This window comes from Scardinius erythrophthalmus (genome assembly GCF_964197995.2).
Source record: "Scardinius erythrophthalmus genome assembly, chromosome: 1".
Classification (NCBI taxonomy): domain Eukaryota; kingdom Metazoa; phylum Chordata; class Actinopteri; order Cypriniformes; family Leuciscidae; genus Scardinius; species Scardinius erythrophthalmus.
In genome coordinates this window covers 47,710,568-47,782,656 of record NC_138221.1, presented here as the reverse complement: position 1 = coordinate 47,782,656, position 72,089 = coordinate 47,710,568, and the positions used below count along the sequence as shown (strand labels likewise).

At 40.4% G+C, this 72,089-nt stretch overlaps 1 protein-coding gene across 1 annotated transcript; it reads right to left on the bottom strand.

The window, feature by feature from the left end:
• Positions 1-23,050: 23,050 nt before the first annotated feature.
• Positions 23,051-51,682, bottom strand: gsg1l (gsg1-like). The gene is made up of 5 exons (XM_081386626.1): positions 51,135-51,682; positions 41,550-41,597; positions 36,932-37,084; positions 34,172-34,283; positions 23,051-24,125 (listed from the first exon to the last, which is right to left on the bottom strand). Exons 1-5 carry the CDS (start codon positions 51,421-51,423, stop codon positions 23,813-23,815), a joined length of 915 nt encoding a protein of 304 aa, XP_081242752.1. The 5' UTR covers positions 51,424-51,682; the 3' UTR covers positions 23,051-23,812.
• Positions 51,683-72,089: the final 20,407 nt, after the last annotated feature.

Below are 72,089 nucleotides of genomic sequence, written 5' to 3'. Positions count from 1 at the left end.
GTGTTACCCGCCCTGCCCGCGAGCAGCGCAGAGTCACGGTCTGTAGCTATAAAGGCACCTCGTGGGCAACGCAAGCTGTCCTTTCCCAGCCCACAAATAGCGGCGATGACCGCAGCGGCGATGACCGCAGGTTTAGATCGACCCACGTTGAGTCATTTGCAGACAGCGTGGGAAGCTATTCCAGGCATTTCACAGTGGGTGTTAAATGTGATTCGTCACGGGTACACACTTCAGTTCAAACGCAGACCACCCCGCTTCCGTGGCGTAATCCAGTCATTAACTTTGCCCCAAAACGCTCATGTGCTGAGGCAGGAAGTGTGCAACTTACTCGAGAAGAAGGCGATAGAACCGGTTTCCCCGAGCGAGCGGGAGAGCGGGTTCTACAGCCGCTACTTTGTAGTGCCGAAGAAGGGAGGAGGTCTCCGCCCCATACTGGATCTGAGACCTGTCAACAGAGCGCTTCACAAGCGCACCTTCAGGATGACTACTCTGAAGCAAATCCTGGCGCAAATTCGCCCCGGGGATTGGTTCGCTTCAGTGGATTTAAAGGACGCATACTTTCATATTCAGATAGTAAAGCGTCACAGGCGATTGCTGAGGTTCGCGTTCGAGAATTCGGTGTACCAATACACGGTACTTCCGTTTGGACTAGCCCTCGCTCCCCGAACCTTTTAAAAAATTGTGGACGCAGCACTTTCACCCCTCAGGTCGAGCGGGATGCGCTGGACGACTGGCTGGTTCTCGCACAGTCGAAAGAGATGCTGGTCAGCCAGGTGGAAGCCCTACTTCGTCACCTAGAAATGCTAGGTTTGAGGGTAAACGTCCAGAAAAGTGTGCTCACACCGAGCCAGACCACCACATTCCTGGGAGTACACCTGGATTCGGTGAGAATGAGAGCACGCCTCTCTCCCGAGCGAGCGGGAGCTCTGAGTTCTTCTCTCGGTCTCTTCAGACCTGGCAGGCTCGTCCCGCTGAAGGAGTTTCAGAGGCTATTGGGATGGATGGCAGCGGCTTCTTCAGTGTGTCATCTGGGGCTGCTGCATATGAGACCGCTTCAGCACTGGCTGAAAGCGCGCGTCCCCCCGAGTGCGTGGTTTTCCGGCCACAAGCGCATTATGATCTCCCGCGGCTGCGTCCGAGCTCTGACCCCGTGGAAGAACCCGGAGCTTTTCAGCACGGGTGTCCCGTTGGGAATAGTGACGCGGCGCGTGGAGGTCCTGACGGACGCTTCGTCCACCGGATGGGGAGCTGTCTGCTCGGGCAAGACCGCCTCGGGTCGGTCGTCAGAGAAGCAGATAGAGTGGCACATAAATTGTTTGGAATTAAAAGCAGTTTATCTAGCCCTCGAAGCCTTCTGGTCTCAGCTGGAGCAGCGGCATGTGTTGATTCGGACAGACAACACATCCGTGGTCTCGTACATAAATCGCCAAGGCTGTGTGCATTCAAGAGCCCTATTCAAGCAGGCGGAATCCCTTCTGCTGAGGGCGGACCGGTTTTTCCTCTCGGTGAGAGCGGCTCACATCCCCGGTGTTCTGAACCCCCGGGGCGGACATGCTCTCGAGGAGCGGGATTCCCCAAGGGGAATGGAGGCTTCATCCCGGGACAGTTCAGCTGATATGGAAGCGTTTCGGCAGAGTGGAGGTCGACCTCTTTGCAACGAGCGAGAACACGCATTGTCGGATGTTCTTCTCAGTGTCCCGTTCCTCCCGAGAGGAGGACGCGCTGACCGTGCAATGGCCGAAAGTTTGCCTCTATGCTTTTCCTCCGGTAAAAATTTTGCCCATGGTGTTGTGCAAAATCAGGGAGGAGAAGCCGACGGTGACTCTGGTAGCCCCGAACTGACCGAACCAGCCATGGTTTGCGGACCTAGTGGAGTTACTGGCAGGGCGCCCATGGAAAATTCCGCTCAGGAAGGACTTACTGTCTCAGGCGAGCGGATCGGTCTGGCATCCCAGCCCCGGGCTGTGGAACCTTCATGCGTGGCCGTTGCAGGGTCGACCAGGGTCGACCATACAATCGACCAGACGTTTGTATGCCTTGAAGTAGGGAGTTTTCTCGAAATGGTGTCAGGATGCCGGCATCGACCCAGAGAGTTGTTCTGTGTCGGATATTCTGCGCTTCCTTCAGTACAGGATGGATGAAGGGAGCCTACCATCCACTCTGAAGGTATATGTGGCCGCTATCGCCGCGTTTCACCCCTCTGTTTATGGGCAGTCTGTCGGTAGACATGCGTTGGTGACCCGGTTCCTTAAGGGAGCAAGGAGATTATGCCCTGCACGACCGCCTTCGGTGCCGCCGTGGGATTTAGCTTTGGTCTTGGAGGCTTTGTCACGACCGCCCTTCAAGTCCCTGGCTTCGATCGCCATTAAAGAGCTATCGATAAAAACGGCTCTGCTTCTCGCTCTCGCTTCGGCAAAGCGGGTTGGGGATCTACAGGCTTTCTCTGTAAGTGAAGATTGTATTCGCTTTGGACCGGGAAACTGTAATGTGACTCTCAGACCGAGACCGGGTTATGTCCCAAAGTCGCTCAATACCCCGTTCAGAGCGCAGATTGTTTCTCTGCCTGCCCTGTCCGCTGAGCCATCTACCTCTCAGGGTTCGGATGCTCAGAGTGCTGTTTGCCCAGTCAGAGCGTTCCGGGAATATATAATTCGCTCTGCTACTTTTCAACAATCGGACCAGCTCTTTGTGTGCTTCGGTTGGTGTAACAAGGGACGGGGGGTCTCTAAACGGAGGTTTGCTCACTGGATTGTGGACGCTATTGTTTTGGCTTATGATCGCCTAGGGCAGGAATGCCCCCTTAACGTTAAGGCCCATTCGACCAGAGCGATCGCCTCCTCGTGGGCCTGGACTAAGGGTACGTCTATTCAAGATTTATGTCTTGCGGCTGGCTGGTCTTCTCAGAACACGTTTGCCAGGTTTTACAAGTTGGATATACCCTCTGTAGCGTCTCGGGTGCTTTCGGTGAGTGATTACATTGCATAGCATTAGGGAGCTGCTCTGCGCTGTGCTTATGAGTTGTTCTATATGCTATTTGTGTATGTTTTTAAACTGTGTCACCGCTATGCGTTTGCCTTCTCTTACTGTTGTTGCCCTGTGCTCTAAAACAGTGCTAACTTCCCCCGGTTATACTGCTCGGGATATGCAAATTCGTGCAGTGTTTTGTGAGCTTGTGATTGGTCCTTTTCGACCTACCAGAGGTTAGAGATTCACTATTGGCCAATCTCGACCTATCAGATGCTCGCATACTGGGGGTGCGGTGTTGGTATTGGGTTCTGTTGTCAGTGGTTTGTTGAGCTGCCACGGCGGGATTCTATACAGTTCCCATATACGACATCCGTAATGTCGAAGTTCCGTAGCCTTGATAGGGAACGTCTCCGGTTACTTTCGTAACCTCGGTTCCCTGAAAGGCAAGGAACGAGACATTACGCTCGCCGCCGTGTTCGCTTTGATTCAAGCGTTCGTTCGATTCTGAAGGGAATTGACGCTGCACTTGCATTATTACTGCAACGGTGTTTCAGTATTTGCATAATTTGCGTCAATTGGCCAGCTCTGCTGGCGTTAGCCTATAAGATTTCAGCGGAAGTGAAGGAGGAGAGGAGTTCCCATATACGACATCCGTAATGTCTTGTTCCTTGCCTTTCAGGGAACCTAGGTTACGAAAGTAACCGGAGACGTTTCTGTTGAGATGGTCCTTCTGGTCCTTCTGAGCGCGAGCTCGTGAGGCTCCGCCCCCTGGGCCGGCAGCAGCAGTTAATTTGCATTTAAAGGGATGAACACTAAAACAGCGAAAAATGACAATTTAAACATGCTGTAAAAAATGATCTGTTGGGTATTTTGAGCTAAAACTTCACATATACATATTCTGGGGACATCAGAGACTTATTTTACATCTTGTGAAAAGAGTCAAAATAGGTGCCCTTTAAAAAACAAGTCAGACCTTGCAGGTTTTTTTTTCCCCATTCCATTAAATGCTAAAATGTGTTAATCAGGGGTGTCTCCTCCAAGGAGGCAAGGGAGGTAGCGCCTCCTCATATTTGTATGAGAAAATAAAATAATCAAAATTACAAAAATAAAACAACGCAAATATTACAAAATTTGACGTTAAAAAGTGTATAGGAAAGAAGTAACACTATCCAACAGCGACACCAGTGGGAGTCTACATCTCTCTTGCCTCCCTTTAGCCCATAGACTTTATGCTGAACATCACATGAATAAACAGGAAAACTAGTCTCGTCATCGCATCCACTTGTCAGAGAAAGTGTTAACAACAGAATTAACTGACGGCAATATTTACTTTTTAGGCTATCATCTAACCTATCTAGTTCTTTTTATTGTTGGTGTTTTATTCTATTAAATATCTAAATGTTAGTGAGAAGAAGAAAGAAAAAAAGCGTGCGGTGGGTTGAGTGGATGGATAATAGAGAATGAATAGTGGAAATTCACGTGAGAGGAGGCCGTGTCCAGGAGGCAAAAAAAGTCTCAAATATAATTCACGCAAAAAACATGATTCATACATGCATAGACAATTTCACATGCATGAAACCTAATTCACGTACACAAAAAAAAAAAAAATAATTAAGTGGTGAAAAAAATAGATATTCACAAAAAGCAATTCACATGCGCAAAATAAAATTATATATTCGTAAAATACATTTCACAAATGCAAAACACAATTTGTAGATATACAGCTGTGCACAAAAACCTTTGAATGTTTAAAATGTACGAGTTTATCCTTGAATGTGAATGTACAAATCGTCATTCACGTGTGAATCGCCTTGGGTGTGTGTGTGTTTTTGAGACTTTCCTGTCAGAGACTTTCCTCTCCTCCTACACAGAGCAGTCACTCTTTAGCCAATCAGATTTAAGCTTATCAATCGACCAATCACGTGAGGGCGAGCCTAACTGCGTGTTACGTCATCAGCTTTCAATCAGTTCATGGCTAAGCAAAGTCAGAGCCCGTCTACGGAGAGCCTGCCCACACCCTATTAAGTCCTATTGTACCGAATTTTGGTTGTAGTCCCACCAGAGTTCCACTGGGGGCGATCGCCCATGAGTGCAAAATGAATGGGAGTCTATGGGGCTAGACGGCTAAATTTGTCTCTTTCACCCGATTGCCGTTAATAAATATCAGATTTGATTGTAGGTTTTGCAAGTTCAACATGGGTTATAGGTCGAAAGTTGAATGAACGAGTACTTATGTCCTTTCGATTTCTTACAGATTGAGTTGTTGTTGCCCATAACACGCTAGCATTCTGCTAATGAACGCTGATAGGTCAGTGAAGGACTGATTACGACCAGAGATACCGCTTGATGGCATCGAGGCATCCGAAGCAGGACCAGAAACAAACAAAACAAAAACTCTTCTAGCACGTGTGTTTACCTGTGTCAGCTGTGTTGTCGATGCCTCGAGAGAAAAGAAAGTGCAGAGCGCGAAAGCACCAAGGTGACTGAAAGATTGCCGTAAAGCAGTATCTCTGGTCGTACGATGTGTATGACGTCATTGACATTTTAAAAGACTTTTTAAAGCAAATAAGTGACTCTAAAAAATCTAACACCCAGCAATGTGTAATTTCTTTGCATCTCCTTTCGAATACAATATTCAAATTACTAGACAAAAAATTTTATCATGAGAAAAGTGGATTTTGATGGCTGTAGTGCCATAGACCTCCATTCATTCTGCACTCATCCTGTGAGCGCCCTCATATGGAATCAGAGTGGAACTGCAACCAGTTCAGAAGCCGGAAGTTTACTGAGAGTGAAACTTCTCACCTTATTAGACATTCTCTGGCAAAGTTATGTGTAGTTGATCGTTCATTTCTGTGTTAAAGGCAGGGTAGGTAGGATTTTTCAAAAAAAAAAAAACATTCCAAATTTGTTTAAACTGTCTTTATATACCAATACATAATTAAAATGTAAGTACTCTGAAAAAGAGAGTATAAAAATCGAGTGTCTGTAGACCTCTCACGACTGTTGTAAACACAGCTAATTATTTCCATTCACTCCCACCCCCTCCCTTCTTGGCTCCTTCCAAAGCCACGCCCCCAAAACACATGAACGCGCGACGCCAAACGCTCAGGCTCAGCTGGAAGACGCATTTATTTACCTGAGACGAGTGGAGAGGAAGGAGCGCAGTGCATGCAGTGACATCATGTCAGAATCACATGTAATAAAATACTTAACTTTATCACTATAAATATAAACAAATAAGATTTCTTTTAGTACTCACTATCAAGCTAGCATATCGATACTGGTAAAGTTTAAAATATACTTTGTTTGATTCGGTAACAAGCTATATTTATAGGTAACGAGCTATATTTATAAGGCAAAGCTAAAAACAGGTTGCATTGATACACGTTTTTCCATTACCATCAGTTACACTGTGATGAAGGTGAATTTCGTGTAAGATTCATAACATATACGGTGTTTTGCGAGTTTCCATGATGAAAACATTGTTGACTCTAATGAGGACTACACTCATGTTTAGTGCTGTTTAGTCCACATGTGAACATAAACATTTATTTTTAGTATTGATGAATTTTCATGTCCTGTCCACCACACATTCAACTAATGATAATGTATGTAATGATGTGCATATATAATATAGGAGACATCTGTTTTGTTTTAAGCTGCATATATTATGTAGTTTTATTGTTTCAGGTTTCCAAGACAGAGGGGGCCTATCTTGCACACAGCGCAATTGACTTTGTACACCGACGCATGTTTCATTCCTATTTTGCACCCGCGCAAAGCGCGTCCCTTTTCCCTCCACAGAAGCACGTCGCTAAACTAGGGAATGAACTTGCGCTCCCTGGGCGGTTCAGCGCAAAAAAGGAGGCGTGTTCCGGCGCAAACAATCCCTGGTGCTATTTTACTGTTCCATAAAACAATTGTGTACCATAATGTATAGCATGCACAACGCGCATACACTTTGATTCTCTAATCTACACAGAAGCAGCAGTTTTCATTTTTGCAAATCATATTATTACAAACGATAGATAGATAGATAGATAGATAGATAGATAGATAGATAGATAGATAGATAGATAGATAGATAGATAGATAGATAGACAATTTATTATAAAAGATAGACAATTTGCTAAAATGATGCTCTGATTGGTTTATTTCACGTTACGCCCAAACCACACCTATGAATAATGAAGCTACTTCAGACCAACCCATTTTAGATTTGCGCCGGGCGCAAGAGTCATTTATCCCGCCGGGAAAATAGCAACAGCGCCCAAAACCCGCCCACAAAGTTACTTGACACTTGCGTTTCAGATCGTTAAAATAGGGCCCATGATGTATGAAGTTGCAGACAACCAGTACTGTGATCTTACCATTCCTACCGTAATTCTTTCAAAACCGTCATGTTGCAAGCCATCCATTTTGACAGTTGTTTCAACAAGAGGTTGAAAGGGATGCATTGTTATTGTATTAATTTGTCTCCTGCTGACTTTATGTACACGCTTTAGGAATAAAGCCCTGCTATTCATGCATTATTAAATGTTCTTGTCAGAATTAAATGATTCAAAGACATAGTTACATTTGATGTACACATTTTATTAATTTGAAAGTTTCGAATCCTTTGGGAATAAAATATATTATAAAATGACTTGATCATGATTAATGTTCCTGTTACATATGAAGATCATGAACTGACAATCTTAAGTATGAAGCACAAAATTCAGTACAGAGAAATATACGCCTCTTCCAGAGTTGTGAGATCCAGTCAGTCTTCTTTGCTTTTAACGTAAATAAATATAAGTGCAATACATCAAGTGAAAAGTTAACAAATGAATTGTTCAATCATCAGTAGACCTCTCTGTTAGGACATATCAGATATTTAAAATAGTAAAAACCTATAGTACAAGAGGTGCAGACAGATTAAGTGGGAGATTAAGTGAATAAATTTAACTGAGTAGTTGCATAATCTTAATTGCTTCTCTATGATAAGTAGTACCTTTGTCTGATCAGCATAAAATCAGATTTGCCTATTTTCCTAGGCAAAGTAAAATTAATGCTTCACAACATTGTCCTGTGACACTAAAAACCTTGAGATGACAATACAGAAAAAAACAAGGAAATGAATGTTGAATATACTGGTAACACTTTACAATAAGGTTCATTAGTTAACATTAGTTAATGTATTAACTAACCATGAGCAATACATTTGTTGCTGTGTTTGTTAATATTTGTTAACGTTAGTTAAAAATACAGCTGTTCATTGTTAGTTCACAGTGCATTAACTAATGTTAATAAGATTTTAATGAAGTATTAGTAAATGTTGAAATTAACATTAACAAAAAATAATAAATGCTGTATACGTGCAGTTAATTATTAGTTCATGTTAACTAATGTTAACCAATGAAACATTATTGTAAAAGTGTTACCAAGACATTAATACACAAAAAATAAAGTATAAAAGAGAACAAAGAAATGTTTGTGACTGCTATCCAGATGTCATGCCAAAGGTGAGTAATCCTGAAAAACGCAGGGAAACAACAAGTGTTTAATAATTTACCAACATACACAAATTTTACAAATGGCAAATAAACACTGGGTGCTCATTAAAATAGGTCTATATACTATTTAAAGGTGCTCTAAGCGATGTCACATGTTTTTTAGGCCAAAACATTTTTTGTCACATACAGCAAACATCTCCTCACTATCCGTTAGCTGCCTGTCCCCTGAACACACTGAGTAAAAACGCGATCTCTGTAGACACCACAGGCTTAACAAATGGCAAGAAAAACAAACTGACCCAGCCTGGACCACGGAACATAACAAACAGTGTTCCAGCCAATAACCGACAAGAATGATTTGGGGGTGGGGGTTGGGGGGTTAGTGCGCATGCACATGAAGGGGGCTGTGGGGAGTGGAGGAGAGAGAAGCATGAAGAGGGAAGTTAGCTAGAGGAGAGATGTCCTAGACAACGAAAACGACTAACATTAAAAATGTATATTCTTGAGAATTTTGATATGGCTGACACACGACCAAAGAGATGACGTTCCGGTGAACAAATATCAAAGAAGAAGGAACGCGCGGAGTCCCGAATTTACATCGGAAAAGCATTCAAAAGGTAGCGAGAACTCCGCCGGCAGAAGGGCTTCCAATCCGAAATTCAGGTGGCTCTGTTTTTGCTGGACAGGTATGTAAATCCAGTTTGTTTTTTCTAAATGGTTCATGGCTGTTTCAGGAAGCACGGAAGGGAGGGGGAGGGGATGGGATTAGGAGGAGGGAGGGTTGAGCTCTGTTTTGTTTGACAATACTTTGAACGTCAACAAGAAGTGACTTCACCAACATTGCTTAGAGCAGTGGTTCTCAACTCCAGTCCTCGGGACCCCTTGCTCTGCACATTTTGTATGTCTCTCTTATCTGACACACTCAAATCAGTTCATGGAGTCTCTCCTAAGGAGCTGATGATCTGATTCAGGTGAGTTAAATAAGGGAGACATACAAAATGGGCAGAGCAGTGGGTCCCGAGGACTGGAGTTGAGAACCACTGGCTTAGAGCACCTTTAAACAACAATCTCGATGAGGCCAGTGCTATGAGAGCTAGGGTGGGTATTGACCATCCAGATGATTCTCTGATCAACTGATCTCTAACAACTTTAACTTCAGTTAACACAAATGAACGATCAACTGCACATAACTCTGCTTAGCCATGAACTGATCGAAAGCTGATGACGTAACATGCAGTTAGGCCCGCCCTCACGTGATAATAGGCTTGTTTGAGATGAGCAAAATCTGCGCAGAATCGATCACCGGTGATCAGCGCGAGATGCATGCCGGTTAGAAATGTGTCCGAGTGCGGTCCGCCTTGCTCTGAGGTCATGCTGACGTATGTCAAAAATCTCTTGCGACCGCAAGGCGCACCTGTCGGATTCTGCAGTCGAGCGCAGTTGCTCTCCACTGACTGCGCTGATCAAAAGCATGATGGGAAACGACTTGCTGACGACACAGCTTAATGTTCATTGGTTTAAACAACCGTGATGTATTGTTCTCTTTTAAAATGTTTGATTTTAAAACTCTGATATCATGTTTTATGTGTATACATTATGTGTGAATAATCCCAAACTATCTGCCAGTGCGATCTCTATGTAATTTTTATAAAAATAAAATAAAAAACACACATATGTCTGTATTAAAGAAAAAAAAAGATTGATAAACATGTATTTGGAATGGAATTAAATAAGTAGGCTGCTTTGGGTGTCTTGTTCATTATATTTATTTTCATATAAAAGCAACAGAACTTAAATTCCATCCAGTTTATTAGCAACATTGTGCACGAGCGTGAATCCCGTGAATCCCGCGATATCCATCTTTGATCTCGCAGGTGTCAGATCCACTACGAGAAGAGAGAACTGTCCGGCTTGCCTGCGCTTTTTTCACTCCTCCTCTCACTGCAGCCGCCTACTCTTGCATACATTTCAGGCGAGGCAAGGCGCATCTCAAACAAGCCTACTGATTGGTTGGTTGATAAGCTGATTGGCTAAAGAGTACGACTCATATGTGTAGGAGGAGAGCGCTGCCAAGAAAGTCTCAACACACACACACACACACACACACACACACACATCCAAGGCGATTCACACGTGAATGACGATTTGCACATTTAATTCACATTCAAGGATAAACTCGTACATTTTAAATATTCAAATGTTTTTTGTGCACAGTTGTATATCTACGAATTGTGTTTTGTATTTGTGAAATTTAAAATGTGATTTTTTTTTTCACGCACTTACTTTTTTTTTTGTGTAGGCTACGTGAATTAGGTTTCACGCATGTGAAATTGTCTACGCATGTATGAATCATGTTTTTTTGCGTGAATTATATTAGGCTTGTTCGACCTCATGCAGCTCTGCGCAGACCGATCGGCGGCTGACTTGAAGCAGTGCATGCCGGTTAGAAATTTTGTCCGACTTGATACAGCGCCGACGCCACGTGACTGTGACATATGCCATCAAAGTACCGCGAGAGCGATTCGAGAGTAGCCGGAGAACTCAGCCAGCGCAGCTTCTCAAGAGTGGCTACACTGGGCTGCAGGAGGGCTGGGCTGCGTTCAGCCCCGACAAAACTTTGCACAACGTTTTTTAAACAGAAACGGTGATGCGTTGAACACACTGTTCTGATGACGCAAGAGTTGCAACTATGGCAGCTGAGAAGGCCATTATTTGTGTTCTTTGTGAAGAATTTTCGGAGCCTGATGAAGTCGGTATAAATATGTGTTTAATACTACAAAATATGCCCGATGTTACAGTTACTGCACCTGCCGCCCAGAACAAAAGAGAACATCCCAATCGAGTGAAGGGATTGCTGAAACTGAAATGGAAGCACACACCTAATTCAGACTAAAACATCTATTTAGCCTCACATACTGACTTTATTTGTAGTTCATACTGTTTTAATACCCTGTATTTTCTTTCTCATTTTTAGGAAAAACACTTAAATACCATTGTTTATTTCTATACTTGCAATGAAGCTAAAAATATAAACAACTACATCATTATGTTGATATCCTATATTTTTTACAATAAAACTTTCAACAAACATGTCTTCTAATATCCTCAGTTGTTGTGTATACCGAGCTGCACATAGACAGTGGAGCTGCATCAAACAAATTTGTAAATTACTTTCCTTGAACCCATTGTGCGAGTTCACTTTAATACCACGTGCTTTATATACATGTTGCTGCTGATTGGACTGCAGTTCTGACACACCCACCAAACAAGAGAAAACGTATCTCAAACCCTGTTGCACAGCGGTGCACGCCGTTTCCAGGAAACAAAAAATAAATAAAGTTCAACATAAGCTACTATCAATGAAGTGGAGTCTACGTTTTTTAATCAGTTTTAAATTGATAAACATGACACAATATAACATCGCAACGATATGAAATGAGTGTTTACTGTTATAAAAAACTGATTTGAGAGCTTTAGAGGAACTAAAGGTGTTCGAATAAACACGAAACACACGTGATCGTTGTCATGCAGTGAATCCGGCCAATCGTGGAACAGCTGTGTCGTCATCAGGGGGGTCCGCTAGCCAATGGCGGCGCCCGAGGGTACCTTCAAAATAATAGAAAACCCTGCCCCCCTGGTGCATCCCAGTGCAGCCGCTCTTGAGAAGCTGCGCTGGCTGAGTTCTCCGGCTACTCTCGAATCGCTCTCGCGGTACTTTGATGGCATACGTCACAGTCACGTGGTGTCGGCGCTTTATCAAGTCGGACAAAATTTCTAACCGGCATGCACTGCTTTAAGTCAGCCGCCGATCGGTCTGCGCAGAGCTGCATGAAGTCGAACAAGCCTGTTGCGCACCGTTTGAACTTGAACATGCCCCTGATGACGACACAACTGTTTCACAATTGGCCGGATTCACCGCATATGACAACAATCACGTGTGTTTCGTGTTTATTCAAACACCTTTAGTTCTTCTAAAGCTCACAAATCAGATTTTTTATAACAGTAAACACTCTTTTCATGTCGTTGCGATGTTATATTATGTCATGTTTATCAAATTAAAACTGATTAAAAAACGTAGACTCCACTTCATTGATAGTAGCTTATGGTGAACTTTATTCTTGTTCAAACAGACGGTGTATGAAGCAGTACATAAAGTATTGAATGAAAATGTCTCTGAAACATCTGTGTTGACTAAATTTTGGCAAATATTGCATTTATTTCACTTCAGCTGTGGCAAACACGTGAGCGGTCACTACGGGAACCAGAAAGTGTCCGACTTCACGTCTCCGTTTGCAGCTCCTCCCCGCCTGCACGCGGCTACTCTCGCCGATCGGTTGCATCCAGCCGCAGCCGATGTCGAACACACCTATTTACTTTTTTCCCTCCAAACTCCATCGCGCTTTGATTGGATTCGTGCAATAAATCCCGCCTCTTGTTAATTCGTGCTTTCCGCGTTTCGTGAATCAGACTGAATGAACAAAATGATGGCGTTCATGGTAAAACTAATTAAAAAGTAAGTAAACAACTCAATCATTTAGATATTACCGCTTTGTCACGTCAGATTTTTAGTTCGTTATAGAGACGGAGGCTTTTTATATGCTGGAGAACAACATTTTTATTAGCCATCATGGGGAGCTCGAGTCACCTGTATCATTATAACTTGTCTTTTCTCCAGGGGGCACTCCAACACAGGAAAAGGCCATGAACATAGCTTAAACACATCTCATGTCTTAGCCTAACTTACTGGATGGCACATCATCAGTTATCTACAAGAGTCAAACTTGAAATGGCCTGAGAACATGATGAAAAGGAGGTTTAGTGAGCAATCAGCTTGGTGAAATTAAAGGTAGGCTGCATCTTTGTGTCTGTGACCTGTGTTTACCTGCTTGATGACTGATGATCTGAAAATAAGTTGAGTTGCATCCTAAGTTGAATAAGAACAGCTGAACATCAGTTCACAAATAAAATATATTGTTTAAATTGTTACTGCCTTTAGTTAGGTCTATTATTTTGGAATAAATGTAAAAATGCTTAAGTTAAAAGCACTAACTTGATTATATTTCTTTTTTTCTTTTTTTGATGTATGCTAATGTTTTCAACCAGGAAAATGTGGCAACATATGATATGAATTTACATTTGATTTATTTAATAAAAAAAAACTTTGAGGACTTTGCTTTCTCATTCCAGAACACCACTGCAATGCCACTGCCTTAAAGGAACACTTCGACTTTTTGGGACTTTAGCTTATTCACCGTATCCCCCAGAGTTAGATAAGTCCATACATACCTTTTTCATCTCTGTGCGTGCTGTAAGTCTGTTTGACGCACCCACCACTAGCCTAGCTTAGCACAAAGACTGGATGTAAATGGCTACAGCTAGCATACTAATCCCAATAAGTGACAAAATAACGCCAAAATTTTCAGATTTACATGTTGTGATTTGTATTGTAACAGTGTGTACAAATACCAAGGTCATATGAGACACAGCCATTTTTTAAACGTTTAAATACTGAGAACTATTTTCTCAGAAGGCGAAGCACTGCTACTTGGGCGGGGTGATTAGCGCAGCACCCGAGAAGCGCCGTGGTGAGGAGCAGAGAGTTCGCTCAGAGTTGGAGTAATAGAGTCAGCAATTACTAGATAGTAAATCAAAGTTTACAATCATGAGTATTCGCTGTATTGTAAAGAGCTGCGACAATAAACAAGGGAGACCAGGTAATACCATGATGTTTCATAGAATTCCAACCAAAAACGCTGACCTGATGAATCAATGGCTCTGGATATAGATCCAAACACACCTGTAGACATCATCAAGGAAGGACTATCGCGTTTGCTCAGAACATTTCACTGAGGACGACTATTTTGAAAAAATGGAATTTGCCATGAAACGTGTGCTGAAGGATACGGCCATCCCATCGATACAAGACAGGACAAAGTGGATCACCTGCGGCCGCGGTAAGTGTTCCGTTATGTTTTTAGATGACTAGCCTACTGTTACAGTGCCATTAGCTAGATGTAATGTAACCTTAGTGACACTATTACATGAATAGGGTGCTCACTACTATTACTGTACGTTCACATCGCCGCCGACTTGAGCTGCAAAGAAGCTCTGTCCGCCCTGTCAAGGACGCTTGTCAAAAAGTATGGGGAAGCTTGTTGACGCTTTGGCCGCTCTGAAGTCTGTGTCACACCATGAAATGTAAACAGAAAAAAACACGCAATATATTGACACTAGAAACCTTTTATAATGACAGCATTTTTATAACCGTTTTGGTCACATTTGGTCAGGAAATTTTTTTTTTTGATTATATGCGCGAGGGAGAGAGAGCAAGACGTGTTGTTTGAAAACGGTGAAGGTAAGTGTGCGCGCGCGCGGCCGGGGCTCTCTCCCTTTTGTAACTGGTCCCTATATGAAAATAACTTCATATCATAAATGATAGGAAACCCGGCAACAGCGATTATCAGTTTCTCCTCCATTACAGTTGTTCCCGGGCTCCATGTATCCCTTGTAATGTTAGTATTGTGTTGTCACAAACGAGCTCTATCACCCCAGTAACAAATAAGCGGCGGGGGTGGTGGGCAGTTTTCATTTTTGAGAAATAGGGACCTTGTTTGTGAAATAGTAGGCTACTCCCGTTCTGATTCTCCCCTCGACCTCAGTCTGTTCGGCATCTTGTCTATCAGCTTCCAAAGTTTGTAACTCCTCGTCTGTGTATTCTGGCTCAAAACGATATGGTTCTGGATCTTGGTTTGATACCAAATAAAAATCCTCTGACAATTCCTCAAAGTCAGCCATGATCACGAATCACGTTCGCTACTAGCTAGTAGTCACGTTGGTTTTGTTGACGGAACGGCGCTTCTCGGGTGCTGCGCTAATCACTCCGCCCAAGTAGCAGTGCTTCGCCTTTTGAGAAAATAGTTCCCAGTATTTAAACATTTAAAAAATGGCTGTGTCTCATATGACCTTGTTATTTGTACACACTGTGGCTATACAAATCACAAATGAAAATGTTGGCATTATTTTGTCACTTATTGGGATTAGTATGCTAGCTGTAGCCATTTACATCCAGTCTTTGTGCTAAGCTAGGCTAGCGGTGGGTGCGTCAAACAGACTTACAGCGCGCACGGAGATGAAAAAGGTATGTATGGACTTATCTAACTCTGGGGGATACGGTGAATAAGCTAAAGTCCCAAAAAGTCGAAGTGTTCCTTTAAACACGAATGTTCAGCACGAAGATTCAGCGTGATTTTCACATTTTCTGTTCAGACCAATGTATTAAATAGGGGAAATAGCAGAAGGGCTGAATAAAAAAGCGAATCCACTCTCTGACAGTAAGTGGCGTTTACAAAAAAGCAGAAATACCCCATTACCCCTGTTGCTCGGAGACGTGTATTTAATTCTGCTGTGGCTTCATTTGGAACTATTTTCTCTAATTGTCTCGCATTATATTGTGACTAAAATCAATGTAAGTTACTCTGTATTAACTTTTTGTTTATAGAATGGTTATATAAAGAAATATCACACCCAGCAAGATGGAAAAACAGTGTCGATGAAAGATAGGAAACACCATCAAGCCTTGTCCAGTCTAGTTAGGCTGATTTTAGATACAAGCTCCTGTACCATCTGTAGCTCTTCAGGATTAATCAATCCATTGATCTAATTGACAGAGAATTCCAGTGAGTGTGGTGTCACATAGACCACCTTTAACAAATGACAAATGGGCTGGGGTGTCATCAGTTAAAATTTAGAAGACAGAGCCAAAATTAATCTCACAACGTGAGATTTTTTTTTTTTTATGAGGGGGGTTTAATTCATGTGAATAAAGCTATCGATTGCAAGCTTCTAAAGATATAAATTAGCGTGCACTATTGCAAATGCTCCTGCACTCTCATTTTTAGAAAGGACCAATTTTCTCCACTAAATGGAGGTTTTTTATAGCATTACTTTTTTACCCTTGACATGAATCTGCACAGATTTTTGATGAACAATGAAATGCTTTTGGTACAATACCACAAGATGTCTCCTCTTCCAATTATTGTAAAATAATTAGATTTCTTTACATTTGCTGTGCCCTTGAACAGAATGCGGGATGTGAAGTTTTTCAGATAAATCAGTATTTGAGTCTTAAAGAGAACATATAACCCAGTTGCTTTTAACATCTTTTGTCATGTCATGAATGCATTTCTGTAGAATGCAGAAATATCTCTTCTTTAAAAAAAAAAAAAAAATCAGTCATGCTAAAATGCAATTTTTTAGAAACGGGTACAGCTACTAAACCTGTTGAATATTAATTAATTGTCACCACATGACATGTTTTAGAATGAAACCTGTTGTATTACACAACCATTTGTTTATTTAAGAAAGGATTATTAATTTATTGTAGAACAAAAATACAATTAATTACATAATTTATACAGCTATATTGTGAATATTCATGTTCTCATAACGTAAAGTAATCTCACGGAGCTAAGATATACATATCGCAAATCATTTTGAATGGAACATAAACAAAAGATGTCTGTTGGTTCAGTGAGGGAATCAGTTGTGAACTCAGTTCTGAATTATCCACTGACTGAGTCTGATTCAAACCAGTTTGTGACAGATGCATTTTTAAAAAAGAACCAGTTTATAATGTTTGTTCACGAATTGAAGGTTGTGGGCAGGATAATATCTGACGAAACCAACGCAATCTCATGGCAATTCCTAACTATTTAATGTTTTGCCAAATTGGTGGTTCATTTGAATATATTTGTACAATCTCCTTTGTACTTTTTTTGTATGATTTTCTTACACCCAAGTGATGGTTATGTTTAGGAGTGGAGTTAGTTTTTTTTTTTTTCTTTTTTTAGTGTGCATTGTAATCATAATTCACATGAAATCACCACCTCATAAAATTTTTTCTTGTGAGATTGAGTTAGATGAAACTGCATACAATCATGTGGAAAAAGAAAGGACACCCTTTAGAATTTTATGGTTTTACTTATCAGAACATAATCAAAATAATCTGGTCGTTGCGTTAGCAGGTCTTAAAATTAGGTTTGGTAAATACAACCTCAAAGTTAGGTAAATACAACCTCAGATGATCAAAAGAAAATTACATATCATATTACACTGTGTCATTATTTATGTAATAAAAATAAAGCTAAAATGGGAAAGCCATGGGTGACAAACTAAGTGCACCCAATGAGTCAATTGCTTGTAGAGCCACTTTTAGTAGCAATAAGTTGAAGGAATCATTTTCTGTATGACAGTTTTAGTCTCTCACATCGTTCTGGAGGAATTTAGCCTGCTCTTCTTTACAACGTTTGCTTTAGTTCATTGAGGTTTGTAGGCATCTGTTTTTGACTGGGCCGGTGAAACACCTTGATTATTTTCTTTTTCAGACGTTTTGTTGTAGATTTGCTGGTGTGCTTGGGATCATTGTCCTCCTGTTGCATGACCCAATATCGGCCAAGCTTTAGCTATTGGACAGACGGCCTCACATTTGACGTTAGAATACTTTGGTAAAAAGGGAAGTTCACGGTCCGACTCATGAATGCAAGGTGCCCAGGTCCTGTAGGTGTAAAACAAGCCAAAAATCATCAACCCTCCATCAGCGTGATGGACAGTTGATATGAGGCGTTTGTGCAGATATGCAGTGTTTGGTTTTCGCCAAATGTGGCGCTGTGTTTTATGGCCAGACATCTCCACGACAGACGGCCAGACGTCTGTCCAAAGGACATTGTTCCAGAAGTCTTGTGGGTTGTTCAGATGCAACTTTGCAAACCTAAGTTGTGCTGCCATGTTCTTTTTAGAGAGAAGAAGCTTTCTCCTGGCAACCCTTCCAAACATGCCATACTTGTCCCGTCTTTTTCTAATTGTACTGCTTTGAACTTTAACATTTAACATGTTAACTGAGGCCTGTAGAGTCTGAGGTGTAGGTCTTGGGTGTTTTCCGATTTCTATGAGCATTGCACGGTCTGACCTTGGGGTGAATTTGCTGGGCCGTTTACTCCTGGGAAGATTGGCAACTGTCTTGAATTTTTTCCACTTATCAATAATCCTCCTTACTGTAGAATGATGGGCTTCAAATTTTTTGGAAAGGGTCGTATAACCCATTCCAGATTGATGGCAGCAACAATTGCTTCTCTAAGATCATTGCTGAAGTCTTTTCTCATTGGCATTGTGTTAACATACTCCTGAATGCTCCAGACCAGCAAACTAAAAAAAAACTTCTGCTTTTATAAGGGGCTTTCGCTCCGGGTAATTCTAGGAACTAACCACCAGGGTGGTTCCCCGAGAACTAATGGTTCCCCTATAGGAACGTTTTCCTGGTTGCATTCGCAATTAGAGGAACTCTGAAGTTACGTAAGCCACTCTTGCTGTGACTTTTATTTTGAGTCCACTTTATTTTTTTATTTTGTTCATTAGTTTACGATCTCTCTAACACGTTATTAGATAGAACTGTTATACATGGAAGGTAGACAGTAATGAAAAGGTGCTGGTGTTTTTGCGTGCGTTCGCCCAATCAGCGTGTACTAACGTCACGGATAGTTCCTATAGTGCTGGTTTAGACCCTGCTCTGAAGTAGGAGCTAAATGACTTCCTCCAAAAGGAGTTCCTATAACTAAAATCGTTCCTAGTTCCTGCGATGCGAACACACCAAAATCCAGGTACTTCCGCCAATAGTTCTAGGAATTATGAAAAGGTTCCTCCGGTGTGAATGCCCCTATAGAGGTGATCACACTTGCTTATGATAATCAAAGACATTTGATTAGCAGTGCCTGACTGCTGCTCACCCTCTTAATTCCTTTATGGAAGCAGTAAGGGTGTTCTTAGTTTGTCACACATGGCTTTTCCATTTTGGCCTAGTTTTTGTTAAATAAATAATGACACGGTGTAATATGGCATGTGTTGTTGTTCATCTGAGGTTGTATTTACCTAATTTTAAGACCTGCCAAGGACCCGATGATATGTCCTGATACATAAAACCACAGAATTCAATAGGGTGTCCTTTTTTTCACATGACTGTACATGCACAGGTTTCTTGACTGACTATAGAGTTGACATTATTGTCTCAAATGTTTTTTTGTTTTTTTTTGTAATTTTAGTTGCCATTTGGAACTCTGAAAGCTCTAGCATTTTTTAATTAGCTAAAATGTTTTATATGTATGCACCCACCCCTGCTATGTCTTCACCAAACCACAGTTTATTAACAATGCCTAATAAGGTATGCATGACTGAATACAGAGAAAAAACAATCCCTTGAATTGGCATATTCCCACCTAACAGAAGTAATTAAATGTGAAGAGTGGTATATGATGTGATGATGCCCTCATAAATTATTCAGCATTGTAGATGAGTTTAAGAAACTAATGAATGTTTTGGAAAATGCCGTAAGATTCAGAGGCGGCTTTGTGTTTCAGTTCAGTTAATATCCTCCAAACTATAAAACTGGCAACGATAAAATATATGCAGGTTTTCAGATGGGCCACTCTGAAGCTGAGCTATGTGAGAGGGATACAGCCCCATGCTTTGTGACTGCTTGCATAAATCTCCTGTATCCATTAAGAAGTGGTCAGTGATGCAGTGCAAAGCACACGTCCCCACATGTCCGCCCACACTGTACCTCACCAGCCCACTAAACCAAATATATCACATGTGCAAGTGACACTGTGGAACAAATCACACCCACTTAAAGGACATTAAAAACACAGACAGGTCAAGGAAAGGTGAACCACAGCCATTTTAATGTAGTTTTTCTTTTTTCTTTTTCCTCTAAGTCATTATTGTATGTATACATGTATATTGACACAAAAGGGTTGCCGTAATTTCTGTTGCAGATACATTTCTGTAAGTCGGTTATTGTTGGAAAAAGAAAATGTAGTGAGAGAGAGATAGCAAGAGAAGAGAGAGACAAGTTTCCATTCCAAGGCCAATTCCTGTCCTACAGATGGAGTTGTTTGATTTGACCATCCATCAAGCTCTGATAAGACCTTTGATTATTCTCCGTCTGGAACATATGTCAGGATCTGAGAGACCAACTGAAATCCCATGATGATGGAGAGAACAGAGAGAACATATTCTATACACAATCCTAAAATTTGGGCTTAATCTTAATCCAACATATCCTGCTTAAGTGAATAGCTACCATATGGTTTTAAAGGCTTTAGAAGAATAGAACACATGAGTTAAATGCACCACTTGTTGATGTTTTTTACTTTTAGAAATCCTGTGGTCATTATGAAAGAATGCATAAAGTTTCTTCAAAATGTCTCCTTTTGTTTTTAAACGGCCAATGGAACAAATGTTAAGAATTTTTATTAGATTTTTTTAAGAGACATATCCCTCTCTGTAGTTGCATTACCATCCTGCAATTAGAAGATGTTAAATTTTTTCAGTCCGGTAATGATTCATGCCATGTCATGGGAAATGAATGTCATTATTGCACTGCAGCTAGTCTCTGGTTTTGTGTGCAGCATGCTGATTATTTTGCACTTATTCTCAACCTACATTTTGGCCATTGAGAGGAACATCATTTATTATAATTACATGTATTAATTACTGTTATCTGACCAACATCAGGGACAGGAAGTGAGAGAGATTCCTCTCATCTGGAAATGAGAATAAAGCTGGATCTCAGGCCAGTCATAACTTCAGGCGTAGATGTATCATGTCGACTGGTCGCCTAATGAAAATTAAACAAATTTGAAAACAGCCCAGCAGGTGCACCTCATAAACTTCTTCAGCTGCATTTCATTACCTTCCATGACTAAACATTATGTAAATGGCAAATATATGCTCTGAAAAAACAATCGCTGTCTGTCGTCTTGTATGTGGATAAAAGGAAGGCAATTTTAGACCGCTTGGATTCATTCTCGTAGTACAAATGAGTTTCTTTGTTTTGCGCATAATTTGCAGAACTGAAAGTTATAATACTGTAAGCAATGCCATGAGGCGCGAGACACACTGCTGATGCACTTTAATTAGTGATGGATTCTCCTTGATTTATCACCCAACCGTGATGAATTTCTTCTCCCCCTCTGAGCTATCTCTTACCCCAAATGCCAGCTCATTGTGTTTCATCTCCAGGGCTGAAATTGAGCTTGTACTGTATGACCCTTCCTGTAAGACATAATGAAAGTGGCTTTGTATTGTGTGCTTTGTAAAACTGAATGTGAAAGGAGGCTCTTCCATCACTGATCCATCCCCTGTCAATGGCAGAGCAATGTTAATTCAAATGACTCTGTGGTCTGCCCTCAATCCCTTGTGCCATATGGAGATAGACATAATTGCTTTTCACTTAAGGTGCTGATAATCATTGTCCAATAGTTCAAGGGTCCACCACAGGTCAGCGGTCTAGTTAAGGGGCAATGTTATGTAAAATCTGTAAAAGCGGATCTGAGACATCACACTGTACTTGGGGCAGATTGCAGGTGGGCAATCCTTGAGGAAACAAAGGATGATGGATGAGGAATGAATACGAGGATGAATGGATGTTAGCTGATTTTGCCAGATGTTTGTCACTATCTATGTAGCACATCTTCAGTGGCCCAGCTTGGAAAAGCACACTAGATTCTTCCCTGTAGATTTCACCCTCTAGAGAAAGCACTTCATTGATGTACTTGTGAGCACCATTGACCAGCAGAGCGTTACTTGTGTCTTAAATATATATTGATTATAGAGAGCATGCACTAAGTGCTCTTAAGGTCTTTATTTAGTAGGGCAGCAAAAGAGGAAATCTATAAGAGATTGTAATAGAAATCACAGCAGAAGCTATGACTCCATAAGTTAGTACTGTACTGTTACTAATACAGACTCACAGTTTGACTGCACATTGGCACAATATGTTGCACCATCTGTAAAGACTTCGGAAGTAATGAACTAAATTTCACGTAGAATGCTGATGAAGCACATTCTTTATGTATACAGGAGTGTAGTAGGTTATGTGTGTAATTTCTGCACCACAAACTTCGAACATAACTGCAAAAATAATTACTGTTTTCAGAAAGTTTTCATTATATTTTATATAGTTTTCGTTATTTATATATATATATATATGAGTTCAGATGCAAAAGCCTCTAAGTGCCATCTGAAATTTTCTTTTTTTATCAAGCTCGTATATTTAAGTTCAGTAATTTCACTTAAATGACAATTAATAGGTAATTTTCATTGCCATTTAAGTGAAATTACTTAAATATAACTTAAATATACGGGCTTGATAAAAATGATCATTCTAGAAGAAAATTTTAGATGGCACTTAGAGGCTTGCATCTGAACTCTTCATATATATATATATATATATATATATATACACACTGTATATATATATGTATATATATACTGTATATGTATGTATGTATATATGTGTATGTGTATGTATATATATATATGTGTGTGTGTGAAGGAATGCATATATATATATATATGTGTATATGAAGGAATAAATGCTTTTTGCATGCTTTTTCAATAATACTCAAATAAAAATCATGAATTTTGGCCAAATTATTCAATTTAGAGGTTTCTAAAGAATAAAAAAAAACTACTGTACATGGCTTTCTATCTTCCAAAAGCAAACCCAAAAAACTCAACAAGATGACAATTTTGTACCTCTTTTATCAAATGAAAAAGACAGGATTATAGTGCATACATTGATAAATATTTAGTACATTCATTAACAGATAGAATTCCATTCATTGTATGTACATTAATAAGAATATTGCCACCAAAAAAAAAAAAAAAAAAATTGGGGGCAGGGATTACAATCTTGTCATTGACTGCTGCTAATCAACCCAGTAATGCACGACAAAAGACAAAAATCCAAGTGGCAGTAACCTTTTATCCCTAGTGGATGTTGCAACTGAAATGGGCTGTGCTTCTCCTGTGTTCAGCTGCAGTTGTATTGAAGGCAGGATTTAAACGGTACTCTACTCTGCTGTTTGTAACATGAAGGCAATTTCAAGCAGATCTCACCAAGAGAGGAGGGCATTTCACATACTGTGTAAGACCGGTAAATACTCAGGAGCTTGTCTAGCTGTCAGGGCGAGGGACCGACAGATGCTACGGTACGGTTTTAGCAGCGTGCACTGCTCAGTCTTCATGGCAATGTAAGTCGTTTTGTTTTCCCACCTGCCCGTCCATAATTCAGCTATCTGTTAGCGGGTAAAAAAATCTCCCATTTCCACATGATTTTATTTACAATCACCAGTTTATCTTCACTAAGGCTCAGCTTAATACCTGCATGCCTCGTACAATACTGTTATTTATGTCCATTTTCAACCCCAAAATCCCTCGCCTCCCAGTTAATCAGTATTCTGAGATATCCGGTCAGAGCAAGGCCACCTGTGCAGTACCGGATACATGTCCTCTCAGCACTGCTCTTCTCCCAGGGACTCTGTGTTGTCGCCCTGGTCCACCGAAGCCGGCGGGGAGCGCATTTTCCCACGACTGCTCCCGTGGCTGCTTCCGTGGCTTGGGTAAACATCTATAGAGCTGGAGATGGACTGGACGGACGTATCACGGAAGTAATGGAAGGCCTCCGGGTCCAGGAAGGTTTGCTCCTCTCGCAGGCCTTGTTCAAAGAGCTTCCGTTTGTGCCGGAACTCAATCACCGTCTTTGTGTAGGAGTTGAGGGTGGTCACGGAGGCTGCCATGCAACAGGTGAACGAGCCCCAGGCCATACTGTGAAACATACATGTATAAAAAAGATAATGAGATTTATTTGCATTTATTTTAGAGCATCGTCAAACAGGATGGATGGATGGATGACATTTGTTGAATGTGGCATTTTGTATTTATGGACTAACAAAGATGCTTGTTGACATTTAAAGTTAGAAAAAACAGTCCCAGATACATTTTGAGCTGTCCAGTCAATTATACATTATATCAGTTTGGTGGAATTGAAATGAAGCCCACAGCAAGTGGCATGCAGCACAACAGCACACTCTAAATCAGGTGCTGTGATGGGGATTTTGATTAATCTCAGTGACTCAATTCACAGATTCATTCAGTGACTCTTTCTGTAGGTTACGTCGTTACGCCAGTAGGTGGCGACAAGTAAGCACACTTATGCTATGAACTAATCATTGAATCATACACTCAAACCCTTCGATTATGACAGAAACTTTCTTTGTGTCTACAAATCTGCTAAGAGATTCCAGAAAATGCATCTATTTTGAATGTCACTGAAAAGTCATTCATCTATTTTGTACTGTACTGGTATTTTTTATCAAGCTATATACAAGTCCCAGTTCATTCATGAATGAGATTCAGACTCAAAACACCCACTCAATTGGGAACAAACAAGGACTATTACATATCAAGCATCATATTATTTTTTTTACTTTTTTTTCTGAAAAGCTTTTTTCAGTGAGCATTTTTTTATATCTTTATCTACGTTTGGAAGTTTTATCTTTATTTTTGTTCACCTGCAGTAAAAATGAAAAATAAAGTTGGATTCCCCAAATATTGTCTGCAATTTATAGACTGCAAATTACCTTTGGTTTTCAATCAGAAACCATGAGAGTGCAGTATTTGAGCTGGGGAAATTAAACCATGAAGCGTACTCGGTTACTAACGTAACCTCGGTTCTCTCTAGAAGAGGGAACGAGTACTGCGTTCGTAGAACGCTGCGGGAAAAGTCTCTTTTCACGAAATACTGAAGCAAAATTATCCTTAATTTTCATATTTGTAAAACGCATTGCAGCAGTGCACAGCCATGGCGAGACGGCTCGCTCACTCATTGGCTGTTCTGCGGCAACTGCATGAGCCTATCGAGCGAGGGCTGATGCAATATCAGACCAATGAGAGCGCTTCGCGCGCTCCTCGTCACATCCCGCCGAAACGGGTGTGGCCATCCCCTATAAAAGGAGCTCGAGTAGGCTGATTTAACTGGTTTTCATCGCCGAAGCGAACCAGAGCGAACCGCGCGCACGGCAGGGAACGCAGTACTCGTTCCCTCTTCTAGAGAGAACCGAGGTTACGTTAGTAACCGAGTACGTTCTCTTACGAGAGTTCTCTCGTACTGCGTTCGTAGAACGCTGCGGGAACCACTTGTAAGACGCCGTGCGTGCTGGGATGAGAAAACACCGACCACTGGAAGCTAGTCCAGGTATACAGTGCATAATCACCCGGTAGACTTCGGAGAGTCTGGAGGGGGGGGGGGGGGACAACCACCCTCAGATAGCTGCGTCCTAAGACGCGATATAACATCACATAGGCAGGGGGAGGCCTGGCTAATGTGGGAAATGTGGGTCTTACGCAAATTTTTGCCCAGATATATGCGCCCTTAGGCGCGAAACAGCGCCACATAGGCAGGGGAAAAACCTGGCTGATGTGGGAGATGTGGGTCTTACGTAATTTCGCCCAATGGATGCGCCCTTAAGCGCGATACAACGTCACATAGGCAGGGAGAGCCTGGCTAATGTGGGAAATGTGGGACTTACACACTTTCGCTCAAATAGGTGCGTTCTAGACGCGATATAACATCACATAGGCAGGAGGGAGCCTGGCTAATGTGGGAAAACATGGGTCTTACACAATTCTGCCCAGAGAACTTCGGCGGCGCTGTGCGTCTGCGATATCAGTGCCGTGTTTAGACAGCTGACTCGAATACGCCGAAAACACTTGGCTTGCAAGTGCGGTGAAGTATTCGGTGGCGTTGTGCGCCTGCGAAATCAGTGTCGTGGTAGACAGCTGATACGGCTAAACCGAAAACAACCTGGCCTGCAAGGCGGGAACTTCTAGGTTGTAGAACCTTATGAATGTAGACGGCGAGGCCCAGCCCGCCGCCGTACATATTTCCTGTAAGGAAATCCCGCTAGACCAGGCCCACGATGAGGCAACGCCTCTCGTGGAATGCGCTCTAATGCCCAACGGGCACTGAAGGCCCTTGGTAGTATAAGCCATTGTTATGGCGTCAACCACCCATCTGGACAGGCTCTGTTTCGAAACAGCCGTTCCCTTGGAACGTCCACTGAACGAGACAAAGAGCTGCTCCGTCTGTCTGAAGGCAGCGGAGCGGGACACATAAGCTCTTAACGCCCTAACGGGGCAAAGACAGCTCGAGTCCCCTTCCTCGTTTGACCCCGGCAGGGCAGACAGGGAAATAACCTGAGCCCTAAACGGAGTGTTGAGGGATTTCGGCACGTAGCCGTGCTTAGGTTTGAGTATGACTTTGGAGTCATTGGGCCCAAACTCCAAGCACGTTGGACTCACAGAGAGCGCGTGCAGATCGCCTATGCGCTTCACCGAAGCGAGGGCCATCAAAAACACCGTTTTGAAAGACAGATGTTTGAGGCTAACAGATTGGATAGGCTCAAAGGGGGGGCCTTTCATGGCTGCCAAGACCGTAGAAAGGTCCCACACCGGGACTGAGGGAGGTCTGGGGGGATTCAGCCTCCTAGCTCCCCTGAGGAAGCGGATGACTAAATCGTTCCTACCCAGTGACTGGCCTGGCGTTGCTGTCGAGCACGCTGCGATAGCCGCCACATAGACTTTGAGCGTGGAAGGGGATCTGCCCTTATCCAACAGCTCTTGTAGGAAGGAGAGAACCTCCGTCACCTCACAATCGAGGGGTGACAGGCCCCGAGCTGTACACCAGCTGGAGAAAACCGACCACTTCGAGGCATAAAGCCGCCTGGTGGAAGGCGCTCTAGCCTGAGTGATGGTGTTCAGCACTCCATCCGTGAGGCTAACGGGTAACCGTTGAACGTCCACGCATGAAGGGACCACAGCTCTGGGTGTGGGTGCCAAATCGAGCCCCTGGCCTGCGAGAGGAGATCTCTCCTCAATGGCACTGGCCATGGAGCGGAGTCTGCTAACTGCATCAGGACTGGAAACCAGGCTTGGTTGTCCCAGAACGGTGCTATAAGCAGTACTGGGCATTTCACTTCCCTGACTCGCTCCAGCACCTGAGGTAGGAGGGAGACTGGGGGAAACGCGTATAGCGGGCAGTGCGGCCACTTGTGGGACAGCGCGCTGTCGTTCTTTGAAAAGAACACGGGGCAATGAGCGTTTTCTGGGGACGCGAATAGGTCCACCTCCGCTCTGCCGAATCTCTGCCACAACAGCCGGACTGTTTGTGGGTGTAGAGACCATTCGCCCGTGGGAACATTGTTCCTGGACAGCCTGTCTGGACCCAGGTTGAGTGTCCCGGGCACATGCACCGCTCTCAGCGAGCTCAGGTTGCGCTGAGCCCATATTAGGAGGCGCTCGGCCAGCCTGTAAAGGGAACTGGAACCGAGGCCGCCTTGGCGATTTATGTAGGACACCACGGCCGTGTTGTCCGAGCGGACTACGACGTGTTGGTCCTTGATGTGGGGACAAAAGCGCGTCAGCGCGTTGTGAACTGCTAGCATTTCCAGGCAGTTGATATGATGGAGCTTTTCTCGTTCTGACCAGAGGCCAAAGAACGGCCTGCCCTCGAGCAGCGCTCCCCATCCCGAGGTGGATGCGTCCGTAGACACCACTTTCACTCTCGAGGAAGTCCCCAGGCTTACACCTGAACGGTACCAATCGCCCGCCGCCCATGGTCTCAGGGCTGCTGCGCAGTCTTGATCGACTTTGAGGCGTAATCGGCTGAGTGCCCACGCTCCGCGTGGCACTCGCGCTTTCAACCAGAACTGCAGAGGGCGCATGCGAAGCAGGCCCAGCTGGAGAACTGATGATGCTGAGGCCATGAGGCCCAGCATCCTCTGAAAACGTTTGAGCGGGATAATCGCACCGCAGCGGAAGGACCTCGCTGCGTGCTGTATGCGCAGCGCGCGCTGTTGCGACAGCCGCGCCGTCATAGAACGAGAGTCCAGAACGATGCCCAGAAACGAAATAGTTTGGCTGGGGTTCAAGGAGCTCTTCGTCCAATTGATCGTGATACCAAGATTCTCGAGGTGATCGAGTAACATGGTTCTGTGCTCCACGAGCTGAGATCGTGATTGAGCTATGATCAGCCAGTCGTCCAAATAGTTCAGCACTCGCATGCCCCTGAGTCTGAGGGGGGCGAGCGCTGCGTCCATGCACTTCGTAAATGTACGGGGTGCCAGGGACAAGCCGAATGGCAGGACTGTATACTGGTATGCCCGACCCTCGAAGGCGAATCTCAAGAATCGCCTGTGGCGTGACGCTATCTGTATTTGGAAATACGCGTCCTTTAGATCTATCGACATAAACCAGTCTTCTCGGCGAATGTGCGCGAGGATTTTGCTGGTTGTGAGCATTTTGAAACTGCGTTTCACTAAAGCTCTGTTTAGTCGTCTTAGATCTAGTATGGGTCTGATACCACCGTCCTTTTTGGGGACTAGGAAGTATCTGCTGTATAGCCCCCCTTCGCTTTGAGCTTGGGATACATGTTGTATCGCCCCTTTGCTCAACAGTTTTGATATTTCGGCGCGAAGCAGGTGTGCTACTTCTGAATTCACCGTAGTTTCGACGCGCGCTGTGAAGCGTGGAGGGCGCCGACAAAACTGTAGCGAGAAGCCTCTCTTTATAATGTCTAGCACCCAGTCCGAAACCCCTGGAAGCGCGGCCCATGCGTCTGCATGGCCGGCTAGGGGTTGGATGCGAAGCGCGCTCTGTTCGCTGTGCGACGGCGGCGCTTCGGGGCGCGCTAGCATAGGCGTTACGCCTGTGACATTTGAGGCGGGGAGCGCGCATAATACAGCGGGCAACACGCTCATCCTCGACCCCGCTACAGTGTTTATCTGAACGAGGGAGGTCTGAGAAGGTCTCATGGGACTCATGCAGCCTACAAGTGAACGTGGGCGGGGACCGGGCACGTTTACTGCTTTGGCCGCGCTGTCTGCTTGAACAGAGCGGGTGCTCACAGGTCCCGTTTTTACAGGGAGCCTGTGGCTTGCCAGACATAGCGTTTGTGGGCACTGGGAAGTGGGCACTTTGACTATGTTTGTGGCGCGATCGAACTGCGTCGATCTTATGAGTACGGGCCCTGTGTGCAGGGCTGTGCTTGTGTGTAGGGATGGGCACAGGGAAGTGGGCATCAACACTACATTTATAGCACCATCGGCCTTGGCCGGGACACCAGAAAATACACTCTTTTCGGGATTTATCTGGGTAGCCGTAAAAACGGCTTTTGTGTGCAGGCAAGCGGGCAGCTGTGCGGGCTTGTGCTCTGCTGAGAACGCTGAAGCAGTCGCAATTCCTGGGACTGAGACAGCGGTGCGCTTTGGTGAGGGCCCGGTCGCAACGGGGCTTACACACCTGCGCTTTCCTAGGCGTGCTAGGACTTCTTTGGGGCTTCCGGCTTCAACACAACCCTTGGTCGCGGCCCGCGGTGAGTGGGGCGGCGGCTGGTAGAGCGAGAGCGAGGGCGTGAGCTGCGCTGCTGTCGCTGAGAGGGGGCGGCCGGAGGCTGAGGCTGTGAGCTCCGAGGGGCCTGTTTCTCACGGCCCGCTGCGGAACTGGAGCGCTTCGGCAGGAAGTGCTTGAATGCCTGTGACGCTTTCTGGGCTTCGGAAAATCTCTCCACGAACTCGGAGAGAGAAGATCCAAAGAGGCCAGCGGAGGATAGCGGGGCGTCGAGGAACGCGTTGCGCTCTGCATCAGCCATCTCCGTGAGCGTCAGCCACAAATGCCTCTCGGCTACGGTAGCGGAAGCCATACAGCGTCCCATGGCTTGTGCTGCAGCCTTGGTAGCGCGGAGGGAAAGATCCGACGCGCTTCTCAGGTCCGTGATGCAGATAGCTTCAGGTCCTATCTCGTCCAGTTTGCGGAGGAGATCGCCTTGGAACACCTGAAGCGTGGCCATGGTGTGCAGGGCCGATGCCGCCTGCCCAGCGGCGGAGAAGATCCGCGCGAGCAGCGACGACGTCATGCGGCAGGCTTTCGACGGCAGCACTGGCTTAGTCCGCCGTCCAGCAGAGGGCGGGCAAAGGTGGGCTGCTATCGCCTGTTCCACCGGCGGCAGAGTGAGGTAGCCTCGATCCTGAGCATTATCCAGGGAGGAAAATGCTGGGGATACAGACGAACGTGTTCGTGCAGAAAAGGGAGCGTTCCAGGCCTTCGCCACTTCTTCATGAAGCTCAGGAAGAAACGGAGCGGGCTTAGACACAGGAGAAGAACGCTCACCAGGGAGGAAGCTACCATCAAGCCGGGTGCGCGAGGGGAGTTCCGGTGCAGACCACTCGAGGCCGAGGCTCGCCGCGGCCAACGCGAGTACTCGCATGAGCTCCCTCTCGATGCTAGCTCTAGCCGACGGCTTTCGGGCAGGAGGCGTGAGATCCGCAGAGCTCGCCCAGTCTTCACTGCCTGAAGCTAGCAGAGAGCAGGAATCCTTTTCGACCGACTCGACTTCAGAAACAACTTCCTCAGATGAAGCGGCGGCAGACTGCGGGCGCTGAGCATCAGGAAGTGCTTCGGGGGAAGCCGGTGAAGCTGGCGGGCGAGCCGGCGAGCTTTGTCGGGAAGAGGTGGGTTCCGGGGCCCGCTGCGAGCGGCGCTTCTTACGGCGCGGCAACGCGGCGGGGGGCGCAGGCTCGGAGAACTGTGCCAGGCGAGTCCGCAGAGTCGCCATCGGCAAAAGCTCGCAGTGAGGGCAGCCGCCGTCAGCGAGCGCGAGCGCTGCGTGTTCTTTGCCCAGACAGAAGACGCAAATAACATGGCGGTCTCCCTCGATGAGCGGGGCTCGGCACGAGCCACAGGATGGCATCTTGAAAAAGACGCGGCTCTTTTAGGGGTGAGTGTTCGGGAACACTGCACACACACATACACAAAACAGAGCAGATAAAGGATATGAAGCGCCGGAAAGCGCAGCAGGTACGGCAGTAGAAGGCGGCGAGGCCAGCGGCTTCGAGGGCTCGTCCCGCTGAAAAGCTTGCCTCGACGACGCTTGCTTCTCCGTGATCCAGCGATGCGTGAGCTTCGCTGAAGAGATGAAAATCAGTTGAATCAGCCTACTCGAGCTCCTTTTATAGGGGATGGCCACACCCGTTTCGGCGGGATGTGACGAGGAGCGCGCGAAGCGCTCTCATTGGTCTGATATTGCATCAGCCCTCGCTCGATAGGCTCATGCAGTTGCCGCAGAACAGCCAATGAGTGAGCGAGCCGTCTCGCCATGGCTGTGCACTGCTGCAATGCGTTTTACAAATATGAAAATTAAGGATAATTTTGCTTCAGTATTTCGTGAAAAGAGACTTTTCCCGCAGCGTTCTACGAACGCAGTACGAGAGAACTCTCGTAAGAGAACTGAAGGGTTTAAAAAAGCTCAAGTTTCAATTACTCTTTGATTTTCAGATTCTTTCCATTCTGTAAGGTAGTAAAGGTACAGAAATAGAGGAGGAAAAACAAGAAATTGGCCAGATGGCAGAGGACAAACGAAGCAATTTTAGCCTGGAATAATGGATGCCAGGCAAGCATCTGTGGTAATTCAGTCAATGTAAATACCACTTTCATGCCTGTCAGAACCCCAATGCGTGTCTCTTATTTCCAAGTGCCAAAATAACACACATTTGTTGGGAGATCCAATAGAGCCATTCCCTCTCGGGTCTAAATGGTCCCAAAAAATTTAATGACAGAAACTCACTCCAAAAATTCAGTGTAGAGCTGACACGCACAAAAAAAAGTTCACATTTAACACTTTTTACATTCTTATAAAGGCTGTAAAAGAACTTCTAACCTAACCTTATATTTAATGTGACTGGATTTTTACCAAAATGACACAACATGGTTGTGTTTTCTATTTATCAAATAATGTATCACAGTTTCCACAAAAATATTAAGCAGCACAACTGTTTTCAACATTAATAAAAATAAATGATTTGTGAACACTGGAGGTTCTGGAGGATCATGTGACACTGAAGACTGGAGTAATGATGCTGAAAATTCAGCTTTACCATCACAGGAATAAATATTTTAAAATATATTAAAATAGAAAAGTTATAAATTCTAAGAATATTTCATAATATAACTGTTTACTATATTTGTGACCAAATAAATGTAGCCTTGGTGAGCAAAAGAGACTTTTTTCAAAAACATTAAAAATAGTAAATCTTAAAATTTCTAATATGCTCTAATACAATGTTTCACTCATTTTGGTCCGTTTGTCATATATGTGTTAACGTGGCCTCAGAATATTAAGAGAAACTGAGGAAACCATTTTGAAGGTTACGTTTTTTTTTAAATTCTACGTTTCCGTTCAGTTAGAAAAAGAGCATTTACTGAATATTGGAGAAAGTGAACCTAAAATGAGAAGGGTCCGCAAGAGCCAGATTAATTTGTTGCAGAATGAGACCAGACACCAGCACATCTGTGACTTTTGAGGACACCTCGCCTCTTTGCCTTGGTGAATTATACAACACAGGATGGAAGCAAAATCACAGTGTACTGGGATGGGATGTAGAGCTATTCTGCTGTAGAGAAATCCATTTAATTATTGATCAGGAACTACTAAGGGTGAAAATACAAAGAGTTTGATTTGGTCACAAATCGAATATCGCCACTTCTCCCATGAACTTGAGCAAGGTTGAATGTAAAGTGAATTTGCAAGGAAAAACAACATCCGCATTTAAAGCTATCATGTGACTTCAAAAGGCTCAAAATATGGCACAGAAGCCATATGGGGTATGGACTACTTTTACAATACATTTATGATGCTATTTGTCATTTTTGAGCTTGAAAACACCAGTCCTCATTCAGTTGCGACTATATTCACCTAAAAAAACAACAACTTTTGCATTCCAAAGAAATAAGTCAGTCATGCAGGTTTTAAATGACGTGTGTGAGGAAGGAGGAGAATTGTCATTTGAGTAAACTGCCTCTTTAAATAATATTTTAAAATGACTTTAAAATCAATTCCATATAGTCAATAAGAACACGAAGTAATTCGCAACTTTGGGGGTGGAAAGATTCCTAAATGTTTTGAAAGAAGTCTCTCCTCACCAAGGCTGCATTTATTTGATCAAAAATACAGTAAAAAAAAAAAAAAAAAAATTAAAATAACTTCTATTTGAAAATATTTTAAAATGTAATTGATTCCTGTGATGCTGACTGAATTTTCAGCATCATTACTCCACTCTTCAGTGTCACATGACCCTTCAGAAATCATTCTAATATGCTGATTTGCTGCTCAAGAAACATTTATTATTATTATCAATGTTGAAAATAGTTGTGCTGCTTATTATTTTGGTAACACTTTACCAAATGGGTGCATTAATTCATGCTTTTCTAATGCACAGATAGTTAATGTATGATTAATGAAGAACTAAACTATTAATTTATGATCACCGCATCAGCAACTAATAAAGAGTCTGAATCTGAATAATAGTTTGTTATATATGAATTCCTATTAATCAGATGTCAACATGTATTAATTCTTTATCAACATATAGTATTAATTAATAGTGTAAATGAACGAGTTAATAACTGCAATGGGTCAAAGCCATGTATTTCAACTTCCAGTTGTCTGCTTTAGCTAACTCATGACTATCTGTGTATTAGTTAAGCATGTGTTAATCCATATTAGTGCACCTGTATTGTAAAGTGTTACCAATATTTGTGTGGAAACTGTTTGAGGATTTTTTGAATAGACATTTTTTTTATTATTCATTTTTGAAACAATTTGAAAGTCTACTCTTGATTGCCACTTTTGTCCACTTTGTCCTTCCTGGACAAACCAAATGTTTCTGACCTTTGAACTATAGTGTATGTGATCAACACATTCACTGCTTGTCATCCATCATGTTTTGGCTGATGTGACTGGAAGTATAGGAAGTGCTTACCAGAAGGACCAGCCGTAGTCCCATGTGTGAGGCCTCCAGTCTTCTGGTCCCAAACTGACTGTTATCTGGAAAACTTGTGTGTACATCATGTGAGCCACCATCCCTAGGAGACCTGTTGAGGAATCAACAAATGCAGTTGGTGATTTCTCATACTGTCATTGGATAGAAATAAATTTGTCATTAATTATTCACCCCATGTCGTTTCAAACCTGCATGACATGAACTCTTGAGTCATTAATCAGTTCCGACTCTTGGCTCAATGATCCAGTATGGAAAATAACTTCTTTTTTTTATCGCCTTTTGTGTTTCACAAAAAAAAAAAAGAATTTGGAATGAGGATGAGTAAATTAGGACCAGTTTATGGACGTATTTGTATATTTATGGAACTGTTTCCCAACCTTTTTTTCGCCACGGAACAGTTTTGATAAGTAAAAAATCCCACGGCACACCACTAAGCACTAAAATAACAATAAGGTCAAACATCTAGTTATATGATGTTGTTGGTGATGATAAAACAACAAATTTACATAACATCACTGGTGGTCGGAAACCTTTTTTTTTTTAAATAATTCAACTGTGTCATTAAAGTTGGTATTATGGCTTTATATATGGTCAGACATGTCCAAGTATCATTATAATATTAACATTTAATGAAAAGCAAGCTCAGATGGAGCTACAAGGTTTTTGACCAGCGAATGATATGTCTTGTGTCCATCACTGGAACAGCCAGATCTAAGGCAGTAAGTGCATCGCATTATGATCAACTTACAGTTTATAACTCCAAACAGCATGCAGCAATTCATTCACGAAAGAGGCGGGTGGAGTTATTAGGGTTGACCGACAGTTTGAGGATCCAATGAAGTTATAAGGTTTAAACACAAGATCTTTTTAATGCTTTTCATTGGTTAAATATTTGTAAAACCCACATACAGGCATCAAGGGTGACCAGTAGTATTGATTTTTAAAGATAAAATAATATTTAGAGAGAGAGAGATACGATGTTTCCGTCTGACAGCGACAATATATGAAGAGTTCAGATGCAAAAGCCTCTAAGTGCCATCTGAAATTTTCTTCTAGAATGATCATTTTTATAAATCTTGTATATTTAAGGTCAGTAATTTCACTTAAATGACAATTAATAGGTTATTTGCATTGCCATTTAAGTGAAATTATTGAACTTAAATATACAAGATTTATAAAAATGATCATTCTAGAAGAAAATTTCAGACGGCACTTAGAGGCTTTTGCATCTGAACTCTTCATATACTTATTTGTATCATTTTATTTAATATTTATTTATTTATTGGCATTTGATCATTTTCCACATCACGCCTGACAACCTGTAGTGGCACACTACAGTGGTTGGGAAACACTGGTCTTCACAATTTGCATTTGCATTGGATATAAACACACTTTCAGTACAGATTTAAAATTCTCTCTGACAAACAAATACTATTAACTTTTGATCCCTTGGATCACAGACAAAATCCCTGTACATGTGCAGGTAGGTAGAACATGTTCCCTATTAAATACAGGATCAGTGAAGGGTGTCCAGTGTACTATCTAGTGCCAAGCGCACAAAGCCACCGAGGGATGAATAAGGTGGAATTGTTATGAAACTGTGTAACTGCAAATCCTCACTTGCATTACATTTGTTTTTGCATTGCATTTGTTTTTGTTTGTCTTGTTACTTGTTAGTTTACTGTGATTTCCTCTAAATATGTTTTGTTCAACTGGTTTTGCCTGAAGACCCAGATAATCAGATGATGACCCCAAACAGCAACAAACTTGTCTTTTAAATCAAACTGTGAGATGAATTTGTGCCAAAAAAAAAAAAAAAACTAGTTTGATTAGACGGACAACCTGTGATGTCAACAACTGAAGATATGGGAATAGATATTTTGTTGTTCCTTTGAAAAGTTAAACGCCTATTTTTATTTTATCCAAACCCATGTTTAACCGCTGGGTTGATGGGTAATTCTCTGGGGAGATGTAATCTGGGGAGAACTCATTCCGAAATCAAGTGTGAAATTATTAGTTAACAGATTTCACTGATTCTTGATAAAACAAGCTATTAAATATAAAATATTTACAGGGTTTGGGGGTTGGTAAGTTTTTATGTTTTTGAAAGAACCAAGGCTGCATTTGATTGATTGAATTTATTTATTTGATGGTAAAGCTTAATTTTCAGCATCATTACTCCAGTCTTCAGTGTCACATGATCCTTCAAAATCATAATATGCTGATTTGGTGCTCTTATTATCAATGTTGAAAATGGTTGTGCTGCTTAATATTCCTAAAAATAAAGGCATTTATTTGATCTTTACTTTTAATTTTTATCAATTTAATGTGTCCTTGCTGAATAGAAGTTTTTTTTCTTTTAAGAAATCTTATTGACCCCAAACTCTTAAACGGTAAAGGATAACTGGAAATGTAAATTTGTTTTTTAACTATAGTCGGGTAAAATTGTAGTCAAATGTTTTGTCTAATGTTACAAAAAACAGTATGTTGTCATTTAAAAGTTCTGTCAGCGCTGTTTCAAAGTCACTATACTTGAAAATTACAGATTTTGAATGACTAAACTTCAGCAGGGACTAACCAAAAAAAGCCCAACATTTTCTATTATCCCCATCATTTGTGACTGTGGTGAGACCAAACAGGAAAACAAGGCCGTGTGTCTTTGTATAGATGATAAATGTAATGAAGTAATGCGCAATTAGTTTCTCTAAGTGTGAGTTGGGGACAAGGGTGCAGGCCTACCTGACAGCACGGTGAAGACTGCAGCGAAGGCGTTCAGTTTGAGTCCATCGATCACATTACTGGAGTGAAAAAGCTCCAGGCACATCAGACTGAAGCCAACGACCAGCAGCATGATGTATAGCACCTCAGACACAACTGACAGCCAAAGGACACCTGCAATACACACACACACACACTGGTGAGCAAAGCGCTGTGCTGTTGCCCCATTCTCTCTGTCATTATTCACACGGTCAGATTCAAGTGGAAATTTAACAACTCGCCCTCTGCATATAAAATGGACATGCATTGAGTACATTTCTGTTCAATTTGCAAAGTGCAGATAGGTGTTTCGAGTTCACTAAGTAAAAAGCGTATTATATGAGCATTATCTACAGTATAATATCTATATGAGCATTATCTATAATAACTGCTCCATGAAAGAACACATTACAAATATACAGTAGTTTAAACCTGACAATAGTTTCAGGGTTTTGAAAAATAAAATAAAAAAATTATACAATATGACTTAAAATGAATAAATATCGCAAGTTATAAAGTCAGAATTGTGAGATATAAACTCGCAATTGCGAGAAAAATGTTAGAATTGCGAGTTATAATCTTTTTTTCTCGCAAGATATGAAGTCGCAATTCTGACTTTATAACTCGCAATTGCGACTTTATATCACATAACTATAATGATCATCTGACTCATAATCATAACGATCCTCTGACTCTAGCCTTCTCGTTGTCCCTCGGCATCACCTACTGTAGCTTCAATGGGGGCTAGCTCATTCAGTGTTGTTGCACCCAAACTATGGAACTCTCTCCCCCGATCACTTTGTTGTGTTAATACTATTTCTGAATTTAAAACTATGCTCAAAACTCACTTATTTTCTGAATGTTACCATTCTTAAGTTGTATTACATTTCGTTGTGTCTGATTGTATTCTGCTGTATGCTACCCCATCTACATAATTCTCCTTTACTGTACTTTTACTCTCATCTACCTACTGTTGTTTTGTTTGTTATCATTGTCCATTGCCATTATTGTTGCTTGTTCATTGTAAAGCGTCCTTGAGCCCTGGAAAGGTGCTATATAAATAAAACTTTATAAATTATTATCTATAAATTATTATTATTATTATTAATAATAATAATTCTGAAAAAAGGTCCGAATTGTGAGATAAAAAGTCGCAATTTTTAGTTATAAAGTCAGAATTGTGAGATATAAACTCGCAATTGCAAGAAAAATGTTAGAATTGCGAATTATAATCTTTTTTTTCTCGCAATTGATATAAACTCGCGAATTCTGACTTTATAACTCGCAACTCTAAAAATGTTCTCGCAATTGCGACTTTATATCTCACAATTCTGACTTTATAACTCACAATTGCGACTTTATATCACACAATTCTGGAAAAAAAGTCAGAATTGTGAGATAAAAAGTTGCAATTACTGTCTAGTGCTCAGTCATACAATACAGTGGTATAAATTACTTCATGAATAATGCCTAGATTGTTATTCTACTCTTTAATCCTATAAATAAAAATGTTTTTACAATTAGACACATTTCGTAATCATTGTGTAAAGTTAGCTACAGGACTGTGGCCAGGAGAAAAGGATGTCATTCCCTCAACATAGGATCTCAAGGCCACGACTGTACAATGCGTGGCCATGACATAAGGATGACGTTACGTCACCTCAACAAAATTATCTTGTGGCCATGACATTTTATCAAAATTCCCATGAGGTAACATGATACTCCCACAATTAATATCTCATGTCCCCTCCTTGTCACCGTACCTAATATTTATGAACTGTGATTTTTTTTTTTTCAGGATTCCAGAACATAATTTATTTAAGATGTATATTTTTTTATGTAACAAGTCTAAATCTTAAAAAGCTATCTTTACTGTCACTTGTTTTGATCAGTTAAATACATCCTTGCTGAATAAAAGTGTTTATTTCTTTAATCTGAACCCAAAGTTTTGAACACTACTGAAAAAAAATTATAATAATTAGAAAAATGCAAAATAGAAGCACTTGGACTGTAATGGTGCTGTATACTCCAAAGAGGAGTTCTTACTAGAAGTCGGCTTTCTCATTAGTGGTAATTATATTAAACTTGACATGACAGCAACATCTGCCATTTGAAAAACAAACTGCACTCGTGTCTCAAAAGGATGTTTAACCTTTATTTATTTCATTTTATTTGTATGTATTTTTGAGAGATTAGGGAAACATCTAGTATCTATCAGACTGACTCAAGGGTGTTTCCATAATAGCAATCAGCTCCTTCTAATTAGCAGAATTCCCAATCGCCCCGGAGCTTCCTCAGAGGACTCGGCAGAGATAGCAGGAGTTGTTTTGTTCTGAGATCATAATGCTATTTTGCTTACTTTCAACGTTCAGAGTCTTGTCTGCTGCTACACCTGTGCTACCCATTATCCACTGTGAAATTTGGCTTCGTTTGGGGTTTCCCGACACATTCTCTCACACACATTGTAAATAAAAGATGACAGACTTTGAGAAACACAGGTGGTGAGTGATTAAAGCATCTTAACCTGAAAAATGACGGCATTATTCAATATTAATGTCTGGAGTGTTTTGTCTTCAAGAGTTCAAACACATCGGGCACCTTTGAAAGTCTGCCCTACATTTTTCAGAGGCGAATATAAACAGTGTGTCAATTTTCTCGAGGGCTCCTTGAGGCAGAGAAAAGCATTGTTTGAGGGCTTGATATCGTCACTGTGAGAGGACAGAGACAGAAGCACTAAATCTTCTGTCGACCTGAGCATATTCAGTAGTGATAAATCAAATTTCTCATTCAAATTTTTGCACAAACAGTTCTTGACAAGCTTCCGTACGAGACAACACTTAGATAGAGGGATGAATCTGAAAACACTTCAATCAAAATGCACTTCCATCACTCTTCGGCTGATTCCACAAATATCGGCAGCTTTGTATCAAACATGATTATCATTGGAGACCTTGAGAGTCAGTCATGATTTAAAAACCAGAGTCTAAAGAGCAATGAGCAATTGAGTAGTTTGTCTTGCAAATATTCTCCCCTGAAACTGTGGCAGATGTAATTTGAAAGCTAAATTCATTTTCCTTTTTGATTGCGGAGTAGTAGCTCCAGAATTGTTCAAGGCGAGATGTATTATGCAGTATGCAAATAAAATTCCATGTTCAAAATGATATTTCCCCTCTGAAGGCTTTGCCACCGTGAAAAACGTCAACAAAAGACTGCCTTTAAAATAATTTTTAGAAAAGGAACGCTTTACGTTATCATGTAACTTTAAAGAAAACTAAAATTTGTTACCACGCTTTGGTTTGTGGGTGTTTTTTCAACTACAAACCCTGTTGACATTTAGAAAATAACACTCTCACCGTTTAATTAGTTTGCTAACATGTGTCCAACAGTGGACACACATCACATTAGAATTGTTATCTGTCATACACAGTGTCATTTCCATCATGTCTCAAATTGTGTATTGTGTTTAACAGCATTCTGTGGTGATTCTGTGTTGTTTAAAAAAGGGCCACACATCTTTTTTTTTTTATGACTATGCAATTTGGAAATGATGCACTAAAAAGTCTGTTCACAAGTACCGTTTCCTTTTACTTTTCTTTGTTTCAATCCAGTTTTAAATATTAATAATGAATTCTCATACTTTTAAGATTAAAGCTCTTGGTCTTCTTTGACAAGAATAAAAGTATAAATTATAGATAAAATGCATTTGAATAGTATAAAATAAGTTTTCAAGTTTGAATATTACCTTCATATAACAAAAAGAAAAAAGTTGAGATTAACCCCTGGCACATAAGTGTCTGCTGAAGAAAGACCCTCACACTCACACTAAAAAGTGATATTGCATATGGAAATATGGTAACAGGCCACAAATCTGTCTGTAAGACACACACACACACACACATATGTGACCCTGGATCACAAAACCAGTCTTATGTTGCACGGGTATATTTGTGGCAATAGCCAACAAAACATTGTATGGGTCAAAATTATAGTTTTTTCTTTTATGTCAAAAATCATTAGGATATTAAGTAAAGATCATGTTCCATGAAGATATTTTGTAAATTTCCCACCTTAAATATATAAAACAATTATTTTTGTGAATGGATGCAGCACTATCACCAATAGAAATGGACAACTTTAAAAGCGATTTTCTCAATATTCCGATTTTTCTGCACCCTCAGATTCCAGATTTTCAAATAGTTGTTTCTCAGACAAATATTGTCCTATCCTAATAAACCATACATCAATGGAAAGATTGTGTATTCAGCTTTCAGATGATGTATAAATCTCAATTTTAGAAAAAATACACATAAGACTGGTTTTGTGGTCCAGGGTCACATATATATATATATATATATATATATATATATATATATAATTTTTTTTTTTTTTTGGCTAATGTTTTTTTCTTAACAATTGCAAAACTTAAAGCACATAAGCTGCACTGGACTGGACGATGTGAACATTTACTCAAACACACACAAAGCATGCATCAAATAATAATGCAGGGATGCTCCAAGGCAGAGATAAGAGATCTGTCATAGGTTTCAGTGTGTGCTGTTGGACAAGCCTCAACGGCACTCTAATGACAACCATTACTCACCTCTCTCAGATGCCGGGGCCAGATCAATAAAACTTCTGCATTTCTCACCTAGAAAGACACAAAACAACCAAAAAGTTAACATCTGTGCTTTACAAGCTCTTTTTTGTGTACCGCGAGTCAGAGAGCTCAACTTCATCTTAACAGTGGCACATAAGTGGCTGCTGAAGAAAGACCCTCACACTCTACTAAAAAGTGATATTGCATATGATGCTACAGTGCTGTTTTCCAGTGATAAGACAGCTTCAGCAATCTGCTTCCCCCTGGATGAATCCATCACTTGAATTTTTTGTCTAAAGAGATTGTAGTGTTTCTTAGTGTTAACCTCTATGTGTCATTTCGGTATCAGGCATTTTTGATTATGCAAACTAAGCATTTTGCACACTTGCTGCTTAATGCCATGTTACATTTGTAGCATACAACATGCTTTTCCTGTAATTATAGTGATCATATAAATGTGTAGAAAGTCAGAATGTCTGTGGTCTAACCAAAATAACTGTTTTAATTAAGATTGTCTTATGTGTCTCTGGGCTAGAACATAAAAAGTTTTTGGTGCATCCTCCTAAATTGTACTTTTAATTAAACTGGTGAGGATAATTTGAGGCTGAAGGCTATTTCTTAAAAAAACTTTAGTCTGCAACTTTCAATGATAATCTTGCCTGTGGAGGGATGAATGAAGATGCTTAGCTGTGCCTTAAGGACAGAGGTCAAATAGAAGTGAGAGATTATCTAAAGTAGCATGGTAATATGAAGACAACAACATATTAAAGTTTGTACATAAAACATTTAAAACAATTTCATATGGAAAGGCATTTTCCTTTTTAGCTATGTGGCTCAATGTGCCCCAGTTCAAAGAATAGGGCTACATTAAATATATTGGCAGTAGCACTACTGCACAAGTCTGCAGACACAACACTCATAATTCCAGGCTTGTCAGACTCAACAAAACTTTATGTACTCTGTCTTTTACATTACAGACCACACAGGCCTTTCAAAGTTTTATTACCTTCAGAAATCAAAATTTAAAACTTGGCTAAAGTACAAAAGCAGTTCAAATAAATGGCAATAAATTGCACCCCCAAACACTGCCAGGATGAATGAGATTTTTGAATGTTCAATCATTAAACTATCCCACATGTGGTTCCTTACAGAAACCTGCTCTATAGTGACAGCAGAAGTGAAGAAATAAATCAAACAGGGGCCACATACACAATGTAATGTTTCAGGACTGACTACACATTTAGATGAGGGAGTGAGTCCACAAAATTATCGTTCTGTGTGTGTATGGAACACGACTCACTCCAGAAACTGTGATGAATGACACTGTGGTAAACGCAATGATCTGGTGTCTCACATGTTTGGTATCCGTTATTCTGATAATATTACAGTGACAAAAGATTCATTATGTTCAGCAATTTTAACTAAAGCGCAGTTGACTGAGGAGTCGTGATGTCTTGTTTATGCTAGTAAAAGCTGGTTCACAGAGCGTGCCCGCGCAGTATTGCCATGCCCACTTATTATAAGTGTTTTGGGATTGTTGTTTAAAGTCCCCATGAAATCAAAATAGATTTTTTTATTTAATATAAATATGTTCGCCTTAAGGTTATCTATAACCCTCTACCGCACGCATTATGATAGACCAATAGAAAAAAATATTTGACTCTTTTTCTTTTCTTAGAATGGCTTAACTTGAAGTGCTTGGAAAAAATATTATTTTAAGGTACTTTATGATATGTTGCCATACGGCAACAACATACAATAGTGGAAATTTTTTGAAAAGAAATGGCAATCCTTAAAGGGATACTTCATCATTTAGCATTAAAGTGTAAGTTGCAGGTTAAATTTTTCACGAAGATAATGCAATGTGTTTATTAAACATAAAGATAAGAACCGCCCACCATTGTTTTTTATACCAAAATGCTGATATAATATGAAAAGTTGGCACTTTTAACTGTGGTTTTAACCGCTCCCGCTACCTTCCACTAGATGGGGCGTGACGTCATATGAGGAACTCACTAGTAGAGTTACCGTACGCTTGCAGCTATAGATGCCTTACATAACTGCAGAAAAGTTGGTTGTATGTTTTATTTGATAAAAAAAAATTATGGATAAAATAACTCCACTGTAAACATACTCGTGTGTGCTGACTTTAAGGGGACCGTGATCCTGCCTGAAATGAGAATAAGCTATTCGCAAAACAAACGGGTTCAGGCCGTCAGATCAGCCGGTCGCAGCTCGAGCTGTTCCACTAAACTCCAAAACGCGTTCACCTCACGGCAGCACACACTCTCCACTGCTGATAGCCCACACAAACACAGTGATGGGGACATCGATCTCTCTTTTTCTTTTCTGACAATAAACATCGCTAATTAAATCGTGAGAAATTGATAACGCGTGGATTGAGGAAGGGTATTACATGACGTTTGAGGCGTCGATGAGACTAGCTATTGATGCCTGTGCAGTCAGTGTGTGCATCTCTAACGTTGCAGCTCTGATTTGGACTGACTTACTGTAAGTAAATAATGTATTCAGTTCAGTCGTTGTCCCTCCTTGCTATTCTACATGACGGCAATATTTTGAAAAGACTGGCTTGTTCCGTTATATTATCCGGGTTAAGTTTGCACCAGGCTAGACTATAACGTAGCTAACGTTACTCACCAGGACACTTGGCCAACCCTCCACTAATTCTCCTCACACCAAGCATTAATAACTCTTTGAGTGCCATGGCTGCCCTCTCTCACGCCTGACCAGTTAAAAATTGTAGGGCTGTGGTCCATAAAGAATTTGATGGTTTCCCACATCCTCAGTCGTTCTCCAAATAGCCATAATACAGTAGGAATCTAGCAGAGTATGGGTTGCGAGTTCCTCTTGTGACGTCATCACCCAGTAACTGAAAAAACACGCTACCGTTGAAGAAACCCCAATAAATGTTATTTTAACGCATTTTAAGACAGAAATAATTAAATATATACATATAGAGCACTTTAATTTACACATTAATTGACTGTGGTGGTTAACCTGCAACTTACACTTTAAGCTTTGTATCAGTAGAAACCCGGTAGTATTTTTGAATGCCTGTGCTTCCCTCCCTCATGTTCCCCTGAGACGAGAGATTTCTGTATTGTGTGTCTGGAAAAAAATCTCAGATGACGCAAAAATCATCATTTTGCGTCATCGGAGGCTTTTTTGCCCAGAGGCTTGAGACTGCAGCCAGTAGTAGGAACTAGTTCCACATGTTTTCAACCCGCCCATAGGGGGTGGGATCTCACGATAAAACGGCATCTTTTCAGTTTCGAGTCAACTAGTTAGCTTAGTTGTATCATTTCTTCAGATACTGCCCTCTGTAACCGGTAGGTAACAGCTTGACCGACTCGGCATTAGAAACAGCACTGACGAGTAGAAGAGATAACACCTACATAAATTACACACTTTTCAAACTACACATTCTCAGCATAACTATGATTACTTTTTTTTTAACCTTTTTGTTCAGACTATGATTACGTTTTGCTTTAGTTACAGTTTCATATTAAATCTAAATCTATTAGACTGTGGCTATCATAAGCTGTCATAAGCTGTCAAATGCGGCTTTACTGAGCTCAACAGCCAAGCTGAGATATAAACAAAACACTATTGGCTATTTTAAAAAGGGGAGGAGCTACTCAATATGTCCGGCCCTGTCTTCCTGTTTCAGTGGAAATCACGTAAGCACATTGAACAATGCTTCACATTTCAAGACACTTCAATGGGCCTTTAAGCTTGGCTCATAAAGTGATTGCGTTTAAGGAGTTATTAAAGTGAGCAGGTGCGGGTCATGATATTTCAGTATTATTTTCAGCATAAAGCATTTTGATTCATTTCATTCTTTTATGGGTTTGTTCTTGTTCGCTGTTTTTCTAGCAAGATCTGGCAACAGGAATGAGTCAAGATCGTACCACTTTCCTTCAGCTCAGACGCATGTTAAAATACGTGATTAACAACTAGTTGTTCAGTTCGGATCCGTAAACACAGCATTAGTAAACGTGGTTGTCAGTACCTGCATTTTTTTGGGAGTTAATTTGGTTGTAGAATGCGATTGTCACTCCCCTAAATGACTGAAGTGTGTGTGTACAGAACAGGATTAAGCTCTAAAAGGTGAACTGACAACCGAATTTATAGCTGCAGTGTGTACATGGCCTGAAAGTAGTTCAGAATGTGACTGATCACACATTAGGTTGCCAGTGAACATGACAGGGTGTCTTAGTCTGGATTTCATATTCTGCACCTTCTAAGTGCACTTCTTTTCTCATTACGTGTCCCCTAAGCTTTTTTCCTCAGTAAATAAGGTCCCTGGAGGGAGTTTAATCCTTCTGCCTGGCAGATAAGTGGCCCATGGTAACCTCTCCTCAATTTGAATAACGGAATCTCACGGCACCTGGAGAAATGCATTAACCGATTCCAAAACTGGCCGATGGTGCAAGAACATGAATAATTGAATTTCTAGTGGGTTTTATTTGACCAGTTAGGTGAGGCACTTGTGGTAATCATTTCACTTATATCAGTGACATGGAATGTCTACAATGATTCATTCTAGTCCCATTTTTGGATACAGGTCTCGTCACGCACAAATGTGAATAAAGCTGTTTTATACCTTAAAGGGCACCTATTATGCAAAATTCACATAAATGTTTGAACATAAATGTGTGTTGGCAGTGTGTGTACACAGCCACCCTATAATGATAAAAATCCACCCAGTGCTTTTTATTAAATCCCCATAAATCATAAGCACGGTCTCAGAACAAGCCGTTCTCAGATTCGGGGCAATGTGATGTCACTTTTCACAGGCCCCTCCCACGACTGTTGATTGACACTGCAGTATGAGTATAGGCCCGCCCTGAGTGAGCTGGACATAGAGTCCGCCATTGTTTCGACGCTTGAGCAGCTGTAGACAAGAATGTCTCCTAAGCGATTGAGGTGTGTTGTTGTTGGATGTAAGAATGAACATAGCAGTCTTCATTTACTCTCGTTGTTACTCGAGGATGGATCAGTACAACTGTTTGTGATCCAGCTCACAGTCTCCAGAGCGACAGGCCTAATGTTACTGATCACGGCAGAAATGAAAGTGAGAGCGCGCACTTTATGCCAGCTCATCGAGTCATTTTACGGATATAAAGTTTACCAGTTTATTAAGCACCCACTGAAAAGGTGTGTATATATTTGTTTACTGTTAGTTGTAACCATACCTGTCAACACTCCCGTTTTCCCCAGGACTATTTCACACCCATCTCCCTCCCGCCCCCTCCCGTTTTGTTATTTCTCCCGTGAAACTCCCGTAATTTGTAAGGCCCAAACCTTGTTATATGAATAATCACATCAATATATTATTCCAAGGTTGTCCAGTTGCCAGGTCTTGTATGAAATGCATCCTACTCACTCACACAATCAACACATTATACAAATTTCAACCCATGAAAGCTCAACCTGCAGTCGATATCTGCGCAGATAGTAGACGCGGGAAGTTGAATAAGCGTCACTGGTAGAAATGGGAGAAGACTCAGTGGTAAATATTTAACGCAGCATCTGTTTTTTCTGTCATCCTTTGGCTGGCGTTACATTATATGATGCGCTCTTATTCATGCTTTTAAACCATTCAAGCCAAGACAAATTGAGCGTCACAATAGAGTTCTCTTTCGGCTTGAAGTTGAACGAACACTAACACACGCAATTATGCCAAAATGTCCGTTTTGACGAGTATCCTCATAAGAGCAGACTGAGCAGTCTTAAATGAGTTAAATAAAGTCTTAAATGAACGCAAAGAGTTGTGAGAGAATGAGGCGCGTGTGAGATGTGTCGTGCACTTTATTTTACTGTCTATGGTCGTGCAGCAGCGGCTGGTCTTAAAGGGACAGCAGCCAATAAAGCTTTCTGTCAGTAAAGTTAATCAAAGAACAAAGGAAAAAGAGAAAAACACTCACTGCTCTTGACTAAAGAACTTTTGTAACTTTAATAAGAATTAATCTATATATAATTTAAATTTATGCAGTTTGATAACTTTATTCAATTTCTGTACATTTCCTACCTGTTAGACAAATATTTACTGTCTTTATGTTGTTTCTACATTAATTTGGAGATTAACTGTGAAATTATGACATTATATAATATATTAAAAATGTTAGGTTTTTTAATGGCGATTCATTGTGATTAATCACAGAAAAAAATGGGTGATTAGTCTAGTTAATTTTTGCAATTGATGAAAATGAATAAAAAAGAAACATGAATAAGTCTTATTCATGTTTATTTTGATTGAATATTACGTATTTATGTTAATATCTGCGCAATTAATGTGTATTTAGCCTGCCTCTGCCATCCCGTGTATGTTCCATGATAATGAAAGGGAGAGAGAGAGAGAGTTTATGGATAACGACTTTAATGCGCACTTCTTATTCTGTTTATTCAGCTCTTACAGTGATTTTCTGGAGTAAAACTAACGCTTCATCTTTTGTGTGATGTAGCCTACAATAAACTTCACTGAACTCATCAGTAGACTATATTTAGGTCATCATGCGAACGGGGTCTGTTACAGCAAGCTTGTATTAATAGTGGATAAAAGCAGATGACAAATAAGATATAACCGTAATTTAACTAAACTATACCTGTTCTAGCTCCATACGGCATATATTCTCTGGCTCTGTGGGCATTAATATCCGACTCCGGGTTGAAATTAAAGGGATACTCCACTTTTTTTGGAAATAGGCTCATTTTACAACTCCCCCAGAGTTAAACAGTTGAGTTTTAACGTTTTCGAATCCATTCAGCCGATCTCCGGGTCTGGCAGTACCTCTTTTAGCATAGCTTAGCATAGATCATTGAATCGGAGGAGACCATTAGCATCTCTCTCAAAAAAATGACCAAAGAGTTTCGATATTTTTCCTATTTAAAACTTGACTCTTCTGTAGTTACATTGTGTACTAAGACTGACGGAAAATGTAAAGTTGTGATTTTCTAGGCTTATATGGCTAGGAACTATACTCTCATTCCTGCGTAATAATCAAGAAACTTTGCTGCCGTACCATGAGTGCTGCAGGCGTAATGATATGACGCAGCGCCTGGAAATAGTCCCCAGCTGGACTCCGAGCTGGGGACTATTTTCAGGAAAAATATCGAAACTCTTTGGTCATTTTTTTGAGAGAGATGCTAATGGTCTCCTACGATTCAATGATCTATGCTAAGCTATGCTAAAAGTGGTACTGCCAGACCCGGAGATCGGCTGAATGGATTCGAAAACGGTAAAAACCGTTTGGGCCGGCAGCAGCAGCTCATTTGCATTTAAAGGGATACACACTAAAACGGCGCGTTTTTCTGAGGCCCCAAAAAATGACAATTTAAACATGCTGTAAAAAATTATTTGTTGGGTATTTTGAGCTAAAACTTCACATACACACTCTGGGGACATCAGAGACTTATTTTACATCTTGTGAAAAGGGGCATAATAGGTGCCCTTTAAAAAGAAAAGTGATTGAAATAGCATGTTATTTCAAAAATTCATAATTGAAGAAATCTACTGAATCTATATACTTTTAACAGCTAATCTCTGGCACGGTGTGATGCAGTCATATTACATACATATTGAGTATGCAATTCCTTAATACCCTGGGGAATCAGAATGACATGGGCTGACTCACTTATTATGGATTTAAAAGCTGTAATCATCTTCATTCAGTCCATTCCTGTTCTTCCAGTCTTCCATATGATTAAAGACCCCTGGCTTTTGATCTGCTTCTAATGTGTTTAATCTGGTATCTGAGGTTGAGGGTAATTGCATCGGCAATGAGAGTGAATGATTTGATGGCCATTAGCATTATTATATGGTACTGTACTGATCAGGCAATGGGCAAAGAGAAGAGATCTTCAAGTATGATTTATTAATTAGCACTCTACATTTTCATGCTCTCTATGTGGCTTTGCCACTCCTCCGCCTGAACATGTTCTTGGACGTTTCAGTGTTAAATCGGGGCATTAGTCAGAATGGTCACTTCATAAAACTTTACAGTTATTGATGATTATGCCGTTAAACTGCTTTTGCATTTTAATATAAGGGGCTCAAAACATCATACAAGGTATTTTGGCTTTTGTTTAATTTCTTGCTTTCTTGTGCTTCTGCCCTGATAAAAAGTGTATGTAAGATAATGAATGCACAAATGTAATAGGTATACCTATATAATAGGTATAACTGAATATTATGTTAATGATGATGATAAATCATCATGCAGAGATTAAGCTGAGCTACTTGTGTGGATGTGTGATGAGTTTTCAGCACAAAGCCTGTCTGACACGGTCAGATTAATCATAAATCCCATTGATCACTAGATAGAAAAGGGTGTCGTCAACAACAACACTGACAAAAAAAAAAAATAGAAAAAAAATGTAGTCACATAACTGGATCCTCATCAGCGTAACACACACTGACCTTCCCTCACTCCCCTGAAAATGTCTGTTGGATTAAATTGAATCCAATACTGAACTTTCTGTTTACGTCTGTCTATTGAAGACATTATGTCAGAGTGAGACAACATATGACTTTGAACCTGATAGCCCCGATCTTGGATTTAGCTGTTGATCACAATTTTTTTTTTTCAACATGTCCTTGAGAATGAATGAAGAAACATTTTCTTTTGGAAAACAAAGCGCTTTTTCTTACATTAATAATAGTATTTATTTATTTGATTAAGTAAAGATTTTTACACTTTTTTATCTCATAGTTTATTTGGGTATTAATTTACTGATGTTATCTCATGCAGTAATATTTACCATAAATATAAAATATTATAATGAAAGCCAATTTAATTAAACGTGAAAGCAAAAGACAAAGTGACATTTCATGTTTTATTCCTTTAGCAGGGTATCCTTTAATCTTGGTGTATGTTCACTAACCAATAACTCCTGCTGTTCTACAGTAGATTTCGTGACAAAACTTTTATTAGTCTGAGATTAGAAAAAACATTTCAGAGAGAGGGTCCTTTAAAAATAGGAGGCTGTCCAAGAGCTGCTTATTTCACTGTATACCATGGGGAATGTGGTTATCTAATGGTGCCTTTACCAAGTTCTTCAAAACTCATTGAGAGTTAAGTAAATCCAGACAGATGTTTCCAAAGCTGTTGGCGCACAATCATTCCCCGCCAATCCACTGCGCAACACATTCACACTGCTTTACACGTGGCCTTGTAGTTTCCCCACAGTGCAAAAACACTCTCTCACATAATTGTACTATACTGTATAATTTAATTTGTGATCTTATTAATGAATGCTAATTGATGTTAATTGACAGATATCATCATAATCAGGAGGTTTTCTTGGTTAACTTAATATAATGCACTTTTCAACTATAGGTTGTAGCTACTTGACATTCGTTTACACAGTTTAGGAATAAATGTCAAACTACTTTAACCTGCTGCAGACAGACAAATATGGGAATATTTTATCAAAGTTTAAGACGTAGGCTATACAGCCTAAAACACAGAGTTACATACACAGACAAATAAACAAAACAATAAAAACCATCGCGTCACTGAATACCGTTAGGATTCGCTTTAAACTTTAAAATGTAACTCTTACCTCCTCCATGGATATTCTCTTCACACGAATACCAGATGCCAGTGTGAAAATGCCTAAAGAGAAAGCGATCGTCACCCGTTTCCCAACTATAGTGAACTTTACTCGGGTCTGTCTCGTTCACCCCATAGTCAATACAATTATGCCGTCTTTCCTTACTGCAGTTGGGTTTGGGGACTCTCTGAGTCCCTTCGCACCAGTAGGTCGTGATGAACGCCGTCGTTGAGAATAAGAGTGCCAGAAGGTTTAACCCCACAGACAGCAGAGCACGGCATTTTCGAGTGGTCTTCATAGTCCTATACGAAGTGGCTCACACACTTGAAAGAGCTTCAACCCGGGCTGAAAAAGCTTGATTTGTGTGAGGAAAGCGCAGCGGTTGCGCTCACCTCACCTCACCTCACCTCACCTCACCTCTGCTCACCGGCCCGAAATGACAGTGACAGGTTCGATCTTCACACATATAAAATGAGCGTCACTCCTCTGATGCTCGCAGGTGGATCCATTCGCATGGAGACAGACGTGACTCAAGTAAGAAAGATCTCCGAGGCATCTTTGAGGCAGACACTCACGCTGCCAACTGTTGTGATCCCCCCCCCTCTCTCTCTCTCTCTCTCTCTCTCTCTCTGCGCGCGTCATCCTCTCCCCTGTTAATTTTCTTTTTCTTTTGGTTACTAAAGGGGTCATCAACCTATTTTGTAAGACTTTTGATCAATGACGACGTGTGCAAATTGTAAATTGGGGGGGGGGGGGGGGGGTGTATGTGTGTGTGTGTGTAAAAATGTATTAATGTATAAAAAATGTTGTGTATATTTATTTCGTTCTATACACTCATATTTAAATGCATACCAAAATTCCAAAATGCATAGAACTATTCTAACGACAAAAACTGACAATTTTCGAAATCTGTCCTTTTTATCATCTGTAATTGACTCGTAATTATAGCCACGTAAAGCATTCAATATTTTTTTAGCCAGACTTAATGGCTATTTACCCTATAAGAGCTTTAAATCCATGAATTCTTAACAGAATAATTGTGTATAGAGCCAAAAACAGCTTTTTATTTTTTATTTAAACACAGACCTCTGTCCCAGAAAGACCACTCACAACGAGAATGCATCACATATAATTTTATAGTAGGCTACCTCCTTAATCAATACAATGGTGTATCAGTTGCACTCTGCTAAAGGGTGAAATATCTCTCAGGGATCAGGCTTGTTGTATTGTAAACATTATGTCTTAGCAATATTTTGTAGTCTATACAACAGGAATCAAATTTGTATCTGGAAATAAACCTGTCATAACTGTGACTCTTTATGTGCTTTGCATTTATAGACTGAGATGTCATGGTCATAATAAAAAATAGGCTATAATTTAAAGCATACTAACTTTTCATCATGTCAAGCATGTTGTGTGTGTGTGTGTGTGTGTGTGTGTGTGTGTGTGTGTGTGTGTGTGTGTGTGTGTGTGTGTGTGTGTGTGTGTGTGTGTGTGTGTGTGTGTGTGTGTGTGTGTGTGTGTGTGTGTGTGTGTGTGTGTGTGTGTGTGTGTGTGTGTGTGTGTGTGTGTGTGTGTGTGTGTGTGTGTGATTGTGTGTGTGTGTGTGTGTGTGTGTGTGTGTGTGTGTGTGTGTGTGTGTGTGTGTGTGTGTGTGTGTGTGTGTGCGTGTGTGTGTGTGTGTGTGTGTGTGTGTGAGATTAAGAGGGCTAGAACTTCTGATATGGTCATCATCTTCATTAGGGTGGAGAGTGTGGCCCAGCTGTCAGTTAATGTTTTCTTCGTGGCAGGAGGTTACAAAGCCTGCCCCTGTTGTGTTGTGCAGTCAACTTGACATTCATGAAAGAATTCTCATCGTCATGAAATACCATTCCTACCCCACACACATTTAGCAGAAGGCTTGAAATCCATATTTCTGTCATCTTATACCCTAGCGCTCCTTAATCGTTGGAATACAACAATAAATTATGTGTGTCTGTCTTGAGATATCTGAGCACAAAAAAACTTTAACATATTTATCCCTGTGCTGAGATGAGATGGGAAACAACAAAGGAGACCTTCTTTATAAGCCATAGCAAATTAAGCTTAACACGCTGACAAACAGGCAGGTGGTATAGCTTTACTTCTCCGGCTGTCATTTCAAATTAAATTTTGCTCAGTCATGCCTTCAGATCCCACTAAAACACACTCGACAAACAAGATCTGCAGCAGCAAGGGATGCTCTGCGTGCTCATCGAACACTTGATACAATGTGACATTGACATCCACCATTCTGACCATGGAGCTTGTCAACCAGATCTGACCTCTTTTCAGAACCATTTTGGTGTTGTCGGCTTAAAAAAAACAGACTGCGTCTTGTTCTGTGTATTCATTCAAACCCCTCCCTTTTGGTTCTGAGGTTTGCTGAGTTAATATTGCCGCAAACCATACTGGCTGGACGGCAATATTATGTAAGACCATGCCACCGCCTGTCTCTTCCATTGCGCCTCAATTTGTGCACAACGGCCAATGAAATGCTGTTTGCTGTGAAAGTAATCTAGGAATCTATTCCACAGTCAGGAGTCATTTTCGAAATACCACTTCCATCAAATTTGTATTGCATAAACTGGAAAAGTCCATTATTTTGAGAGGTTAATGATATTTATGCAAATTGGAATGTGATGGAGTTGGACAAAAGGATGATAACCAGGGTTATGTGTAGAGGCCTGGTCATTCCAGTTTCAATAAAGAAACTTGTACAAGAGCTGACCAGATTGGGCTCTTAGTTAGAAGGCAGCCTAAACTCATGTTTTTGCAGGCATTTCTGGTATATGTTATGGTTTCCTCCAATATTTTTTCAGAAGTTTAGCAAGCAGACACAGTCAGACCTGTTTAAGTCAGTTTAAATCTTAATTGTGCTACATTATGCAGTCTCTGTGTGCTATATATTCAGTTTATTAATAGGTGGGGAAGACTAATTCATATTCTGTTCAGACAAATGCAGACGGTCTCCCCAGGTAGTTCCAAGAATTGCTGTGATTAACCTAACAGCATGATCTTTTCCTCCTCTCATCTCCTCGTTCCTGACCATTAATGCATTAACGACTCTTGAACTCAGACACAAACTGTTAAGTTCACTCTGTGAGTCTCTATTGATTTCTAAGATACCTTGGATCTGGTACATTACATGGTTGTTATGATGTTAGCAGAGGTCTATGATACTTATGATACAGTTTTTATCATTTAGTTTTTCCACTGAGGTCCTATTTTGTGCCAATAACAGTCATATTTGAGTTTTTCTTGAACATTTTTCATACTCTTCCTGAAATAAACAGTTTTTTTTTTCAAAACACTTTGTTCTTGACTGTTGGTTTGCTGTTAATATATATGTATATATGGGTCTCCACACCGGAGACCCGGGGTTCGATATACAGTGAGGAAAATAAGTATTTGAACACCCTGCTATTTTGCAAGTTCTCCCACTTAGAAATCATGGAGGGGTCTGAAATTGTCACCGTAGGCGTAGGTGCATGTCCACTGTGAGAGACATAATCTAAAAAAAAAATCCAGAAATCACAATGTATGATTTTTTAACTATTTATTTGTATGATACAGCTGCAAATAAGTATTTGACCACCTGAGAAAATCAATGTTAATATTTGGTACAGTAGCCTTTGTTTGCAATTACAGAGGTCAAACGTTTCCTGTAGTTTTTCACCAGGTTTGCACACACTGCAGGAGGGATTTTGGCCCACTCCTCCACACAGATCTTCTCTAGATCAGTCAGGTTTCTGGGCTGTCGCTGAGAAACACGGAGTTTGAGCTCCCTCCAAAGATTCTCTATTGGGTTTAGGTCTGGAGACTGGCTAGGCCACGCCAGAACCTTGATATGCTTCTTACAGAGCCACTCCTTGGTTATCCTGGCTGTGTGCTTCGGGTCATTGTCATGTTGGAAGACCCAGCCTCGACCCATCTTCAATGCTCTAACTGAGGGAAGGAGGTTGTTCCCCAAAATCTCGCAATACATGGCCCCGGTCATCCTCTCCTTAAAGGTGCTGTATGTAGTTTTTAACGGCCTCTAGCGGTGATGTTTCAGATTGCAACCAATAAGTTTACAAGCGCGTGCTCTTACACGTGCTCGAATTTATGAGCGAGCACTGTGGGTACCGGCCAGACTGAGACGCAACCGGACGTAACACACAAAGCATCCCACAACATGCTGGAAACTCAGGTAAACTCCCACTGCAACGTTACAATGATAGGCTACTTTTATCAGCTTGACGTTGAACTAATGCTCCATGCTCGTGCCATGATAAGTATGGAACCCTATCAACTGTGCCGAATTCTGTCACTGCAAGCACCACTTCACATTTTCTTCAGGAAATGTACATTCTAGGTTTGTAGATAAGGTTTCTCCATTATTCAAATGCCCTGCCGATGTTGATCCGTGTTTTTTACCCGAAGTTCATCCGATTCACGTCTGGCCTTACAAGCTTTTTTTTTAATCAATCAGGCATGTGATTGGCTAAGGACAAAAAAGCAGGAAAATATACTAAGACCCAGCCCCCCCGCACCGCCCCGCCGATCAAACTGGTGGCGGATCTATATGGATAGTAAAGCAGGACCCATAACAACTTATTTGAACAAAAAATATATATTTTAATTTATTTTACAGCTAGTTGTGCAACAAGCAACTTTTTTTGTACAGTATGACAAATGACAACTTATTTGGTGGATGTGTCGCAGTGGAAATCAAAGCCAAGTGTCTAATCCACGCCATCAACAATTTAAAATAATTTAAAATAATTGGATTTCCATTTTTTAGACTATACTTTAAATTATCATTTTTTTTCTGTGATGCAAAGCTGAATTTTCAGGATCATTACTCCAGTCCTTTAGAAATCATTCTAATATGATGATTCATTATCAAAGTTGGAAACAGTTCTGCTGCTTAATATTTTTTAATAACCTGTGATACTTTTAGGATACTTTGATGAATAAAAAGTTATAAAATTAAAATAAAAAATAAAAAAGAAGAATTTAAAAAAAAAAAATAGAAATCTTTTGTAACAACAATATACACTACTGGTCAGTAATTTGGGGTCAGTAATTTTTTTCTTTCTTTTTTGAAATAAATCAATACTTTTATTATTAAAGGATCATGTGATGGACCGGATGTCACATGCTGAAGACTGGAGTAATGATCCTGAAAATTCAGCTTTGCTTCACAGAAATAAATTATAATTTAAAGTATAATAAATTGAAAACCAATTATTTTAAATTGTAATAATATATCACAATATTAAAAAAAATTCTGTATTTTTGATCAAATAGATGCAGGCTTGATGAGCAGAAGAAACTTCTTTCAAAAACATTAAAAATAGTAATGTTTCCAAACTTTTGGCCTGTACTCTATTCCCCCCAAAACTGCACAACTGTAGTGTAAAACATTAATAAAAAAGTGATAATAAAAAATGTGTCTTAAAACTGACATGATTGTAACAAAATCACACAGTCTGGAGAACTCAGAACAACTGCTAACATTAAGTTTAAGGTAAAAATAACCGCCATGAAATGATAGTATCTTACTCCTATGCAATTAGATAAACTGTTCATTCACTACATCACTTTACCTCTGTCTTTATCCCCTTTTATCCTCTTCTCTTCTTTTTGGCACTGTATCTATCGCAGACTATAATGCTCATTTATAATGTGTCATGTAAATTCGGCCATCCGTCACAATCAGGAAACTTTCACAGCGTCTAGAACTGGCGCGAGCTGCCAGGCCCGTTTCTACGAGCTGTGTGTTAAGCGCCCTCAAAAAAAAAAAAGCAATGCTGTCTACATTGGATGCGGCGTCGCGCACGCTACACAACAAATTACCAACAACTGATCGCGCGCGCGCTCTGTTTCTGACGCACTACAAACACTGGCTGGGCGGTGAAATATTGCATCTCTCTGCCATCTGTAACCATGTTAACGTGCCGGAATTCCGGATTAATCCGGAAAAATCACATCCCTGATCAATATGTGGAGTTTGTGTTGGAGTCTGTGTTTTGCTGGGCGCAGGTCGTTTCTTAGTGTTATCAGACATGTCATAAGTTGCATAAGTCATAAGTCCATGTCATAAGTTGCAGTGTCGTCGCTGTTGAGTGCAAAATCAGTAGGCTAGACGAGGCGAGAGGCCCGGGAGTGCGCATGCAGGTGACGTCACTGGCGGTAAATCCGACCCGGGACCTTCACATAAAAATAAGAATACTTGCTTTCAGAGGTAATAGCAAAACCCGCAAAGTGGATAATTTTAATGTGAGATTACAACCCCTTCACACACAGGCAATAAAAAAAGGATTCATTTTGGTAGAAAAGCTACATACAGCACCTTTAATACAGTGCAGTCGCCCTGTCCCATGTGCAGAAAAACACCCCCAAAGCATGATGCTACCACCCCCATGCTTCACAGTAGGGATGGTGTTCTTGGGATGGTACTCATCATTCTTCTTCCTCCAAACACGTTTAGTGGAATTATGACCAAAAAGTTCAAAAAGTTTTGGTCTCATCTGACCACATGACTTTCTCCCATGACTCCTCTGGATCATCCAAATGGTCATTCGCAAACTTAAGACAGGCCTTGACATGTGCTGGTTTAAGCAGGGGAACCTTCCGTGCCATGCATGATTTCAAACCATGACGTCTTAGTGTATGGTCCCAGCTCTTTTCAGGTCATTGACCAGCTCCTCCCGTGTAGTTCTGGGCTGATTTCTGCATGGAGCCCCAGTCCAAGGGAGATTGACTCATGTTTAGCTTCTTCCATTTTCTAATGATTGCTCCAACAGTGGACCTTTTTTCACCAAGCTGCTTGGCAATTTCCCCATAGCCCTTTCCAGCCTTGTGGAGGTGTACAATTTTGTCTCTACTGTCTTTAGACAGCTCTTTGGTCTTGGCCATGTTAGTAGTTGGATTCTTACTGATTGTATGGGGTGGACAGGTGTCTTTATGCAGCTAACGACCTCAAACAGGTGCATCTAATTTAGGATAATAAATGGAGCGGAGGTGGACATTTTAAAGGCAGACTAACAGGTCTTTGAGGGTCAGAATTCTAGCTGATAGACAGGTGTTCAAATACTTATTTGCAGCTGTATCATACAAATAAATAGTTAAAAAATCATATATTGTGATTTCTGGATTTTTTTTTTTTGATTATGTCTCTCACAGTGGACATGCACCTACGATGACAATTTCAGACCCCTCCATGATTTCCAAGTGGAAGAACTTGCAAAGAAATTTTTTGTTGGCCTGTCTTATCTCATAACATCTGTAGGGGCAGAGAAAAAAGTACTGACATATGTGTCATCTTTACACCTTTACAGATGCCTAAAGTCAGCAGCTCAAATTCATGTCATCACTGGGGCCAGTTGCATAAACATAGCCATTATGTTAAGTCTGTGTCTTAAAAACTAGTATGAACAACTAGGAGTTAGTTATCATCAGTCTTACTTTTCAGTATCAAAAGTGCTTCCTCCTGTGCCTGGTGTTGATTACATTTTTACAATCTGTTATTAGAACAGTTTATTCTCTCTTGAACTTAAGCAAAGAATTGAATTAAAAAAGAAAGAAAAAAAGGAAAATGTCTCGGTCTGAATATCATCCATATGGTGGAAGAGATCAGACTACATTATCTAAGAACCAATCTACCACCACAGATGGACCAGAAATCTATATAGTCTCAGAGATGAAGACTGTAAATAAACATTGTTCACCCCTCATATTTCTTTTTTAAAGCATCTGTGAATGTCAACTGTTATGAGCGTGATGACTCAGTTTCATAAAGACTTCATATGGGGATCTTATTGGATTCACAGATGAATGTGCATAAATTTCATCCCTTGTGATGTTTCAGGTGCACATGCTGTTCTTCATCTTTTTTTCTTTAATTAAAATCTTTTGAAGGTTCGCCTTACAAAAGTTCCTCTGAAGGCTTGTGCGCTGACTCGTTTCCACAGTTCCTTCCTGACTTGTCTGATGCCCTTGCCTCGGCCATTCTCTGAACCTCTATTTCACAGATGGTACAGCACACAGCAAGAGTGATCTTCTGTTGGGCCATGTTCATTTCTGATTTAGGAAGAGAGGGAGCAAACCAAACAAGCTCGGTGGCATCCATCAGCGCTGTGGCCTGAGAGTGGAAAGGTGGCGTAAATCTGAAGCCTCTCTATGGCAAGCGAAACAAGGCTATTACAGTATACCTCTCTGATGGATGCATGCACTTCACTTTGGGAATTTTTTTTTTGTGTGTGCCAAGAACAGGCATATGGAAGATGCAGACTATTTTTTTTTTCACTACCATCTATGCTGATTAATCTGGGGGATTTATATTATGTAACACGTTCTGTTGATTTTCCAATTGGAACATGTGGTTGCGTTCATTAATAAAACAAAAGCCGCAGCATTAAATATGTAATATTTTGGTACCTGAATCTTTTGAGAATTCAGGAATCCCCTCTGTATTTTTCATTCAATTGATGCATTTATTTATTAGAGCAACCTTACCAGGAGTGTCTTATAAAATATACTTCTGTCACCTATTACTTTAAAATTTTACTTTGTAATCAATGTGTCAAGGATATCAACCCAAATCCTGGTCTGGAATAATGTAGGCCTATTAGATATCTCTCTCACTCTGAATCCCACATGCGCCGGCTTTACTTTGCCATATTTTATTCATTCTTTTGTCAGGTTGTGTGAGGCAGAGTGTGCTTGCCTTCTATCTTGTTTCTGTGTGTTTGGTTATAAAAGTTATAAACCCACATCTGTTTTGCTTTCCACGGGTTACGTCTGTGTTGTGGGGCTAACTTCAAAGAACATTCTCTTTTAAAAAAGAACTTGTATTCTTTCACAGAAACCACCGGTGATATCTTGTCAGCTTGTCAATTCCAATTATAGTTTTCTCTCCCCAGCTGAGGCTTTGGAGCAGAAATCTTTACGAGCCATCAGATGCCTCCGCTGACTTTTTGAACAGACCCCTCTTGCCAGACTGGGGGAATGAGAAAGGGATTGTAAAAAGACTGATAGATGGCCGTCGAGCCAGAGTACGGACGTGTGTCTCAGTCTTACATGCCGCCTGCTGTCCTGAAGCGTTCTGTCTGTGGCGGCGGTGGGAAATATGACACACCAAAGGACTGTGAAGGATCAATATTTAATCTTTAATGTGCTTCTCCTAAAAACCTGCGACTGAAAACTTTGTTTACAATATATTATCCAACTTAAAGGGTCCTTGTTCCACCTGGGTATTGACAATGTCGGGTACACAAATCATGCTGAGCTTTTATAGTGGTGTTGGGAATAAGCGAGCTGAATAGAGAAGAGCAGATGCAGAGTGCCAGAGAGAAGAAGACAGTACAAACAGGTTAATGGCCGTTATTAATGACAAGAGAGTGATTAATGGCCAACGGAAACTGCATTAATGAGCTGCCACTATCTTATTATGTTCCCCAAGAGAGTGTGCACTGTTTTTTTTTTATTATATTAAAATTATAAAAAAAGAGAGTAGGCAATATATATATATATATATATATATATATATATATATATATATATATATATATATATATATATATATATATTGCCTACTCTCTTGATCTCCAAAGAAGCGTAAGAACCCTTCAGTCATAACTTACTTACTTACTTACTTACTTTATACTTTATTGTCAGACTGAGGTCTGAAATTTTTCTTACATGACAGTATCCATGTTTACCACAACATTTAACATACATTCAACATTGACATTCACTCAAACCACACAATTATACATTCAATACAACACTTATCCATCAACCCCTCCATCCCAATACTCTTGATCTCTGATTAGGTTTTTTTTTTTTTTTTTTTCAGCGCTAGGATTGCCTGATGCACAAAAGAGTGTTTCAACTTCACCTTATTAAATTTGGGAACTCTATACCTCCGCTTTGACGGTAGTAGTTCAAACTCTTTGTGCAAAATATGCATGGGATTAGAAGCTATATTGTCAGCCAACCTGAGAATATTATTGTGATAAACTGAGTCATAGAGCTTCTCAAGCAGCTGACCTACTATCTTTGAGCAGATTTTTAATTGATTAAAAACCTTTGTTTTTAACACGACAGACAGACTTTTATACCAACTAGAGTTGCAGTATTGCAATAAACTCATTATCACAGACCTAAAAAACAGCAGAAGAATCTGCCTTCTTACTCCAAAAGACCTAAGACGGCGAAGAAAATAGATTCTCTGCTTAGTAAATGTGATTGAAGTACCTTAAAGGCCCACTGAAGTGCCTTGGAATGCGCAGCTTATATGATGCGCTGACGTAATTTCCACTGAAACAGGAAGCTAAAGGCTGATTTATACTTCTGCGTCGGACCTACGCCGGAGCCTCTACGCTGTAGGCAACGCGTTGGTTTTCATTTATACTCCAGCGTCGTTGTCCGCGTTGACGCACAATTACACATGCAGAGGGAGCATGTAAAACCCGAGGGAGGGGTTCTAGCAGACCAATCACAGCGCTTGCGTCCACATAGAATTGACGCGTTGTTACATTTTTGGAGAGGTGCACGTCAGGGTACCCGAAGGGTATGCATGCTACACACAGCCTACGACGTAGCTACTGCGTGAGTTCGACGCAGAAATATAAATTGAGCTTAAGGTGGGACATACTGAATGGCCCCTCCCCCTTTTCAAATAGCCAATAGCGTTTAGTTTACCTCACAGACTGCAAATCGTCCTTTGACAGCACCAAGGAAGTGAATCCGAGCGCTGATGATATAGTTGAGGTGTAAATAAATTCTAGCTATTTCATTCTTAACCAAGGTACAGTTGGGTTTAATTTGTCATTTAATAATGTTAGTGCTGAGAATTTTCACGTGAATAAATTTAATTTAGCTTTTTTACTTTAATGGTCTAGAGCTTTAGAGTGGTAGAGCTTTTGTCAAGCGTGTCAGAGGTTCGGGGTTCTAATCCTCATTCGTATAGTTTTTTTTCCCTCATCAAAACCGAATATGTTTATTAGTGGTTGTATATCAAGCAGGGAGTCTCCACAACTAGGCCTTCTTTAAGCAATAGATTGAAGTGCGCATCCGTGTGAAGACTGTGCGCGAGCCTCAAAAGAACACTGTATCCGAGCCACTGATAGCAGTGAGAACAAGCACTCAGCAGCTTGATAAAAAAAAAAAAAAAAAAAAAACATTTCAGTGCTAGAACACCTCTTAATTAACAAACGAACGAAATGAATGCCCTGCTAGTTAACTGGGGAAGATTTATTTATTTGTGGTACATCTGTGCCGCGAGATGTTTCTCGTGGCATTACTAAATGACTAAATGTTTCAAAATGTGGTCGGGACAATATTGACCCTGGCAAAAACCCATATTGCTCCGTGACGTGTCAACAGTCGCTTTGGCCAGGTGCAGAGCATGTGAGGATTTATTGCATAGGGGGCAGGGCGCTTTAGATTCTAGAGAGCCTTAGATTTGACAGAAGATGTGATGAGAAGCTGAAGTGAGAGACTGTAGGTTTTGAATGCTTATATCTCCTAAATGTGAATTTTGTCATTGTTTTGGAACATATCAGCTTATTCATAACCTTAAGGCTACCATGTTCATACTAAAAGCTAAAAAACTTAAAATTTGATTTCAGGGGGCCTTTTTTCAATCTTTTCAAACAGTATACTGAATCCTGGCCCATATCGTCCCCTTGGAATTATAAGGTTCTATCTGACATTTTTGTCAAAATTTAGTTATTCACATATTCTTATTCTGTGACAACTTATTTACATTATGTGATGTGTTTTTTTAAGTTGTGTACATTTTGGGACTTTTTATTGAAAAAACAAAAAGGTTCTATCTACAAAGTCGAACTCTAACTTGGCTCTATAAGGTTCTATCTGCGTGAGCCAATCACTTCGAATGGACAGAAGAGGACCAATCAAAAAATGAGTCATAGAGAGTATAAGTCTGTGTTTTAAAAAATGAGTCACAGAGAGTATTATAGTTCTCTGTTTTAAAAAATGAGTTTTTGAAACCTTGAAAAAAAGAAAAAAATGAGACCTTTTTTGTGATTATAGTATAGTCAGTGAATCATTTTTCAATGATTATTAAACTTTATGAATTCATTTGCTGATGCATGTCTGTTTTCTTGCAGTTTTTAAAGTCTTAAAATGTCTTAATTTTTACAATATTAAGCCTTAAAGGTTAAATAGTCAACAATTTAATTGATGGCGTCTTAATTACAACAATAAACGTTAGCATGTTATGTCAGCCATACTGATGTCTAGAGAGAAAGCCATTTTACCTGGCCCACTTTAGGTGGAATAAAGTCCTGCTCAGATTTATTACAGTAGCTGCTTTTTGTCTAAACAAAAGAAAGATTAAAGTAACAATTTCTGCAATAATGTGTTTAATTACCCACCCAATTGGTACCAAAAATTAACATCTGCACTGGACAAAATATTTAGACCTACCTTGCTTGATTTGAAATGTCCTAATTACATGGAAGTGCTAAAAATATTAAATAAATGTCATAGAAAGAATCAAATTTTACTTTCTAACACATGTTGAGACATTGTTACAACATTAATAATTTTATATTTAGTGTTCAAATAATGTTTTGGCAGATAGAACCTTATAATTCTAAGCGAAAAGTGTTTTTTTAGAATTATAAGGTTCTATCTGCATTTGACCCATTCCAAAAATCCCCATTTACAAATTTGAGAGGATTTTGAAATTGTATATTTAGAATACATTTAGGGTCCCTGTTATTTTCACGTTTGAAAGAAACTTGTTCCCCATATACATTTTCCTATATGTAATGCAAAAACTTTGAAGCTCAATATCTCAAAACTGCTCAGAACGCAGATAGAACCTTATAATTCCAAGGGGGCGATATGCTGCTCCCATTGGATGAGCATAATGGTGATTCATTCTAATGGGCATTGCTTGAATTCAGTGCTCCATAAGTGTTTGACTTGGCCAGTGCCTTTAATTAGAGTATTTAGCTCTGGAAAGAGCATAGTTTGACCTCTTTCCTTGTTATTTTAACTTGGTCATCCACTGAGACAAATTAATCAAATTACGATTTGATTGAAGACCACAGAAATGGGCCCAGCTTTGTTGCTTGCAACAAAATGACACAATAGAATCTTTAATTCAAAACACTGCTGATCCTGATATTCTTCCCATCAACTTGGTTTTTACTAAATTTCAATCCCCTTAACATATGTCTCAAACTCAATAAGCATTATTAAAATGTCAAAAAAGTAAAATGACCTAAAAGTTGAAATCAACTTGTTTTATTGAAATGAAGAAATTGTAACCGAATGAAACTACAATAAGTTACATCAACACATACAGCATCTAGTTTGTAGGGTGCAGAATTCAACATTTATTCATGAAAACTTGTTTCAAAATAACATTTGTATCCTTTTAGTTAATGTAAGTTTTATTGAAACGTAAACTGCATTATTGTAACATGATCTGTGTTTCCCCCTTCATTGTGGTTTTGGTTCAGTCCCTGTGACCTAGATTCCAACCTGGTAAAGCAAAACTTATACATTTCTACACTTTTTCTTTGTTCTTTTCCCATATATTTGGAACATTCCTCCAGTTTTTATTGAAAAACCTCTTTTCTGCCACAATATAACATTCTGTATTAATGATCTCTTTACATTTTGAGTGCAACTCAGCGGGGATCCCCTCATATTCTCCAATGGAGCCTCAAACAATCTTTTATGTTGTGAGTACTGTTGTAGTGATATATATTGTAATCTGAGGATTGTGGTTTATCCTTGTTTCCTTGGACGTAACACATTTTTTTCCTGTTTAATGTGCATGTGAGCCCTAATCCTTCAGTCCAATAAAGTGACTGTTTAAAGCAACATGTTCTGCACTGGTCAAACACTTATGAGATTTGATTCCTATGGGTTTACCACAGACTTAGTGTGTTGCCGTCCTCTGTAATCTTATGCTCAACAGCAAGGCTTGTGCCCATTAACCACAGTGCTTTTGATGTGTGTGTATGTATGTATGTATGTATGTATGTATGTATGTATATATGTATATATATATATATATATATATATATATATATATATATATATATATATATATATATATATATATATATATATATATATATATATATATATATATATACACACACATATAATTATATATACACATATATATAATTATATATACACATATATATATATATATATATATATATATATATATATGTGTGTGTGTGTATATATATATGTATGTGTGTGTATGTATGTTTTACTTTATATATTTGTTTTACTTTAATGAATATAAAAAGTTAATGCCCTGTAATTTCCTTAAAAAATAAAGGTTGCCAAGAGATGGGGTCTTTAAATCGTAAACCACACAATTACATTTTATTGTATGTGAATTAAAAAAAGCACATGAAAGTACACTTCACTAAAGAAAACAAACCACTTCTGTTGGGTGGCTGTTTTGTATGCAAAGTATTGAATTTGACTTTTGTACTAGTTGTGTCTCTTGAAACTGTGATGTGGAACTAAGCTCTCTCTATATGGTGATAGTTGGTAGCTCTCTCTATATGGACATGGTTTATGAGTTTGGACTTTTTTTGTGAAAAAGATTTGTGTATTTAATACAAAGACAAGGCCTGTATCTTATCAAGAGTCAAGCACATTGCCTCTTTGGAACAGATCTGCATGAGGAACAGATGTTAATGTGTTTAAGAGCTGTCAGCATGATGATCCAGTTCAAAGACCAGCACTTATACCCTCTAAAGCTTGAGTCCCCTCAAGTCAACAGCATGGTTTATGATTTTGGACTTTGGGCAGGGAAAAGAATGTAGAAGTCAAAGTGAATGTTCGGGCTCTAGATGTAAAAGAGACTGAAAATGAATATTGTGTCATTTAATCAACCTCACGTTTCCAAACCAAACTATTTATAGCAGGATCTAAACTCATTTTGTGTTCCATGGAAGAAAGAAATTCATACAGGTTTTAAATGACATAAATGATTGTGTAAATTATGATACAATTTTCATTTTGGGGTGAAATAAACTTTACACTAATTAGCATTTTTCATTAGCCTACGAAACTCATTTTCTCAACTACTTTTCTTACAAAAACATGAGAAATGTCATGTCTGTCTTTAGCTCAGATGATTGCATGACTTAAAAAAGTTAAAAGTAGGTTACGGAGTTTGTTTTGTACAAAAAACAAATCAGTAAAAATAAGGGGCTACATTCCCATTTTCAAGTCACAATGAAATCAACATGATTTGTTTATGGAATATTGGAGTGTTTATTACACAAGATTTATCCCTGCACATCTTTTTTTTAATTATATTATATATTGCCCTTGTACTTTTTAATAAAAAAAAAAACATTAACTTCCACTTTGCTTACAACATCATCTCTGTACGTTTCTTCTAATTTGTGAGTTTCTTTTTAATCAATGTCACAATATGAAAGAAAAATTATCACAACTTACTCTACACACCGACTTTCTTTAAAAAACAGCTAAAAACCAGTCTAAGGAGCAGGGCAGAGGAATATAAAAAAAGCAGGTCTAAATTACAGAGACGTGTTCCAAAACCAGACAACAGAGTAGTCTGACCAGTAGTCTGTTTTAATGTTTTTTTTTATATATATATTATTATTATTATTATTATTCAGCTGATCACCTGTTCACTGTCTAGCAAAAGTTGTTTTGGCAAAATCTAAAGTTGCTTGTTTCTCCTTGGCTGTTCAGTATGTAGGACCAGACAGGCCACATTCTGTGTGACAGAGAGAGTGAGGAGGGCATGATTGCAGCTGCCTGTGAAACTGAATGCAGGAAGTTGCAGACACCGGACACATGCTGCGCAGAGTTGCCAGACCTCAAGGCGTTTTCTGAAGTTTAACAGTGTGCACTTCTAGCAGATCATCATTTGGAATTCCGATTGAATAAGCAGTTAGGTGACATTGGCAGAGACACCTCAGGTCCCCTCTCCCTGCCCCAGAATGACATAGGTTGGGACCCGTGTGACGGCATCTGCTGCTCTCCATATGCAGAATGATATTGCTTATTTTGTTATTTTAGGATACGTCTGTATAACAATATATCTTGATGGGATGGGGTTTTCCTGCTATGGGTCGGACCACCTCCAGGTAACCTCAATAGAACAGAAAGGAGACCGTCATTCAACACCTTCTACCGACACTGAGATTTAATGAGACACTTACCTTGGTGCTGGCAAGGCCAGTATAAACAGCAGTGAGTCATTCAAGGAGACCATTTCACACAGAATGTAATTCAGCACACACACATAAATAAATACACACTGCACTGTAAAGTCATCCTGAGCCCCCCTTGGCAGGAAGCATCTGGCTGGCATAGTGTTGCAGGTGGTGGAGTGTGACACTTGCCACCTGGCACTTCTCTGAAGTGGTCCTCACATACTGGCCACCATGCTGCCTCTCAGTATTGACCACCTGCTAGATTGGCTCAACCATGGGACGGTCTCCAACACTATTATTACCGTCGCAGGTATTGTATTGTCATTAACATTCTGATGTCTTCAGAGCGCTTGTCTATGTTGAAGTAGTTTGAAGAAGTGGTAGCGCATTTTAAATCATGGGCAGGGTGGTAGTTTCAATGGAATTGAGGAAAGTGTTTGTTTTCAAACAGTTTGCACTCTTGAGTTTATCAATGAGACAAGAGAAGAAAAAAATGTGGACATGATGATAATAAATAATTTTACTTAAAACGCGACAACTGTTGACAAAGAAATAGAGTGCAACAGTTGGGATCCAGAAGTAAAAATCCCTTTCATTTTTTTCCATAGGGGAATTAATTTCTAATGATAAGTTATGAACCGTTAAAGGGATAGTTTATCCAAAAATCCACAAAAATATATTTTGAAGAATGTTGGTAACCAGACTGTTGAAGGTATTCAATGAATTTTTTCAATGAAGTCACTGGATTCCATCAACTGTTTGATTACCAGCATTCTATAAATTTCTTCTTTTGTGTTCAACAGAAGAAAGACACTCATTCAGGTTTGCAAGAACTTGAGGGTGAGGCTGATGTGAATCCCTTAAATCCATAGCTACAAGATTGTTAAATGATTTTATATGATTTTGTTGAAGACATCGTCATGCATTATTATTTACCGTTTACTCCCATGAAGCACTGCAGTCACTTTCCCTACACTCTCAAACTACCTTAAATATTTGTTTACAATAAATGTAAAATATATTGTTTCTATAGACCCCTTTTGCGCCGACGTCACAGTTACGTCACGGCGCTAGCTGGAGGCAAAACAAACGGAAAACTGAAGGAGGCCAATACAAACCAGCACAGATTCGGCTACATAATAAGGAGCTTAAATTATTATTTTTATTATTAAAAGTTATCTTGTTGTGTTCTTGGGTGCAAGAATCAATGAAAAATGAATATGCTGTATCTGGAATTTTTATTTCTAGAAAATATTCATATCATTAAAATTGCACCGTAGTGTCACTCTTTACATTGTCGTCTTGGCGCTGGCTAGGCAGAACTGCGGATTGAACCACACAAGCCTTTACATGACCATTCAGCACATAGTTATATTATAGGCATCTAAATATATTTATATGTCCTCAGTTTCTCTTTACCCTCGGTTTCTCTAACGGGTAGGTGTAGAAGTCAGGCCACTCAACCGGAGGTAACAGTTAGCGTTAACGTTAATCCTGTCAGTTCGTCCATTGACTGAGCGTGTACGGTCATCTGGTTCCGTCCGTTAAAATGAACTTTTGCAAATAACAATCGGCGTCCTGGACAGTGAGTGACCTTGCACATTAAGACAAAATCGGATTTTCTCCAGTCATTGTTAAAAAACAAGCTAACAAAACTTGCAAACTAACGTTATTGAAGCGGCCAGAGAGATCTTTCTGCCTCCAGCTAAGCTCCGCCCACACAAATACGTCACCGTGTTTACCAACTGTAAAAGGGTCTATATATTATCAACATCTGTAATTCTTTAAACCATTTATTTCTTGTAATTCTTAACACCATATATTTCACCATTGTTTTTAATTTGATTGTCATTCACAATGATTCTTGGGATTGTAGTTCTTTTCCTCATTAAAGTGCTACTCTCTACTAAAAGTACTATTTTCAAATGCTTTTTTGCTTCAAATCAAAGTTTGTGTGATTCACCTCGAACCAAGGCTGCTGAAAAAGTGGATGGCATATGATTGCTTCAAATAAATACAATCTAATGCTGGGTACACACCAAAAGATAATCGGGCTGATTTTGGGCCGATTTCCCCCCTTCCGACAATCCTAGCTATGTCCCGATTATCTTGATGGTTCAACAGATTATCTTATCAGATTTTCCCTTGGTATGAGGTGTGTTAAGAGTGTCCAAACCTGCTCGGAAGAACGTCGGAGCCGCCCCGATCGCGAATCGTAAATATTCAACATGTTTAATATTTACGATCAGAAATCCTGATGTGTGGGGGGGACCCCGAGGACAAACGCGCGCACGCTCTGGAGATTATCACGTGAAAGTAAACTATATCCAATCAGAAAGCGAGATGATGGAAGACACGGTCATTCTCTCTCACGCACACACAAACACACACACACACACACATGCAGGAAGCTGAGTGTTACAAGGGTTCAGTGAGGTTCTATAGAGGGATTAAATAACTTTTTCTAAAGAGACAATAATTCCAATAAAGAATAAATAAAGACAATAAAGAATGAATATATTTCTGTATAAAAGGCTACATATAATGGTGGGTACAATGTTTTTTTTTTTTTTTTTTGTGAATTTTCTGTGAAAATCATTCCTAACACTATCATCATAATCTCTTGCTGCATATCATCCGCCATGCTTATTCTGAAGTCTCGCGAGATTTTGCGAGATTTCCTGTGTTCACAGTCGAGAATCTGGTTGAAAATCTGTTTGTGAGTGGTGTGCTGTCTTTGTCACATCATGGCACACCACACACTATAGGAGCAAAACGCTTAAATCTAGGATTTTTTGTCCTCATGTTTGTGGTCTATCACATTCTTATAAGATGTAAAAAATCTTTTGGTGTGTACCCAGCATTAGTCAATAATGTTAAGGATTATTTTACACTTTCTTGCCAAAGTAAAATGCTATTTCCTTGACTAAAATTAGATTATGAAATATGCCTAATGACTGAATTTAAAAAGTATATATATAAAAATAAATGTTTTGTAAAATATGTATTTTCATCAAAAGACAAAAATTATGACTAAAACAATGTGGGGTGAGATAAGATAAAATGAGGTGGAAAAGGAACACCTTCCATGGGTCCTACTAACAGTTTCATAGCTCCCAAACAGCAAATGTTGTGCCATGCAGTGAGATCAGATTAGGGGTTTTGTCAACTGACCGGAGGGGATGGATGAGGGGAATAGTGTCTGTATCCTGTGAGGCCTCACCACTGTGTGCCACATGTCTCTAGTCTCTGCCAAGCCTTTGCATGCAAATCCACAATATGGACATAAAATGGAAGGAAGGAGATGTGAGAACATGGGGAATTCTGCTGTGTTTGGGCTGACTGAGGGTTTTTTAAATATAGTATCATATGCAGTCACCACAGGGATAGGATTCAACATGATGTCAGTGCTCAGAGAGTTCATCCAAGAGGGGGAGGTTTATAATAATACTGAAAACGATCATCAAAATAACAATATAAAAAGCGATAGCACTAACAAAAGTATTACAATTGACTTGTACACTATATTCTGAAGCCAAAATGTAAGTGATTGTTTAGCATCTTGGTCAATATATGTCATTCATTCAGTCAATTTAATTAAAAGAACATGTGGGGTAGACTAGTGTGGTGCTGGTGGATATTGAGCAGACATAAGTCGTCCATTCAGAGACGAAGTACACTTTAATGGATTCTTCTTCGAGTCTGTTGCAATTTCACGTCGTTGAATTGAACTCATGGGGTCAGTTCAGCCAGGTCCTGGGGGCTGCACTGGGGGGCATTTTCACACTCCAGTAGGTGGGACATTGTCTTTACTGCTCCGCAGCTACATTTGTCGTCTGTCTGGTGGTTCCATGTTTTCATAAGTGCTTTGCACCTCCCCTGTTCCACTCGTAGTCTGTTGAGGGTCTTCCAGGTTAGCCATTGGAGGGGGAGGGGGGGCAATGCCAGCTAGGTCGTAGAGGCACGGGACTGGCATTGTCTTTATACATCCTGTGATAATGCGGCAGGTGTCGTTGAGGGCTGTATCAATCAGTTTGGTGTGGTGGGAGCTGGATCCTTTCCAGGTTTGAGAATTGTGGCAGTCTTGGCCTGTCTCCATGCCAGTGGGATTATTTTCTGTGCCATGCATGAGTTCAGCATTTCTAGGAGCCAGGTCTTTGCTTTAGGTCCCAGGTGCTGTATCATTCAAGCTTCAAGTTCTTGTGGATCGAAAGGCTTGGTGAGTGCTCTGGCTGGTTGTGGGTGGTCCGGTACCGCTGTCTGGCGGTATTCTCCTGTGGGTCTGTGCCGGTTTTGACTGCAACCGTTTGCCACGAGCTGTGCTGCAACTGAGGTTGCTGAGACTGTTGTGAGCGTGGGCGGTGTAGTATGGTCTTCGCCCATGCCTTCCTACTGTTGTTGGTCATGTTGGTGTTTTCTAACAGCTCCTTCCAGGCTTGCCTTCGATCTTCCCTGACTTTGTTCAGCAGGATCTCTCCGAGTTTCATGGTGGTGGGGGAGAAGGGGTCCTCATGGTATGCCCCGTGGTAGGCTTTCAATAAGTCACTAGATGTTTCCGACAGCCCGGAGATGTACTCTGTCTGGCATCCTATTGGTATATGTCGCCTGGCTGACCTTTTCAACAGGTCTATAAACATGTTGTAGTTGTTGGGGTGTGATGGAATGCTGGAGATGGAGTTTTCAATCTCCTGTTGGAACGACAGCCAGTCTGCCTTCCGCAGATTGAACCTTTTGTGGAAGGGGA

Excerpts from the sequence above, each read along its gene's own strand:
- gsg1l (XM_081386626.1), bottom strand. The coding sequence starts at position 51,423 with ATGAAGACCACTCGAAAATGCCGTGCTCTGCTGTCTGTGGGGTTAAAC. Across the intron at positions 37,085-41,549 it reads GGCCCCGGCATCTGAGAGAG|GTGTCCTTTGGCTGTCAGTT; the intron begins GTGAGTAATGGT and ends TGTGTATTGCAG. Across the intron at positions 24,126-34,171 it reads GACTACGGCTGGTCCTTCTG|TATGGCCTGGGGCTCGTTCA; the intron begins GTAAGCACTTCC and ends TATGTTTCACAG.